General features: G+C 27.9%; 2 protein-coding genes across 6 annotated transcripts; one reads left to right on the top strand and one right to left on the bottom strand.

Moving 5' to 3' along the window:
• Positions 1 to 3971: 3971 nt before the first annotated feature.
• LOC136081490 (uncharacterized) lies at positions 3972 to 4844 on the bottom strand. The gene has a single exon (XM_065798810.1). The coding sequence runs from the start codon at positions 4842 to 4844 to the stop codon at positions 3972 to 3974; it is 873 nt and encodes a 290-aa protein (XP_065654882.1).
• Positions 4845 to 14106: 9262 nt separating this feature from the next.
• Positions 14107 to 58580, top strand: LOC101240296 (uncharacterized). 5 transcript variants are annotated; one of them, XM_065800431.1, is made up of 16 exons: positions 14107 to 14319; positions 24826 to 24878; positions 24992 to 25411; positions 32418 to 32603; positions 34943 to 35268; positions 37917 to 40896; positions 44742 to 44859; positions 44943 to 45094; positions 47418 to 47492; positions 47570 to 47751; positions 48295 to 48418; positions 48686 to 48792; positions 48897 to 48955; positions 49795 to 49958; positions 57295 to 57795; positions 57895 to 58580. In XM_065800431.1, the coding sequence occupies exons 1-16, from the start codon at positions 14300 to 14302 to the stop codon at positions 58470 to 58472; spliced, it is 6045 nt and encodes a 2014-aa protein (XP_065656503.1). In that variant the 5' UTR covers positions 14107 to 14299; the 3' UTR covers positions 58473 to 58580. The 5 variants fall into 5 exon arrangements, with proteins under 5 accessions (XP_065656503.1, XP_065656502.1, XP_065656500.1 ...); XM_065800430.1 differs by having other exon boundaries at positions 34940 to 35268; XM_065800428.1 differs by lacking the exon at positions 14107 to 14319 and adding an exon at positions 17538 to 17800.
• Positions 58581 to 67312: the final 8732 nt, after the last annotated feature.

Raw genomic sequence — 67312 nt, 5'->3', positions numbered from 1 at the left:
CTTAATTTTGTATATCTTATCGTGGACCTTTTCTCTGGAATGAAATAATACGACCTTATTTTGTTTATTCATCTAGATTGAACTATTCCGTTTTCAAACAATCTATTAAAAAAATCGTTTCTTCAACAAAAAAATATTTTTAATTTTTTTAAAATAATTTCAGTTGCTATACTGCATATTGATTTATTATGTTTTATTTTTAGTTTCACTTCTGAAGTGTGTAATTTATGATTATTATTATTATTATTTTTTTTAAACATCTTCGCTTCTAACAAGGCTGCAAGCAGCCACTAATTAAAGTTGGAAGTTACTGAAAGAGAAAAGATGAAGATTGTAGAGCAAGATAACGATTGACGGACAACTTAAAGGATTGCAAATTATATGAATCAGGAAAACAAGATAAAGGAAGCGAATTCCAAAGAGCCGATGTTCGAAAAAAACTAGACGAATAAGCGCTTTTGGAGCACTAAGGAACAGCCACAGAAACAGGATGAGACTTAATTGAATAACGAGTAACACGAGAATGAATTTTAGTAGATGGCACAAGAGACGCTAACTCTTTAGAGCAGTGGCCATTATAGTATTTGTAGAAAAGAAAAAGAAAAGCAACATTACGACGATGTGATAATGGTTAGAAGTTGGCTGCAAGACCAGGTTCAACTATGTCTACAATGCATTTTTGCACCTTGTCTAAAAGAGAAAGAGTATCGTTAGAAGATCCGTCCCAGATATGGCAACAGTATTCCATACAAGGTTGGATTTGAGATTTATAGAGATAGAGAATAGAATTCGAAGTAAGAAAGTGACGAGCTCAATAAAGAGATGCAACTTTAGCAGATGCTAATTTTGCAACTGATTTGATATATGGTTTCCAAGAAAGATTGGAAGTAAGAGTTAATCCTAGAAGATGAAGAGTAGATGACTCATCGAGTACATCACCATTCATAAATATAGGAAGATCTAACTTATTGCGATAACGATTGACTGAAAAAAATTGAGTTTTATCTGTATTGAAGTTCACCAGCCACTGTGAGCCCCATGCTGTAGCAGAAGTGAAATCCTTTTCAAGCTCAAATGCTCCCTCCAAGCAATCAGAGAGTGTTGGTTTCTTATCACAACAAGAATAAATGGTAGTATCATCAGCAAACAATGACACCTTAGATGTGAGAATATCTGGAAGATCGTTAATGTAAATTAAAAAGAGTATAAGGCCAAGGATAGAACCTTTAGGAACCCCTGAAGTTACAGAATAAGAAGAAGAGTGCTGTCCATCAAGGACAACTTTTATTCTACGATTGGAAAGGAAGGATTCAATAATCTCAAAGATGTTGTCAGATACACCATAAGAAAAAAGCTTATGGAGAAGACCAGCATGCCAAATTTTATCAAAAGCTTTTAAAATGTTAAGAGCGATGGCCTTAACCTCTCCACCTTTATCTAATGCACAATAAAATTTATAAGTTATTACTGTTAGCAAATCAGCTGTAGAACGAGAAGATCAAAATCCATATTGATGGTCAGAAAGTAAGTTATTAGATTCAAGATGAGAGATTAAGTGTTTGTTAATTAAAGATTCAAAAACCTTACTTATAATAGGAAGAAGACTAATGGGTCAGTAGTTAGACGAATCAGATCGTTCACCAGAATTTTTGAAGATAGCGATAACGGATGCCGCTTTCCAGCAGGCTGGAAAACAAGACTCTGATAAGCGCTTGTTAAACAATTTTGAGAGTATAGACGACAGCTTCGGAGAACACTTCTGCAAGACAATAACAGGTATGTTATCCGGACCACAAGCTGTAGAAGAGTCTAAGCAGGAAATCACTTTAGATACAGAAGCTGGAGTGATACGAATGTCAAGCAATAGATCAATCTGTTTGTTGGCAATATTAGGTAGAACGCAACTAGTGGAATCAAGAGATGATATTGATGAAAAGTTTTTAGCAAACAATTCAGCTTTGTCTTTAGGTGAGGTGATAAAGTCTGAACCATACAAGAGAGGTGGAATTAAAGATTTGCCCTTATAATTGATACTATTAAAGATTCTCCAGAAGTTACGAAAGCCTAATTTTTGAGATGAGATGCGAGATTTCATGACCTGAGAATAGCGGGTTTTGGCGTTAGACAAAACCTTTTTACACTGGTTTCTAGCAGTAATAAACAGACGTCTGTTTTCTGGAGAATTGTTTTGCTGATAAATATAGAAGTAACGGTTTTGATTGGCAATCGCAGCAGCACAGTGTGAGGAAAACCATGGAGGAGAGTGCGGCATGACCTGGAATCGTCGAGAGGAAACAAAAGATTCTATGCCAGCCTGAATCCACGAAGTTATGTAAGATGCGCATTTGTCGACAGGAAGACAAAAGATTTCTACCCAAGGGCCACCACGAAGAAAATCACGAAAAGAATCCCAGACTGCTATACTGTAGTTGTAAGAGGTACAATAATATGGGGATTCAGTTGATGAAGAAGAATGAGATATTAGTTTTAGAGAGATCAAACTGTGATCAGAAGCACCTAAGGGTGAATGTGGAGAAACTAAGCACTGATTAGGATCAGAAATAAGACATAAGTCGAGTAGAGAAGATAAATGATTCGGGTTACAAGGAAAGCGAGTTGGAAAGTTGACTATTTGAGTTAGGGATTGTGAAAGGCAAAAGTTGTAGGCTTTAAAGCCCGCAGAGTCACTGACACTAGAGCCAAGCCATTCAGAGTGGTGAGCATTAAAGTCACCGACATCAACTATATTAGCTGATGGATAGAGAGAGGGCTTGGTCAATATGATCAGAAATAACATCAAAAAGAGTGCAGTCTTGAGATGAAAGAGAGCGAATTAGAACAAATAGAAAGGCAATAGATTGAAGTGGTGCTAAACGAAAGCACATGAAAAAATAGTCTGTGGATTCAAACCTAGTTTCACGAAAGAATTCTTACGAATGTAAATGCCTAGGCAAAGCATGTGACTATTGGAGTCTTTACGAATTAAAGGAAGATAACCATCAACACTAAGATCGCAAGATGAGACAGCTGAACTCAAATTAGTCTCACAAAGAACAAGTAGGTCTGGTGAACTTTGCGAGAGATAAGACTCAACAGAAGAAAAGTTACTTCGAAGACCACGAATATTTGTGAACGATAGGTTTAAAGAACTTGGTTATGATGATGGTTTTTTGTGTTTTATTGTTTTTGGTACTTTATTCATTTTAAAATTTGATTGAAGAACTTGACTCAAAGCATAGATAGTACTCTGAACACTGTTTAATAGCCCAAGCAATTGCCTCATTACTACAAATAAACCCTAAGCCGTAACAAAGGGCTCCAAATGTGGCCTCCGCAATGCACACCAAAAGTACAAACAGGGACACCATCCACGTGCAACATGGCACTGTTAATATTTTGATATTTTTCAGCTGTTGATGGAATCAGCCTCTCTGAGAGCTACCACAGAGTTCGGGAAACCTGACTACCAGCCGGCCTCAGAACCATAAAACTGAGTTTTAGATATATTTAGTGATTTTATATTTTTGGTATATATTTATTTTATATAGTATATAGATGTTTTTATTCTAGAAGAAAATAGAGTTTTGTTAAGGGCTTCGTGATAAGGTCATTACGATCTTTTTGAAGTCCTGCCCATATAATATTTTAAATCTTATTGAAAATAATATTAAACGGTAAATAATATATATATATATATATATATATATATATATATATATATATATATATATATATATATATATATATATATATATATATATATATATATATATATATATATATATATATATAATTATTTTATAAACATCAATTAATACGAGTTTCTCTCGATACTAAATTTATTTTTATTTCTTATTTATTTTTATTAAAGAAATTTTCGCTGGATTGTTGTGACCAGCGTCTTCAGTGTCTAAAGATTTTGTTTTTTGTTTTTTTGTATCTTATTTTTAAAACGGCAGTTTTGTTTTATGTCAATGGGATGGTTTCATCTTTTTCTGACATAAGTGCGCCATAAATGGTGTCCAAAATTTTGTTGACACATATTGACCCTCATCTAAATTGATACTGTTTTGTTGAGGGGCACATTGGTGGTACTGTATTTCGAACGCCTCACGAACTTTCCTATCAAACTTTTTAGCATCAACTTTTAGAGTTCTGCAACTGTCCCAGTTAATTTGTTGTGAACAATGTCTCATGTGTGTAGCTAATGCAGATCGTTCTGTTTTATTTCTTATTGTACTGTTTTTGTGTTGCTGCATGCGTGTTTTTAATTGCATTTTTGTTTCACCTATATACTTTTTGTTACAATGACATTTAATAAGGTAGACTCCTGGGTGGCTGTTCATTTGTAGTTTGGATTTATTTCTTGATGTTAATATTGCTTCTAGGTTCAGATTTGATTTAAAGACCGTTTTATATCTTGTCTTCCTAAATACCTTACGTAATTTGGGAGATAATATTGGTACCCAAGGTAATGAAATTGTTGGATACGTACTGGTGACGTTTTCATTGTTTTTAGTAGTCTTTAGTGATTTTTTGTTCTTTCGTTTTATTTCTTTTATGATTTTTATGAGATTAGATTGTTTGTACCCATTTTCGACAAATACTTGAATAAGGAATTTCAGTTCATTTTCTATATGTTTTTGACTGCATACATTAAATGCTCTATGTACGAAACCCTTGAATATTCCATTTAAAATTTGCGGGTCATGGTTTGATGTTGCCTTAACTTGAATGTTAGTAATTGCATTTTTTCTATGTATTTTAAATTCATATTTACCACTTTTGTTATTTATTATGCATATAAATATAAAGAATATAAAGAAGCTGCTGAAGTTCCTCATAAGGTTATTGGATATGAGCGATAATTTTAAAAAAGCGACAAAATTAAATATAAAAGAAATAAAAATTCTGATCGAACTATGTTTATACCGACCATACTTTTTATGGAACAATGAAATACACGAACTTGAAAATTCAGGTCCAATAGGTGTTTCATTTATGGCAGTTTTAGCTGAATCTTTTCATGTGTCATGAAATCAAGAGACAGATTAATCTAAAAGTTCAAACTACTTTAGGATCAACGCGTTAAGCGAACATCTCATTCGACAATCTATACTAAAGAAGCTGTTTTAAATTTATGCGACACAGAAATTCCAGAACAGCAAAAAAGTCTCCTTAACCTTGGACCAAAAGTTTGTACCAGCAATAAAATCTCTTCCGTATCTTGACATCATCACAATAACTGAGTCATCAGCTCTAAAACTTGAATACAACTAAAAAGATGAAGCCGCACAAACGATGAGGGGAGAAGTTTTAAGAGAATTAAAACTAAACAAAAATAATAAAAATGACAACCTGACTCGTGAACAAAGAAAAGCACTTACATAATTAAAAAACGATAGCAATATTGATATATACCCATTTGATAAAGGAATGGGCTTTGTAACGATCCCTCATGATAAAGCAATAAAAAAGATTCAAGAACAAATTGGGCTAACTAAAATTATCAATGAGGATCCGATACAAAGTTACGCAATGAAAATCAAAGTCCAACTATCAAAATTAAATTAAAAAGGTCGGTTCACAAAATATGAATATCAGCAAATTTATCCCAGTGACCCAATACCACCTCGTATGTATGGTTTAGTAAAGGCACATAAGCCTGAACAATCTTACCTAATTCGAATTGTAGCATCCACGATAGGTACACCAAACTACGGAATCTCAAATTACTTAGTAAAACTAATACAACCAATATTAAATGAAAACCCAACTTGATTAAAAAATTCACAACAATTCGTAGAAAAAGCAAAATCGTGGGACATATCCAGTGACGAAATTCAGGTATCATTGGACGTTATAAACTTATACCCATCAATTCCTCTTAAAGAAGCTGCTGAAGTACTCATAAGGTTATTGGAGGTGAGCGATAATTTTAAAAAAGCGACAAAATTAAATATAAAAGAAATAAAAATTCTGATCGAACTATGTCTATACCGACCATACTTTTTATGGAACAATGAAATACACGAACTTGAAAATTCAGGTCCGATAGGTCTTTCATTTATGGTAGTTTTAGCTGAATCTTTTCTTCAACACCTTGAAAAAAGAGCAATTAATACAGCGCTGAAAAACAACCCACTTATTGATTTAAAGTAATTTTATAGATACGTAGATGACAGTCATGCTAGAGTCCCTAATATTGCCCATGCTAATCAATTTAAGAGAATACTTAATCAACAGCATCCAAAAATACAATATACTATCGAATTTGAAAATGACAAAAAAACACTAAGATTTCTAGACATATGCATACCATTGACATAAAATAAAACTGTCGTTTTAAAAATATGATACAAAAAAACAAAAAACAAAAATCTTTAAAGCTGAAGACGCTGGTCACAACAATCCAGCGAAAATTTCTTTAATAAAAATAAATAAAAAATAAAAATAAATTTAGTATCGAGAGAAACTCGTATTAATTGATGTTTATAAAATAATAATTTACATACTCTCATACATGATGTCTACATTCAAGAAATATATATGTATATATATATACATATATATATATATGTATATATATATATATATATATATATATATATATATATATATATATATATATATATATATATATATATATATATATATATATATATATATATATATATATATATATATATATATATATATATATATAATTACTAAATATAAAAATGACTCAAAACATTTATGGAAAATATTAAAAGTAATAAACAGGAAAACAAAAAACCTGTTCAAATATCCTACACAAAATGATTCAAATAAACAACGTATGTATATGTTTATTATAAGCTTAACTTTTACAACACTTTATGTTTTACGTTTTGCTGTATGAACAACCCATTTATAGTTGTTTTCAAAGATCTATTTACCTTTAAAGTAAAGAATAAATATAGTTTGCGAAATGATAACTATTTAAAAGAACCCTTTCGTCAAACAAAATTTAATCAATTTTGTATAGATTATCGAGCACCCTATCTCTGGAATAAAACTGTCCAGCCTAATTTAGATTCATCTATCTCTTTTTCAGTTTTTAAAAACAAGAATATTATTTTTTCAACGGATGATATATTAAAATATTTTGAGATATTATTTCAAATGTTTTAGATTGTTATTTTGTTACAAACTACCTGTATTATTCTATATTATATTTATATGGTAAATTTTATATGGTTCTGGCGACAAGATCGAATATGATCTTCTTCCAGGTTCCAAGTTTATATGTTTATATTACACGACATGTAAATAATGTAAACTAAAAAAAACAATACGCGAACCAAATAAAATAGCAAATGAATTTAATAAATATTTTTCTGGCATCGGAAGTAAACTTGCTAATAGGATTTCTTCTACTGACATTTCCTATCATCGTTTTTAAAATCTAACGATAATTCACCTTTTCACCATTATTTATTAGTAGATTTATCAATTGAAGAGTTTGAAAGAGTCTTCAAAACTCTAAAAAGAAACAAAGCAATCGGCGCGGACAGAATGAACGGAAACATAATTATAGATTGCCATGAAAACTTGAAAGATACGAAAAGACATACAACTTTACGAATTATTACGATTACGAATAATTTACTATATGAAAACCAATTCCGGGTTTAAAAAAAAAGGTTCGACTGAACAAGCCATTGTTTAGTTTACTCGTGAAGTCTCAAAGTCATTTGGTAAATCACAGCATACACTTGGTGCTTTTATCGATTTATTAAAAGCTTTTGACACAGTCAATCACGATATTTTACTTCAAAAACTTGAATTCTAAGGAATAAGTGGTGAATTGATAAAATGGTACAAAAGCTGCTTGTCAAATAGGAAGCGATTTGTCTACTATGGGGATGAACTACTTTCTATTAGTCTCAAAAATAAAATATCATTGAAATAAAATGTGGTGTTCCACAGAGTTCTATCCTTGGTCCACTCCTTTTCTTAATATGTATTAATGATTTGAATAAAGCTTCTTATCTTATGAGCATCATGTTTGCTTACGATATCAATCTATTTGTACCAGACAAGACATAAACAAACTTTTTTTAAATATGAATAAGGAACTTATACAAATTTCTACTTGGTTCAAATGCAATAAATTAACCTTAAATATTGACAAAACAAAAAACATCTTTTGCTAAAAGATTTATCTAAACTTTTTATCGATATAGTAGAAATTAAAGAAGCTTCCTTTATTAAGTTCCTTGGTATTTATCTTGATGAAAATCTGTTATGAAAAACTCATATTGGTTATATATCAACAAAGGTTGCAATAAATATTGGAATCCTATATAAGGCTAGAAATTATTTAAATAAAAATAATTTAAAACAACTATACTACCCATTTATTCATAGCTATATAAACTATGCGAATTTTGCCTAAGAAAGTACAGGTAAAAGTAAGTTACGACGTCTTTATCAACATCAGAAACATGCTATGGGCGTAATATATTTTTTAATTCGTTTTTCAAATACAAAACCTTCATTTATAGATATGAATGTTTAAATTTTTATGAACTTAACATTTATAATACCTTATGTTTTACGTTTTGTTGTATGAATACCCATTATTAAATATTTTAAAAGATATATGCACTTTTAAAGCAAAAAATAAATTAGTTTGCGAAATAAAAGCTTTTTTAACGAACCCTTTTGTCAAACAAAGTTTTACCAATTTTATATAACTTATCGAGCACTTTCTTCTTTAGAATAAAGTTGTTCTGCCCAACTGATTTGTCAATCTCTTTTCCAGTTTTTTAAAAAAAGTTAAAAGATATTATTTTTCAATGGATAATATACTAAAACATTTTTGAGATATAATTTTTAACCATTTATAATTTCAGCTATTTTAGATTGTTATTTTGATTACTTGTATTATATTATATTTATATTTCAATTTTTATATGGTTCTGGCGACGAGATCGGTGTGATCTTCTTCCAGATGACAAGTTTATTTTATGCGAAGGGTAATAAATGTAAACTGAAAAATTAAAATATATATATATATATATATATCAAAAGAAACAACATCATTAAAGAAAAAACCTTCCCCTACATAATATATTAGAGATTAAGCCGTTTTGAGATAGAGAACGAGCTCCTCTATAAATACAACTCATGCTTTGCTTTTCATGCTTCATAGTTTATGGATTTTTTTTTTCTTTTAATTTTGATAACCTTTGCAAAATTTACTTTGCATTTGTCCACCTAAACAATTTTCTTTACTTTTTTGCTATAAGAACACCATTTAACAAAGGATAGCTATGCATTTGGCAAGAAGCATCAATAGCAATTTGAACAAACTCGTCTCCAGTATAGAGTTTTTCTTAAAATTTAGTGCAACTTAATTTAAGCTCAATCAAATGAAAGCAGATTTAATTACATCAATGAAACTCAGATGATGATGTTAAAAATTCATCTAAGGATTATTTTAATTATGAAATAATTAACATAACTATGTTAATTATTTCATAGTTAGCTGAATCACGAGTCATGCAACAATAACTTTTGGTTGATGAAACTAGAGATGATAACTCTTTTAAGCAGCAATAATGATAGTACTTAAAGAAAAGAGAAAAAGATGCAACCTTACGACGCTGGAAGAGTTACTCGTGTTTGACATATAGAGCAGGTTCAACTACATTTTAAATGGGTTTTTGGTCATTTTTTTGTCTTCAAAAAAAAAGCATCATTAGAAGAACCAGCCCAAATATGATAACATTAATATATTATTCATAATATTATCTTATTCGTCCCACAGGAACGATATAGAAACTTGTTGAGGTACAGAATAAAATCAGGAATAAGAAAATGGCATGCACGATAAAAAAAAAGCAACCTTGGCAGATGCAAATTTTCCAATGGATTTTGTATGAATGGTTTCAATGAGGTCAGTAGTGAATGATAATCAAAGAAAACGTAAAATAGAAGGTTCAATAAAAGGGTTTCTATTTATCTATATAGGAATGTTGACAATACTGCAAAAGTTTTTTGCAGTAAATAACTGAGCTTTGTTGGTGTTAAAATTTACACATCACGGCAACCCCAAATCTGTTACAGAAGAAAGATCAAATTGCCATATACTTCTGTCTTAACAAAAAGTGAAGAGTTTTTATCAAAACAGGAATATATGGTTGCAAATGCAGCCTCTTTTTATGTAAGACTATCAGGAAGATTATTAATAAAGATAGGAAACAATACAGGACCAAGGATAGAACCTTATGGTATTCCAGAAGTTACTGGAAACAAAGAAAAGCGCTAGTCTTTGGGTTAGAATTCAAAGCCGGCTCAGAACCAAAAGGTTCATGTTTCAATGCCGGCTCTGGGCAGACAGACAACATTGGTAAAGAAGATGTGAACTTCATACTTAAATGCTCCTCCGCGGTGCTCTGTGATAAGACCGTCGGGACGTGTAGAGTGTTCTCAAGAGTTTTTAAAAATTGGAACAACAAATCTCATTTTTAAGCAGGCAGAAAAACAAGATTTAGTAAAGCACTTATTAAATAATAAAGAGAGAATTCGGAAAGTTTTTTGAGAGGAGAGGTAGCATGATAAAACCCATGAATTAGATATGAAATGTTCGACTTACAATTGTTAATGACTCTGTTGAAAACTTTTCAAAATTCTATAAGCCTGTAAAAGATACGAGATTTGAGAGTAATAGAACTTAGCATCAGACAGCAATTTTTTACATTAATTTCATGTAATAATAAAAAGACATTTAATCTCAAGAGAGTTGTAAAAAAGATGATTACAATTGAATATAGCAGCGTAAAAGAAGTTGAAAACCATGGAGTAAAATGAGGATTGAATTGAAACCGACAAAAAGGAATTTAAGCTTCCATACCAGTCAGGAGTCTGCCTAAAATGCGCCTTTATTAGTGGAGAGACGAAAGACATCAGCGCAAAGATAGTCACGAAAAATATCACAAAAAGAATCCCAGTCAGCTTTAGGTTAGTAGTAAGTAATGCAATGATAGGGTGAGGCTGAAGATGAAGTACGAGATAAAAGATTTAAGTATATTATTGCATAGAATTACCTAATAAGGAACAAGGAGGAAAAAAAAGGTTAGGAAAAAATCATAGCTGTTAAAATAAAAGTTTTGTAAAGATAAAATAAGAAGAACAATAAAAATAAAAGTGGAAAAGGTATGTTGTATTTTGTAATTATTACGCAGAAGATTCCTTGTTGTAAACAACCAAGATAGCTTTTGAACTAATTTAGAGTTTCATCTCTTAAATCATAGCTTTAAGCTTTTTCACTGTAATATGGTGAATAACATTTTTTGACAAATTCATTGACATTTTTTGACAAATTCATTGACATTTTTTGACAAAATCATTGAATATGCGTAGTGTAAATTAAGAAATCTTAAGGAATTGGAAATGCTACGCGTTACTTGGAGAAAAGAAATGTCAGTAGAACTGTTATTATCAAAAGAATTCTAGTATACATTATTTTTTCTAATTTATTTGAACAGACTGGTAGTAGTGAAACAGTACAATAATTTGTACTTTTAGTAGAACTTTTTGTTTATATTTTTTGCTAATCCGATAGGCTTTTACATTAAATTTGTATCCATTGAAGTAGATATTTCATTGTTATATTTATTTCAACAAATTTTACAATAAGTTTTTTTGAAATGTTTCGTTGAAATGTCTCTTTTTAAATTCTAACTTTGCTTCTTGCAAGAAATAATTAATGTGATAGTTATGTAAGATACAACTAAAATTTACAATAATTAACTAATTTTTTTTTAAACCAAAATTTTATAATATATCAGTGCCAAAATGTAGCGACTGAAAAATGCAAACTTTAAAGAATTCAAAAGTCTTGAGCGATTCGAAAAAAAAAGTGTGTAAAATTGTTCCTAACATCTTGTGTGCATAAATTTTTCAATGTAATAATGTTCTTTAATTAATATAAAGCAAAAAAAAGGTCTAAGCGACAGCAATTTAAGGACCCGAGCGACAACAATTTAAGGCATTTAGGGTCGTTTTTTTTTTTTTTTAAATTTCTAGATATAGAGGAATATAATAGAGATATCCACTTCGAAACCCGTATCGTCGACCCTGTATATATTATATATATATATATATATATATATATATATATATATATATATATATATATATATATATATACATATATATATATATATATATATATATATATATATATATATATATGTATATATACATATATATATATATATATATATATATATATATATATATATATATATATATATATATATATATATATATATATATACAAATATATATAAATAAAATATATATATATATATATATACAAATATATATAAATAAAATATACACAAAAAACGTTAAAATATATATAACTTTTGTCATTTTACATATAACTTTTGTCAAATACAAATATTTCTTTTATGCTGTTTTGAATTAAGAAAAAATTTCATTTACACGTACAAATATACTTGATAAATGCTTTTTAATATATATTTAGTGATAAAATTTGTTAGATATTTATGAGAAATTTTGCTGAAGTATGATTGAAATATAAGTGGACAATTTCGATGCATCATTTTAATCATGATTAATAATATTTGGTAAATGTTAATTTATAAATATTTAAGGCCTTGAGATTTTAATAGTGGTTTCAAACACACAGCTGCGTCAAACACAATCATGGTTTTGCTTACTGTAAAGCTTCTTCAGCATTCCGTAATTCGTACTTTACTATGCAATATTGTAGTAAGAAAGATAGTTGTGAATAAATGAAAAATAAATTTTTATTAATGGTCAAGTATTTAACAATGGTTTTGTTTTATATAGTTCGGAAATATTATTGAAAATTTTATTTTCAATGTATTGGATATGGAACTCATAAACCAATCATTTACTTTAGATAATTCTTCATTAAAAATATTGAAAAGAATTTTTATACCTTTGTGAAAATAAAACAGATTGAAATTGTCAGCAGACATATAAGTTATTTTAGATGCTAAAATAAGTCATTTATACACACTAGAAATAATAATGGTCCTGAGATAGGTCCATGGGAAACTCTGCAATTTTAAATGGGTTTTTTTTTACTACATAGATTTCTAATTTTTTTTTTTAAAAGATTTTACGATAAACGGTGTCAAATGCTTTGAATAATTCAATAAAAACTTCTAATGAATAATAATATTTACTTAAAGCATCCGATATATGGTTTACAAGCTCAATTACCGTGTAAGTTTTAAGTTTTATGATACTTGCTGGAGTTTTAGCCATCAAACTTGGACCATTCTCAAGAAAAAAAACTGTTTAGTTTTTTAGTTATGGTTCCTATATCATAAACAAGTATCACTTCTCATAAAAAGCTTATTCATATTCTCATTTTTTATTTCAAACTCAATTTTTCATTTTCTAAACAGACACTTATACGAGATCGTAAATTCGTAAAAAGCTAGCTAAACATAAAAGAAGCACATACACTTCAAAAGGAAAAAGTTGTATGCTCAGGAACAACAATAACTGTTATTTATGAATGGAAAAAAAACAAACTGTTTCCAAAATGCAATGCGGCTTATATCTATTCTGCATATCAATATTGCGTACATCAAATGATCTTTGACTAAATTTGTTAAATTATCTTTCATTTAAATTAATAAAAACGTAATAAAATCTATTATTATCATTGTATAGCTGATATCAGCTAGCTGCTTGCAGGTTTGCGGCTGGCAAATCAAACATGTAGCTAACACGCTCTTTTGCACAATTGTGCAAAAGACGCAGTGAATGCGCCGTGCAAGTGTACGCACTATCAAAAGTTAAAAATATACAAAAAAATAAAATATATAGATATAAAATTAAAAATCGCAAGTTTTTTTTTTGTTATAATTCAAACTTAAAAATTATATATTTGGAAGTCAGATGCAAAACGAATTGAACAAAAAAAAAAAAAAAAAAAAAAATTAATTTGATAAGTAAAAAAATTTTGGAAAAAAAATTTGGGGTTTTGAGAACAAAAAGTGCGACTTGCACAATTACTGATGCATGCAAAAAAAATATTCGGTCTGTTGCTGCAGAAAATTTTTCAGCTTTTCATCTTGTAGCTGCATACTAAAATAAATCAGCATTGATATTAGCAAGGAACTAATTGAGCTCTTTGCGTGAAAACTTAGCTTTTTTAAGTATATTTTATAAATAAAATAATATTTAGATCAAATAACTTTTTATTATAGCTGATAATGATTTGATTGGATGATAAATTGGTTTGATTGCATACATAATGAGGAATATGAGTTTCAGGTTTTTAATTTTTTATTATTTTCAAAATTATTATTATTTATTACAGAACGATAAATATATGCTTTGCCTCATAACTTATGTTATTAGTTACTTTGCAACTTTTAAGGCAATTTAAAGATGTAAAATTAAAAACTTTTGTTAATGCATTAAAATTTTTAAAACGCTTACAATGACAATAACAAGTAATAACAGTTGAAACGTTCACATGAAGATGGCTCTATCTGAACTTTGAAAAACTTAATTAATGGAACTCGGATGTCTTACTAAAGTTTTGTCATTTACAATGACAAAACTTGTCATTGGTGACCAAACAAACGTGTCTAACCTAAGAGATGGCTATCAGATGTCTCGCAGTACAATTTCTTCGGTATCTTACGTAGACTAAATGTTTTTTTAACAACTTTACAATACTTTAAAATAATATAAGATAATCTAAAAAATAAATTTAATCTAACCTAAAATATAAATTAAAAGCTCCAGAAGATAAAGAAGCGTTTTGTAGAGAAAGTAGGCTTACGTGTCTTGTTGTTCATTTTTATCTAAAATAATTAGATGGTGTTTAAATGTAGCATTTTTTCTCACAATACATGAACCTAAAAAAGATTTTTATTCACATAAATTAATTTATAATAATCTTTTAATTCAAAATAATAAAAACGAAATAATTCAGTAAAAATAGCAGAAAATACTTAATTTATTAGAAATAAATGTTCCATAGTTTCAAGAAATCAACAAAAAGAAAAAAATAAAAAAATAAATAGTACTAAAATATAAGAACATTCTAAAAGATTTTGTACAAAATTGTGACTGTTATAAAACCGATAAAACTTTTTTTTAAATCAAGTTACTTAGATGAGATATAAAAAAGATGCTTTCTGATTGGTAAAGTGTAAAAAAAGTAAAATCAAATAAAACACTTTGATATAGTTGGTAAAATTAAATACTTGTCATCCATTATTCTTTATTTTGACACGCTAAGTCACTTTTTGAGGCTTTAAACTGAAGTCAATCAAAGATTTTACATAATGCTTTACATAGGACACCTTTTACATAGAACGTTTTTTACATAGGACACGTTTGAAGTTCTCTTATAGTATTATTAGTTAGTATTATGTGTTTAAATGTTATGGTGCCTGTAATTTTTGAAAGTTTTACTAGTAACGTGTTTTTGTTTTATTGGTTTGTATTTATCACGAGACTCATGGTCCTAACAAGTTTTCAGGTTTAATATATCTGAAGGTGTTTAAATGAAGGTGTTTGAATGAAGGTTTTTGAATGAGCCTTAAAATTTAGATTAGAAAAGATCTTTTTCAAAATATTTTGACGATACTGAGTCTAATACTGATATAGTCAAGAAAAAATGACTTGATGAGATGATAAATCAAGTTACAATGACCTCGCATGGCTTTGTGCGAGTCTTGTGCATGTAGCAATTTTTATAACAGGAATTTTCAACTCTGCATACATGTAAAGTTTGTAAAGGTAAAATGCTTTGGCATTTAAGCTGCAGTAGTATTCAATCTGCACCTGTATAAGATTGAAATAGCAATAACAACTTGCCTAAACGCAAATCTTCATAACTATAAACTGGATCTAGTGCACCAAACAGTTTTAAAAACACTGGCTCCAAGTGCTTGTAAGTAACAAGTTACGCAGCACTCACTCATTCATTTATAGGTTTTTTGATATTAAAAAAATTACAATAAAGAATGTCAAAAAAAAATAACCGTTTTTGCAGTTCATTTTGGTTTCCAAAATTGGCGGTAAAAAAAAAAACGAAAGAAAGGCCAAATTTTTTTTATAACTAAAATATGAAATTTATTAAAAACTTTTCAAAATTGTCACAACTCATACCGATAATCATAATAATAAAAAATTTTGCGTTGATTTTTTTGCAATAACTAATAACAAGACTTTTGTCGCTTCTTGCACGTGTTTGCACTACTTAGGCCATAAACCATAAGTCTGCAGTTTTTTTGCACTTACACAAGTGCAAAAAAACTGTTTTTTCGGTAATATATATATATTTTTTCATTTGGAAGTCATTTAAGATTTTTATGCGCAAGTTTTATGAGGAGAGTGTGGGGATAGGGATATACTGTTTAAGAAGACAAATCTTTTGAGGGTGAATCAGAATAAAACCTTATTATTTTGCTTGCAATATTTAATAAAGGAGATTACTTTATATTCTACTTGATTTGAAAGACAAAAAAGAAAAAGGTATTTCAAAAACTTTTTACATTCAAGTGAGTTTGCTAATATTGATATTGAATATTCTATCTGGAGAAACGTCAAAAAATGTCTCATTGTGTTTCTTTCTAATCAACGAACTCTTTTGCAACTTCATTTGCCGATTGCCCGAGTCTTAACTTTATGAATATTACGTAACATAATATGAATATATCGTAACATAATATGATTCAAGCGCTTGCTAATAGTTGTTGATTGAAATACGTTTTCAAGCGTTTTAAAGCAGAAAATTATTTTTCGTTTGCTTAATTAGTTTCAGGCTTAATCATGAGACGCTTCGCCAAAATAACCGTTTTTGGCATAAAGTGCTTTTCACCCGCACTTAGGTTTTGTGAAAAATGAAACTATTTTTGTTTGTATTTATTACTGTTTCTTTTAAGCTGAACCTAAGATTTTGCAATTAAGGAAGCAGTTCATCTTTTATGAAAAATTTTTAAATACTTCAAAAACGACATCAGGTTTTTTAAGTACAATCTCTGTTTCAGTATAAAATCCTATCTTGCTGATCAAAAAGAATTATTAGTTTCAGCTGGGTTATCAAGAGCTTTGCAATAAATCTATCGATACATTCCCTTCATTGTTTCAGGATAGTATGTGGTATTAGCAGTATAATAACCTTTGATTCTAGCAAAACGTTTTTTCTTCCTTGGGAATTTTAAATTAACATCAGGAATTTCCATTGAATGAAGGCCAATGAAATCTTCGTTAATTTTTAAACTGTCATCCACATCCACAATAAGTTGTTCAAGATTAGTCTTAACTTTAAGATCGTTAGTCTTATTTACCATCGTAGCGAATAATCCTGTTAACTAGATTTTTGATGAGATATTACGCAACATTCCTTGTGCCATTATATATATTTTTATTTTATTTAGGTGCCCCAAGAAGTCCTTACGGTCTTATCACAGAGCACCGCGGATGAGCATTTAATTGGAAGTTCACGCCTCCTTCCAAACCGATATCTCAAAACTTGCCCAGAGGTGGGGTTTGAACCATGGATCCTTTGTTTCTGAGGCAAGTGCGCTACGACTGCGACACGGCATTGTATGACAAAGGTTACGTTTATTAGGGTGGTCCATTTTTTTTCTTCTTGCAATCCAACCAACAACAAGTGCTGCGTGAACAAATTCCAAAATACAAATAACTACATAATAATTGTAATTAAAAATCAAATTTACTTAACATTTAGTTACAGCTCTTGGTTAAAACAAGAAAATCAACAGCTTTCAGAGTAAGAAATTTTTTACAAGCTTAACCATTATTTTAATTCCAACAAGCTGTAAATAAAAACAAAATAACAACAATTGTTACAGAATTTAGTTGTCATGGATTACTCATGAAACTTTCGAAAACAGTTTGAAGTAGATGTAAGGCATAAATGAACTTTACACTTATCACAAAAAACTTTCGTTATTCCAGTGCAGCCTGGATATTTACAACGTCCTTTTTAGTCAACAAAAGAAGCAAAATGACTATTATTATATTTCCTAGTGGGTATATTTGCAGCAGGACCCTCCTCTTCTTCAGTCTATGAAGATGGTCATCCTCGTCTACTGCTTGTCCGACTGAACTAAGCATTTAAATATGCGCAATTAAACTATATCTTTCTTTAAAACTTATAACTTTTTCATATCCCTACAATAGAGTATCCTTTGATACAATAGAGTATCCATGCTTGTACTACAATCAAATCAAAAAAAATGCTAAATGAATTTGTAATAACCCTTTTTGGATCGAATATGGATCCTATACAGACTCAACATGCCATCAAGAAGTTCTACCCCACCCATATATGTGTTGTATGTGGTAACAATAGATAGTTGTTTATCTTGAGCCATTCTCTTGGTTTTTCTGTCCCAGCGGTTAAAAATGGTTATTGGATTCACCGTCTCATAACTTGTTAACAATGCAACAACCCTGTTATCGAACCATTTGACAGCGTAAAGCTCAACATTAAAAACTGTGGTAACCCTAATGGGTGTTGATCCTCTCTCTTCTTTTTTTAATTCACCATCAATAGGCATCTTAATATTTTGGGAGCCTGTTTGTACGCACTGTGTTAGTGCTTACTATGCCTTGGTGGTAAATTGTTTTCACCAGTTCAAACCCAATGTGCCAATATCAAAAAACAGCTTGTGCTATTTATGCCTTGGTACATTGGCTGACAGGTGCATCCCAATAGTTCCAGATGCTTTTAAATCAGGCTATTCTTTACAAATATCAATTGAACCAGAATGTAACTTAAAATTAGCTAAGATAGACAACAATAGCTAAAATACAAAATATGTAACTTTTTTTGGCTTATGAGGATTAACAAAGATCTTCCTATGAAAGAAACAATCTGTTCATCAATACACAGAGTTTCATCACGTTTCAGGCTAAATAAAAATTCCTTCAACATATTAATGATTGGTCGTATCTTGTAAAGCTTGTTGTTATAGTTTTCTGAATGCTGTCTGTCATCATTACAATTAATAAATAACTTTGTTTTTTCAAATCAGTTCAATGTCATCACAGGAGCAACTTTTTTTAAAGTACAACTCATTGCTCCAGTACATGCATTTTGATTGGAGCTTCACAATATTCATCAAATACAAAATGCCAATAAATTGATCACATTAGTTTTTGTCCAAATGTATCATATTCTCTATATTTATTTGTAAGGCATTTTTATTAGACGCATCAACAATCTCTAGAAGAAGTTCTTCGGTTAGAAATCTTCTTACATATGATATTGGTTCATCTGAGATGCCATTATTATTATCTTTTTCATCTTCACTGTGAAATAGAAGGTTTATTCGCTGAATGTTATCATCTTTTTAAATTTTCCAAATAACATTTTTTTTTTGCTGTGGTTGGTATTGTGGTTGTGGTGGTTGCAGTAATAGTTGATGTGTATTAGTTGATAACTGTGGTGCTTGTTGTTCATTACTATCTGAAGTATCACTATCCCATTCTGAAGTACCATATTCTTATTCTGACTCTGATGTAATAAAGTCTTCATCAGATTCACCCAATAGATTACTGACTTCAGTTTTGGTTGATCTACAGGATCAGGTTGATCTACAGGAAAACAGTTCCTTGAAATAGAGTTCTTTGAAAATCTGTTAATCTCTTTGAAGAACCATGAAAATTTATAGGATTCGTCTATAAAAAAAAGCTTTATTCAAATATTTTTATCTTTCTAATAGACTGCATTGAAAGTTAAGAATATTTAAACAGCGCTTCAAATAGTTTTAGATAATTAAATTTCTACTTAAATTTTTCTAAATTTCTATTGTTAAATTTGTACTTAATTTTCTGCTTAAAGGTTAATTAATTAGTTTTTCTTACTGCAACATAAGCAATACAAATAGTCTTTAAAAGAAAAAAAATAATCCTTGTTGTTTTAAAGGCACAAACATAAAATTAAATATTTTAACATAAAATTCAACCATATGTTTCAAAATAACTTTTTGTAATGATATAGATATCAAACAGCAAGAGTTAGTATTTTTAAGATAAGCCTATATTCTCTCTTTTTTTTTTAAATTAAAGTTTAAAACAGAATTTATAAAATTGGCAAATTTTCTTTTTACCACTACCAAAACACTGACACTTTTGATGAAATCATTTAAAAAAGCTGACTAATCACTTTACATAACATCTCTTAAAGCAAGTAACTAATTATTGCCTTTAATTTGCACTATGCAATTTATATATATATATATATATATATATATATATATATATATATATATATATATATATATATATATATATATATATATATATATAATAAACTTTATTCTAACAACTAACAATCACATTACAATATTAGATTTCAAAATAACCGTCTTTAGCTTTGATACAGGCCCTAAGCTCTTGGGGAAATCATTGACTGTGGCATGCAGGAATTCTGGAGAAAGATTATTTCATTCCTTCTGAAGTGCTCGGCGCAAAGGGTCTAAATTCCTATGAGGGATAGAACATGCCTTGGTCTTCAAAACTGACCACATGGAATAATCCAATGGGTTGAGATCTGGCGAGTAGGGAGGCCATTCTTGGGCGCTGATAAAATCTGGAAAATTGTTTTTGCACCACCCTTAAATAATTTTTGCCTTGTGGGCAGGAGCTGAATCCTGTTGAAATGTCCAGGGCTTTGTACCAAAGTGTGATTGAGACCATGGAAGTACATCTTTTATAAAGACATCATTTAAATAGTTTTGACTGTTAATTTTAACTCCAGAATCTACAAAAACTAACAAAGTTTTGCCATCCAAAGTTATCCCTCCAAAAACCATAACGGATTGCGGATGTCCTGAACGAGAAGCGATTCTACCCTTCATGTTTGCATCACTGATACTTCTGGACAATATTCGATCATTTTGATGTTTTAAGAAAGCTTCAACATTGAATAAACATTTATCAGTGAAAACAATTCCTGAGTGGCGCGCCAAAGAAAAACGTTTGAGCAAAAGCTTGCATCTTTCCATTCTTACTTTCTTCATATTGTCTGTGAGAAAATGAGCTTTTTGGATCTTGTATGGGATAAGTTTTAGTTTATCCTTGCATATTTTTCTCAGGGATTCATAACCTATTTGCAAATCATTTGCCATTTTTCTCATCGACCTCTTTGGATTTCGACGAATTCTATCACTCACTTTTTTGATAATAATTTTGCTATTTGATGTCGGTGGTCTTCCACTTCTAGGCTAGTCTTGGGTGCTGCCTGTCTCCTTTAAACATTTCAAATTGTTATAGACAGTTCTTTGAGGAATTTAAGTCTTTTTGCTACCTCTGCTCCAGTGCATCCACTAAAGAACAAATGGTCTGAAGAAACTTGATGGTCTTTTGTGACTTTCATACTAAAAATAAAATAGATTTAAATAAAAAAGCCTGATAAGATTAAGAATTGACATAAGAATGAAATGGAAACAAAAGTATTGACAAATAATACATTTTCTTAAGTTTAATAAACTAATAAAAATGAGTGATATATATATATATATATATATATATATATATATATATATATATATATATATATATATATATATATATATATATATATATATATATATATATATATATATATATATATATATATATATATATATATACAGAGAGAGAGAGTTTGATAGTTTGTTAGTTTAAATACACAGTAAGCAATATAAGGTTAACCCTATATTATATACTGTGTAAATTTCTTGAGTATTAGAAAAGTTGGCTATGCAATTCAAGTTACATTTAATTTAGGTGGTTAATATAATTTTTTGCAATCCAGCCTAAAAAAGTGGGATGCTACTCATGGGAAGGAGTCAACATGTCTTTTTTTGTTGTTTCCATAAACAAAAACTCCTGTTTCATCTTTTTGTTTAAGTTAATTACTCAAAATCTTATGGTCCACTTAGTGGAATGTGTGGTTTCTTAATAGATGAATTTCAATTTGAACACACATTATTGGTTATAGTATTTAAATAATTTAATTTATAACATAATTCTTTAGTAGAACTGGTCCACTCTAATGTTAATGGTTGCGTGATCTCTGTTGGTTTGAAAAAAAGAAGTGTTTTATATTAGCTGACATTTCAGAATGTCAGCTAAAATAAAACACTTGTGATTATAAAGATATCTAAAACAGCATGTTGTGCTCGTCACTAATGAAACATGACATGACTAAATTTACAAATGATTAGGTGTTCAATTTCACAATGTGTTGTGCATACTCTAAAGTTGGATTGTGTAAAATGTCAGCTAAAATAAAATCCATCGTACCATTCTAAATATAATATCTATAAATTACCAGGTAAATTAAAATGCAACATAAAAATAATTGAGATATAAAATTCTTTATACATATTATAACTTTAGAAATGATAATATGTTTTGTTTGAAATTAGTATAATTTGAAATTTCCATGTGAGTGGCTGCTATATGATATTTATCTAGTCAAGCAGCTATGTAGATTAACACATAATGTATGGTAAAAATGTGGTATAGAGTATACTAAATATTATTAATTTATTAATTCATTATAAAATCACTTTTAACTCCTACACTTGACTTAAAGAAGTGTGAAATTTTCTATTGTGGGAATAGAATACAGACAATGCAAGCGAGTTTATTAGTGAAGTCTAAAAAACATAAGTTTTGTGTAGAAGAAATTATTATAAACTGTTATTTAAGGTTATGCACTACTGACATTTTAAAAGTATACAAATTAACTTTATTTTCCTGAAATGGAAGAGATAAAATAAATGTTTTTAACTCTAATTAATTTACAAAAGTACATAATCTACAAAAACACACAAAAACAAACACTACAAAAACACTTTTCTCATGTAAACACATTCTTTTCACGTAAATATCTCTCTTTAAAGTTTATCTTATGATCTTTGAATTTTAACAGTTTTAGTTTAAATGCTTTATTTTTTATTCATTGTAATGTTCTTAATATTAAATATAATATTTTGCAATGTTAAAAAACAACAGTTAAGTAATATTAGTCCTGTAAAAAAAATAATTTTATTCTGTCATTTTCAAATTTCTTTATTTGTTAATTGGTCACATTGTTTTAGCCTTGCTGTATGAGACTGAGTCATTTAAAATTTATACTTGCATGTATTTTATAGTTAGTCATAATAGTTTTATTAATCACAAGTAAACAGAGAGCATGAAAAAATGGAAAAATGTTAATATAATGTGGTGTATCAATGTAGAAATACAATTTTATTATAATTAATATGTGATGTATGATATAGAGTGTTTAGCTTTTAAGCAAGAAGTAATGAGTTTTATTAACACCATGCCCTTGGTAGTACCTTGCTTAAGTATTTTTGCACGTAGCTGCTTTATTCACCGAATTTTAGTTTTTATATGGCTTTGTTTATCAAGTTTACTGAGTTTTATATTCACCAGAGATTAAGTTAAAAATAAATTTGATCAAGTTCAGATACAAAATTAAATACTTTAATTCTAAATTCTCAATTAAAAACTAAATAAAAACATTTATATTTTAAGTTATGAAAAGCAAACTGTAATATGTATATTTTAGTTTTTTTATATTTATAACAAATATTATTTAAATTACTTTTTTTTTTTAATCTTTGCAATGAACTAAAATAATATAAAAACATAAGTTTAAAAAATCAAAGTTTTTTGCATCAAAGACAACCTAATGGAACCAACCAAGTATGGATACTAGTTTCTCAAAGCAATTGTAAGACAGATTGCAGAGATCCAGATAAAAAATCTTTTGATCTACTTTAGCAATCAATATACACAGCTTTAAATACAGTTCAAATCTTTGAAAGCCTGTTAAGAATATTAGAAATTATTTTCCTCATCTCAAAAGTTTAAATGAACTCTTCAAAAAATCTCTTTTCAGCTGACCATTCAGTTTCTTGGCTGTGTTCAAATATTATTTAAAGACAATTAATAAGATGACATGTTTAAGTTTTTTATATTTATAATAATTTTTATGTACTACAATTAGTTTTCAATTAAATACAAATAAAAATAAAATTAATGAAAATATTTTTAATCAAATATAGTATAAGTGTATCATGAATTATTGGTCAGTTTTATAATGACAAAATGGTCAGTTTTACTATGATTAAATATGATATAAGTGTCTTTAGAAATACACTTTAGAAATACTTTAATAAAAGTGTCCATCTTCATCTTGAATGATGAAGATGGTCAATATTATTATGATATTTCTAAAGTGTTTTTCTAAAGTTGTAATATGTATAAAGGATAATTACATATCAACATATATTATTGTATGTAATTATATATATTTCTATTTTATGATATATTTATTATTTAGAAATTTTATTTTGTAGCTTTTGTATTTATTTTTATTTCATTTGAATATTTTAATACTAAAAAGTTTAAAACTTTTTAATATTACATATAATAGCTATATATTCAATTTAATATATTTTTATATATTTTAATTATAAAATAAAATTATTAAAAATACTTTTAATCAATTATAATGTAAGAGTATTGTGGAATATAGGTCAGTTTTAAAATGACAGGAATTGATATTATGTATAAATTCTAGCTTTCAAAACAATAAAAAAAACTTTATAAACGTTAACTTTAATTTTTTAAATTTTGAGGAAATCTTATTTCAAAAATTTTTTAAGGTATTAAGTTTTTTTTTATACAGTTAAAATAATTAATTATTTTATGTTGTGTATATTAGTTTGAAATATTCTTAATGAAGAACCAATATATTTAAGCTGTCAAATAAATTGTTTGTAGATTATTTACTAATGCTCTGCTGCTTTTCTGTGTTCAAGTAATTGCTGTTGATTGTAAGTTATGTTATTAATATTCTATTAAGTTCTTTAAAAAAGCTTTCTTCAGGATGAAGTTTTTTTGGATATTATATTTTATAACTATAATTTATAAGCTTAACTTTTTATAGATACACTCTTAAAAGACACAATTCTAAAGCGTCAAAAGCGAGTTTTAGACGATGATTATATTAATTTAAATGCGCAAAAACCAATAGAGTTAGCAAAAGACAATATCCCTTTATCAAAGCTTACTACAAATGATGAAGTTTTTCAAGCTTTACTTCAAACACCTAAAGTTTCACCAGATGATATCAAAGAACAGAGATTAGACAAAAGATATGCTGACAAAGAGAAAGACTCTTTTGAAAAGCTAAAGGATTTTTTTGACAATGTCGAAAAGCGCTCTGTTGACGATTATGATTCGGGTTTACAAAATGAATTTACAGATGATAAGTTAGATGGTGAGCGCCCATTTAAATTAAAAAGCACACTAGAAGCTATAAGCATTGATGAAGCAGAAAGCGCAAGTGGGAGTGGATTTGAGAATGGTATGTTGTAGTTATAATAAACATTAAAAATAAAAAAATTATACTTTATTTGTCACTATTTTTTTTTTTAACTTACAAATTTTTGTAGTTGTTAGAATTGTTACAAATAAAGAATACTACTTTAAGCCACAATAATATAACTCATAATGTGGTGTATCAATATGCTGTAGTGGTGTAGAGTGTTTAGATTTTAAGCAATAAGTATCTAGTTTGTTCCCCTGCCATGCTCCTGGTAGTACTTTGCTCAATTTTTTCTCTGCACGTCTGCTTTATTTATTTAGTTTTTGGTTTATAAAAGAATATATAAATATCTTTTAGTATGATATCATCAGTGTGCATCTAATACTGCATTTATATATGTATATATATATATATATATATATATATATATATATATATATATATATATATATATATATATATATATATATATATATATATATATATATATAATATAATATTAGAATAATAGTAAAATACAATTAAATTTGTAACATAACTCAGAGTTTCATGCTTTATGCGATCATCAGATGTTAACATCTTTCTTTTCTTAACATCTTTTTTTAAATGGTAACATCTGATGATCGCACAAAGCGTGCAACTGTATATACAGTGCTTTCGAAAAATATAGGCGCAGTAAAATTTTGTTGCTTAAAGCATATTTAAATTACCATAGAATAAAAATTAAATTAGCTATTGAAAATTTTTTATTTTGTTTGCTTGAAAAATCTTTTTTAAACAAATCTTGCATATTGGATGGCATACTAAAACATAAAATTGTATATAAAAATGTTATCAAACAAAAAATATCAATAAAAAACTGCAATATATAAAAAATTATAGCAACAAAAGTAACATCTAAGCTAGTATTTAAAATATCCCCCACAAGATTTTTTTGCAAGCAGCATATCTTTTTTTCACCGATTTTACAAGACTGTTGCAGATTTTGTTTAGAACTCTTCTCCGAATGTTATCTTATTCTTGCTTTAGGCTATTTATAGGTTGTATTTGCACCTTTAATAATTCTTTGTCCATCCAAGCCCAAATAGATTCTATTGGATTCAAATCTGGTGATCGAGCTGGCCAGGGCATTATATTTATTTTGTTTTCTTTCATCTATGCTTTTACTGTTTCAGTTGTGTGGGCAGGAGCCAAATCTTGTTGAAATTGCCACCATTTGTTTCAATCAATCAGCATGTCCACTGATTGAACCATGCAGTTCTCTAGTGTCTCTATATATGTATGTTGGTTGATTTGACCTGTATAAATGTTACACACTCCTACTCCATTGAAATTAAAGCAGCCCCAAATACCAACACTGCCACCACCACTATGCAACCTTGGTACAACATAGTGATTATTATACTTTTCCAATTTAAATCTTTTAACAAGAGCTTTACTTTTTCTATTTATTACTTGAAAGTTACTTTCATCACTAAAAATTGCTTGCTTCCACTTTGCCAAAGACCATGTAATTCTCTACTTACACCACCTAAATCTTGTGAGCCGATCTCTGGTGGTCAACATAGGTATTCTAACAGCTGCGTAAACACCAAATTTTTTCCTTAATAAAATGTTTCTAACTGTGTTTGACGAAATATGTTTTCCACAGTTTTCTTTAAATACGTTGGTGAGTTCACAATTACTTTACAAAATATATGACTATTTTCGCGTTCAAAAGTTATTTTTAACCTTCCTGTTCCTGCATGGCGTTTGATGCCACCTGTTGTTTTAAATAGTGCGGTAGTGGTGTAATGGTAACGTGTTCGCTTTATAAGCGAGAGGTTCCAAGTTCGATCCCCACCACGTCCCTGGTAGTACCGTGCTCAACTTGTTTCTTCGCACAGCGGCCTTGTTCGTCAAGGTTCGTGTTTCGGAGTTATAGAGTTGAGAGAGGGTTATAACCACTATTAAGTAGCCTCCTCATCTGTAGTGGCCTTCTCTGCCTTGAGGAGGTGAATAACAAAGAAAAAAAGAAATGTCTTTAAAGTGTCTGACACAAATCTCTTAAAGTTTTTATTTTCTTGCTATTTCTCTATCTCTGATCATTGAGCCGTCCTTCATATCTATTATTTGCCAATTTGTTGCTTTGCTTACTGCTTTTTGACCCATTTCTATGTATGTTTACTATTAAGTCTTATCAAAATATTTTAAAAGGCTTTAATTGCAACTAAACTAATCATAAGTAATTTTATCTTTTTATGGGAAGTTGTCAAACTAACATGTAAATTAATAAAATAATTAATAATAACAGTTGGGTTGACAAAAAAGTAGAATGGAAGTCAATTAAAAGGCTTGTGCGCCTATTTTTTTTTACAATCTTTTCCAGTATATTTTTTGTATTCCTTTAAAAAAAGTAAATTATTAAAAAAAAGTAACTGTATATGAACTTGTTATTAACATTTTAGTTGTAGAGAAATAATTTTCCTGTCATTCAAAAAAAAAATTTAAGTCTTTAGGAAATATGGATGGGATTTTACGATGTTTTGAAAAAGTTTATGTACTCAATTTTTTACTGCATCTATTTTTTTTAAAGCACTGTATATATATATATATATATATATATATATATATATATATATATATATATATATATATATATATATATATATATATATATATATATATAAATATATATATATATATATATATATATATATATATATATATATATATATATATATATATATATATATATATATATATATATATATATATATATATATATATATATATATATATATATATATATATATATATATATATATATATATAAAGAGAAAGAGAGAGATAAAATATATATTTCCAAAGTCTTTTCAATTCTTTTGTGTTAAAAACATCTTTTCAACACAAAATATGTAAACATTTTAATAAATAAAGTAACTTTTTTTTTTTTTAATTGTTTACATTTAATTTCATGTCTCAAAATTGCATAGTCAAAAATGATTTTGTCCATATTATGTTACTAAAAAGTTATTATTTTTTCTTCAATTTAAATATACTTACAGTCAAACTGTATATAATAACCATGACTCTTTTCACCTTTTTTTTTTAGACAAAAAAACCTCTTAAGTTTCTTGTTTATTATGGGCTGTTTCAGATATTGGATCTGTAACACCCAGTGGATTTTGTGGTTAATGAGATAATCCTTGCGATGAAATCTGATTGTGTGATCTGATTTTTTTTATTATTATTATCTTCAAGCGTGTCTCAATTTAATCGCGATAGAATTAATGCAATTCTTGAAGGATCAGTTTTTTACCATTTTTAAATTGACAATTTGTGATATTATAAACTCTATCCAAGTTATGTAACCTGTTTGTAACATCAATGTTTCGTTCATTTGGGATTTTTCAACATCTTTTTTATCTCTTTCATTATTTCTGACACTGCATACCAAATGGAAAAAAAATAGCTAGATGACACTTTTTTTTTTTTTTTTTTTGGTATTCACCTCCTCAAGGCCAAGAAGGCCACTACAGATGAGGAGGCTACTTAATAGTGGTTATAACTTCGCAGTGTGGCATGGTGCTGAATCATGTTGAAAAATTGTGCACTGATGAATAATCATGAAATTGATTAGAGATTCATCCAAAACGTTGAGGTACTTTTTTGCATTCATAGTTTTTCCTTTGGGCAAAAAGTATAAATCTCCGAGGCCATGAGCAGAAAAACAACTCCACACCATTACAGAAGGTGAATGCTTCACAGTTTTGCATGTGTATTTAGGATTGGTAGGATTAGAACTAGTAGGTCGACGAACAAAAAGCTTAACATCAGAAAACTGACGAAACATGGACTCATCACTGAACATCACCTGTGTCCACTGCTCTTCTGTCCAATCTTGATGCTTCTTGCAGAACTCAATGCGCTTTTTTCTCATCTTTTCAGTTACTAATGGCTTCTTAAATGGCCTTTGTGCAGGTAAGTTTAATTCCGCAGAAAGTCTGTGATGGATTGTGCACTTTGAGACATTAGAAAGTGTTGGTATGCTGTTCTGTAGGTCATTGAAGGTTATTGAAGGATTCATCTTGACCATTGTTACCATCCTGAGGTCAGTACGCTGTGAAGTGACTCTAGGACGTCCAGACCTCTTTTTAGGAGACAGGGGGATAACCTGCTTTACAACATGCCAACTTGTAGTGTGTTCAACCATGTAAATTGTTGCAAAGTCTGCATGAGACATACCACTTTTAGCAAGACGTTGAATGCATGCTTTTTCTTCTTTACTAAGCTGCCATATCTTAGCCATGATTTTCACTGAATTAACTGTTTAAGCTACATAATTGTCTTTATAAATATATTTATACCTAAAAATAAAAATATAAGATAATAACACTGAGCCTAATGGCGTGGAAACATTGATTTGTGTAAAATTGTGCCTTGTTGCAAGACTTTTTGCCAGCACTGTATATATATATATATATATATATATATATATATATATATATATATATATATATATATATATATATATATATATATATATATATATATATATATATATATATATATATATATATTGGTGCTTAAAAGGTATGGCCAATAAAGTTTCTCTTTTGATCAAAGGGAAAATTAAGTAATTTCTTTATTTTTTGAATGTTTTACGGTGTTCAAAATCAAAGTTTCTTTTCAATGATTTTTATTGTGATTTAAAAAATCTAAAATAAAAAATTGCTTTTTTTTTAAACTAATTTACTTACATCAAGCAAGCAACCATCATAGGCTGTAAGCAACCATGTTAGTTTAGACAATTTTTTATCTAAATTTTTTTCCTGTGAGGTTTGCTAAGTCAGACAAGAAAACTTTTGTTTTATCGTTAATAGATTTTTCTTATCTACTGGGATAAATATGTTTCTGTGGCTTTACTTTTATGTTAGGAAAAAACAATGGAATATTGCATAGTTTTAAGGTTTAGTTGTTTACTATTTAGCCTTTTTAAAAAATCTAAATTTATTTCAAATTAAGTCTTTAAATTTGTGTTATAAAAAATGTGTAATAAAAAATGTTTGTGTAATAAAAAAGTAATTAATTTGTTTTCATTCATACATTTTTATTTAACTTTAAGTTAATAAACTAATTTTGTTTTTATACATACATTGTTTTGGATGATTTGAATGTTGTGTGGTTAATGTCAGAAAAAATATTGACCAATAAAAAAATTCTTAAAACAAAGAATATCATTAAAAAGCAGGAGTATTGTCAAACTAAAAGCTGCAAAAGTATTACAAGCTGTTAAAGAGAGAAATAATTTTTGCAACGGAAACCATGGTGATTTGGGTGTCTTATAATAGATTAAATTGTTTCCTTAGAAACAAGAGTAATAGTAATAGATTATATTGTTTCCTTAGGAACAAGAGAATGTGGTCATTAGGTTCATTTGAAGAAAACGTCTTTATAAATAGTTGTGCTTTATTCTTGGAAAAGGATATAAAGAAACCAAAGTGTATAAATAGTTGTGCTTTATTCTTGGAAAAGGATATGAAGAAACCAAAGTGTTAGGTATTCCACATCTAATACTTTGGTCTGATAAGATCTGACCAAAGTTTTAATAAAAGGGTTTATACTCTAAACATTACGATGAGGCAAATTGGCCCAATACAAATGGAGCACGTTGGCAATATGTTAAAATCAATCCTCAATAATTTTTTTTTTGTTAAATAGCTTATTTTCATTTCTGATAATTTGATTTTGTGTTTTGTAATGTTTTAAATAGTAAAAATAAAGTTAGGATAATAAGAATTAAATTAAACAAAAACTTTAGGTTTATTTTTAGTATTGATAGGGTTTTATACTAATGTCCAACACACTTCAAATTTCAATTATAATTTGTTTTTAATTAAAATAGATAAAACATAAGATAATGCAGTAGGAAATTTGTAAAAATTAAATTTGCTTCAATTTTTAACCCCTGGGGTAACTCCCCAATAGTGGGGTACGTTGGCCCATTAGACACAGCCTAAAATGTATTAAAAACCAATTATGAATACTTATTAATGCTATTTACGGGTGTCCTAGGATCTTGTCAATTCTAGGGTCTTGTCTTTTTCTATAAAAAAAATAAAAAAGTTACACATTAAAGAAAAAAAGTGAGCGAACGTGTCCTAGGTCTACCCTATGTATATAATATATATATATATATAATATATATATATATGTATATAATATGTATATATATAAATATATATATTTATATATATATATATATATTTATATATATATATAATATATATATATATGTATATAATATATATATATAATATATATATATATATTATATATATATATATAATTTATATATATATATTTTATATATATAAAATATATATATATATATATTATATACATATATATATATTATATATATATTATATATATATATATATATATATATATATATATATATATATATATATATATATATATATATATATATATATATATATGTATATATATTAATATATATTATATATATATACATATATATATACATATATATATATGAATATGTATATGTATATATATATATATATAATATATATATATATATATATATATATATATATATATATATATATATGCAGCATTAGATACTCACTGATGATGTTCTATGGAAATAGGGAGCTATTGGGGGCTTCAGTATATACATCGACTAATTTAGTTAGAATATGCAAGTAAGTTGCTGCTAAATCGACTTAGGGAATTTTTTGGAGCAGCAATAAATTTTCATTATTCTTTGAATATTTTGTTGACAGTTTAAAGCATTTTATCCTTGATCTAAAAAGAATCAGTATATAACCTAAGTTCGTTTTAGATTTGATAAAGTTTAAGTTAAATTAAGCTAAAATTAAAGTAAACTGGAAAGTTGAAAAAATTAAGTTGATTAAAATAGATTTTTAGGTTTAGTATTTTTTCTTATTATGAGTCAAATAAATGATTAGAAAAAAAAGAAAAAAAAAGGATAAAAATATAATTAAAAAAATATAGTTTTCTTTTTAATATTTAGTTACATATGAGTCTGGTGATGCATGGGTTTCAGGATCTGGTGCTGATCCTTTAGTTAAGGTACACCATTTCAGTTCTAATAATAAAAAAGTTCCAACAAGTAAAGATCAAACTGATGATTATACTCCAATACGAATCAGCAAAAGAGAAATTCAGGAGCGTTTTGAAGGGTTACCAGAGTCACTAGGTATATCATTTTAATAAAATATTATTTAATTGAATCTCTTTTGTACTTAACTTGGAAAAAATATAATTATTTAGGTATCAACTTATAATTTTTTTAGGTATATATTTAGGTATCAACTATATATATAGTTAGTTAGTTAATATATTTAGGTATCAACTTATAATTTTTTTTCAGCGGGTCCCAAAAAAAGGGAAAGTTTAAGATGAAAAACAAAAAATATTACAATTTATTATACTAAGTATTTTATATTTTAAAAGAAATTGTTCTCAAGATGTTGTTTATTAAGTCTTTTTTATCTTGTTTCTTAAGTCTGTTTATCTGAAGTATAAGTCCTTCTATGTAAATAACAAGTCCTTCTATGTAAATAACAAGTCCTTCTATGTAAATAACAAGTCCTTCTATCTAAATAACAAGTACTTCTATCTGAATAACAAGTCCTTCTATCCTAGTCCTTCTAGGTTCTGAGTAATAAGTAAACTTTTAATGTTGGATTTTGAAGATTTTAAATTTGAAAGCATTTGTTGGGGTTCCCATACCAATCACATAGTATGTGATTTTGTCAAGTAATATGTTGGCATTAATTTCTGCTGATTTTATAAGTAACTTTATAGTTAATAATTTTATAATTTTATAATCAAATCAAACTGTTAATAAAAATATCGATTAAAAATAAATATATGGTTCCAAGGTTTGTTCAAAACTAGTTTAAAAAAAAATTGTTTATTAGATTATGGGAGAATTAATTTACAGCAAATAAAATTTAATAGCAAGTTTATTAAAAAAAAAAAATCATAAAAAGAGAAATTACGGTGTTATTGCAGGCGTAATGTAGGGTGTATTGTAATGTGTGTTTTAAAATGTATTATAAAGTGTTATTTACGGTGTATTTTAAGGTGACTGTAAGGTGTATTTTAGGGTTTTCTGTAAAGTGTTTTTTAAGTTGTTCTGTAAGGTGTATTGTAAGGTGTACTGTTAGGTACTGTTAGCTCAACTTGTTTCTCCGCGCAGCGGCCTTGTTCGTCAAGGTTTGTGTTTCGGAGTTTTAGAGTTGAGAGAGGGTTATAACCACTATTAAGTAGCCTCCTCATCTGTAGTGGCCTTCTCGGCCTTGGGGAGGTGAATAACAAAAAAAAAAAAAAAAAAAAAGGTGTATTAAAAGGTGTATTTTAGTGTGTTTTATTAGGTGTATTGTAAGGTTTAGTATATTTTACACTGTGTGCAAATGTATGAAAAATGGAGAAATCTTTAAAAAATAATCAAAATTTTCATTGCAACTCAACAATTTTTAATTTTCTTCTAATTTTTCAATTATTTTTAACATTTTTTAAAGTTTTTTTTTTTAACTTAATACTAATGTTTATAGTTTTATTGCTTACTGAGGTTTTTTTGTTTATTTAATAGATTTTTGTTGTTTATAAAATAAATTTTTTTAAATTCACAATTTACTACAACAATTTTGAAAAAATTAATTCGGTAAAACCAAGTTTAAAATTTTTTTTTATTTTTTAAAGTAAATAAACAGTTATATACGTTTATTAACTTTAAAAAAACCATTTATAAGGTTATAACCCTTATAAACGGTTCAGTGTTGTTAAAGCGAAAAACATTAAAGCAAAAAAGTTACTGGTTTATATTAGCAATCATTAACTATTTGAAAAATATTAAAAAAAAAAAAAATTAATATATATTTTAATCTACTTAAATTAATAAAATTAATAATTGTTAATAAAATTTTAATTTAAATTAATAACAAAATTTAGATTAATAAAATAAAATTTAAATTTAAATTTAATTTAAATTGATAATAAAAAGTTAATTTAATACAACATTTTATAACAAAGATAAAACCAGGTTGTTTTGTTGAAAAAAAAAAAGAATAAAGAAAAAATTCGCTTTAATGACCCGCTACCTTATAAACTATAAATCTTATAAAATTTTACTTCAAGATTTTTTCACTTTGAAGTTAACAAAATAGCCATGTTTGATTGAATGATTATAGAGAGTTAGTTTTTATTAGACTGGTTGTATATAGCTTGAAATTATTTACATTATATCTAAAAATTCTATTACTTTATAGACTATATTTCAATATAGTCTATTTGTGTACCACGACAGTTTGGTGGTGTACCATGGAAGTATAGTTTTTTTTCCACAGCAGGGTGTACCACTATCTAAAAAGATGGATGCTATATTATTCAATTTTATTTAAATATTTTTTTATTTAAATTGACTTTTTATGTTATTTCCTAATAATTTTTATAAAATTATTAGTGGTTTATAATAATTTATAGCATATTTTTATATATTTATAATAATTTTTATATATTTTTTAATAGCAGTTAATGATGTTCGTCTTGCACGTGAAAATCCAAGGGTGAAAATTTTGAAAAATGAGGCTGGAAATAAAGTCTTTGATGATATTCCTTTGCCTTTTAATAAAATATCTGAGGAAACAAATGATAATACTGAAGCCAATTATGAAGAAAATAATAGTCTCACTAAATCATTTAAAGAAAATAGAGGAACAATAGACACTGACACTAAATTAAAAACAACAAGATCATTCAAACCTATGCATTATAAAGAGTTTAAAACACTAGATATTTTAAAGCATGAATTGGGAGACGATACATTCAAAAATCTTAGGATCATTGATGAACAAAAGGTATCCGTTGATTTTTCTTTTTTTCTACAAGTTTTTTGAAAATTGATATTACTTATTTTTGACATTTTATTTTATTTGACTGCAAGTTTTTTTAAGGTAATTTATACAGATAAAGAAATTCATATGCATGGTTTTTTTTTTCTTACTTGATTGTTAATTAAAATTAATACACAACTTTTAAAAGGTAGAAACTATGAAATTAAATGTTAAACAAACAAAACAAAAAATAAGGTTACTTCTCTTTATTGTTGCAAGCACAATAAAGAGAAGTAAACTTAGTGGATGCTAATCGATTGTATATACTGTTTCCATGAAAAGTAGCAAACGATAATCCAAGAAGACTTAAAGAAGAGGACTGAATAAGTAGGTTGCCATTCATTTATATGGGAATGTTGACCGTATTGGATTGTTGTTTGCAGTAAATAACTTAGTTTTGTTGGAGTTAAAATTTACAAGCCACTGTGAGCCCCAATCTGTTATAGAAGTGAGACTACATTTAAGATTGGCTGCCTGTTCTAAACAATCGAAAAGAGAAGACTTTTTGTCAAGACAGGAGTATAAAGTTGAGTCATCAGCAAAAAGAGCTACTTTAGATGTAAGGTTGTCAAGAAGCTCATTAATGTAGATAAAAAACAAAACAGGCGGAAGGATAGAACCTTGAGGTACCCCAGAAATTACTGGAAATGAAGAAGAGTGTTGCCCTTTGAGGGTGATTTTAATAAAGCGGTTAGGAAGAAACGATTTGATAATCTCAAAAACTTTCCCAGATACACTATATGAAGCAAGCTTTTGGATAAGACCAGCATGCCAAACTTGTTGAAAACTTTAGATATGTTGAGAGCAATAGTCCTAGCCTCACCCCCTCCATCAATTTTGAGAATGCATTTATTGATACCAGATGACCATTTTCAAATGGTTTCACTGACCAATTTAAATGTCCATTTTATTTTTTTGATAATCAGTTAACATCAACAAAGGCTGTTTTACAGATTAAAACACAAGCAATAATTTAGAAGGTTACTTGTTTTTTTGTGATATAATGTTTTGCCAAGTATTAAACTATTGGTTTTACACTTGAGGCTGATACTATATATATATATATATATATATATATATATATATATATATATATATATATATATATATATATATATATATATATATATATATATATATATATATATATATATATATATATATATATATGTATTATATATATATATATATATATATATATATGTATATATATATATATATATATATATAATATATGTATATATATATATATATATATATATATATATATATACAGTCGCAAGCAGTGAATTGTACACAGCAGTAATTTTGGTTATTTTTTATCTTTTCGTCTTGCAATTCAATGGTTACATATTCTGTATTTTTTAGTTTATAACTAATCCATATAACAAAACAAAGAGGAGAAAATACAACAATATATTTCAAATAATAATACAAATTATTAAAACTTATTTAAATTCAGGTACAAAGAAATAAAAACATAGAAATTTACTGCTGTGTACAATTCACTGCTCGCGACTGTATAAATATATATATATATGTACATATATATATATATATATATATATATATATATATATATATATATATATATATATATATATATATATATATATATATATATATATATATATATATATTAACAAATATTTTATATATATTTATATATATAAATTGTTTTTAGAAACCTTTATAGCTCTTTATCAAATTTTTCATCAAATAAGTAATGTTGTTAACAAATAAATACATGTATATATATATATATATTTTTATATATATATATATATATATATATATATATATATATATATATACATATATATATATATATATATATATATATATATATATATATATATATATATATGTATATATATATATATGTATATATATATGTATATATATGTATATATATATATGTATATATATATACATATATATATATATATATATATATGTATATATGTATATATATATATGTATACATATATATGTATATATATATATATATATATATATATATATATATATATATATATATATATATATATATATATATATATATATATATATTAATAAATTAAAAATAATTAACTTAGTAAACAGTTTAGAAATGTCATTTTTTTAGTTAAATTTACCAATGTTAATAAAAAATGTTGCATGCAATTATTAAATAAAACTTGAAGAGTAAAGAGTAACAAAAATACAAACCCAAGGTTAGGGGATGACTAATATGGAGAATGCTACTTGTCTTTTTTTTTTCTTGTTTCTCTTTTTCTTGATGCTAAAACTCCATATTGATGCTAAAACTCACTAATTCATTCTTGATGCAAAACTCCTTCATAGAGAATCAATTTAAGAGTAGTTCTAACATTCAATATCTGAGCCATTTTTAAAAAGTAGTGGTTGTTTGTTAAAGTGCTTGTCTAAAGACATGTGCATTAATAAAGAATCGCAGCTTCTAGCTTTATTTGCTTGAGTTTTTTCTGTTTTTGTTATTTATATAAACTCAATTTTTATATAAATGTTAATTTAAATTGTGCTTAGATTTAATAATATGTATACATTTTGTTTATTACAATTGAGTTATTACTGTTCTTATTTTCTTTCAGGCTAAAAGTTTATTTGATGATGATGAAGGACAGTTTTTAAATAGTGTTAAAAAAGATGGTATATATTATGACAGCAGATCAAAGAAAATATTGATAAGTGCTCAAATTAAAAGCGAAAAACCTTTTCAAAATGAAAATTCTTCAATATTGCAAAAAGATAAAATTCTGACTTTAAAAGAAAACACCAGTTCTTCTATGCACCCTGCTTTAAAAGAGAATTCTACTGTTGCAACTATACCCCTGATTATTTTAAACACAAGTAATATTAGCATAAAAGAAAATAATATCAGCTCAATCATTAAATTACCTTTAGTTAATGAAAGTTCTATAAATTGCACACTGTTTACAAATAATTCATGTTATATTTCTGATGGAGTTTTAAATAAAAAACTTAACAGTTCTACCTCCATTTTACCTGATAAATCAGACACGGTTTTAACAAAAAAAGATATAGAAGAAATATTTTCTTCATTGGTTGCCAAGAATCCAACCCCTCTGTCTGCACTAAAAAGTACCAAGTTAGTAAGAGTTCAGAAACGAGAAATTTTGTCTGATTTAGACCCCAATATAGCCAAAGAAATGGGTGATACTGGGAAACAATTAGAAGATGAGTTTAAAGTTAATAACAAAAGAGATATAGATAAAAATGAAAAGGTTTTGTTTCCAAATTCTTTACTTGGTATATGGTCAGGTTTAGGAACAGAGCCTGAATTTGTCCATGGTCTTATCAAGCAAGATTTTTTTACAGAACATGGGGAGTCTGAGTTGGAGAATGATGCAAAAGATGGACCTGTTAAGTATAAACTAAAAAATTTAAAATTAAGAAGAAAAAAAAAATTAAATCAAAATAATAGAAAAGTTCATAAAGGAAAAAGTAAGACAAAATTTCAATCAGAAAATAATGTTGCTAAAAGTAAAAATTTTCAAAAGCGAGATTTTATACCATTTGAAGAGGAAGAACAAGAAGAATCTAAACATATGGAGATGGGTAGTCTTGGTTCATTGAACATGCATGTACGGGAAAAGAGGGGAATGTCTACTAATCTTAAAGATGATGAAGAAGATATAAATTTAAGTAAAAATCAAAGGCAATTAAATGAGGAATCTTTTCGTCTACTTAATGATTCTATTAATCATGCAACAAAACCCAGTGTTCATGGAAAAGTTGTATTTGCATTTGATGAAGTTAAGGAATTGATGCCAACTAGGCGATTTTTTAGTAAGCAAGACCCTAATCTATCGCCTGAACTCCTTAATATAGAAAATTCAATAACACAAAGTAGATCTGATATTTCTTATCCATCAGAGCAAGATAAGTTTCATAAATTTCAAAACACCTCACCTAGTTTAGTTTTTGAAAGTTTACCGACTTCTACATACCTTCCACCTCAGAAAACATTTGATCTTGACAAAGATCTTGCTGATTCAATGGTTTTAGAAGAGAAACAACATTTCCTTGCAGCAATGCCTGTGAAAGTTGAGTTCTCATCCAATAAAAATCCTCCTCTAACACAAGAAAGAAGCAATGTTTATAAAGAACCAAAAATTTTCAATGAAAGCATGAAGTCAAAGCTTCACAAAGTACAACTAGCTCAATTAAAAGCAAATGAATTGAGAAACAAGTACCAACAATTGATCAACTGGGAAAGTAGCAACCCAGCTGAAGTGCCAGAATTAGAAAAGGACGGTATAGAAACAGAGAAAGAGCTTAAAGAATTTGGCAAGCAATTTGAAAATACTGATATCGGAAAGCTTCAAGAAGCAGAAATAAGAGCACTCTCTTCACCATCAGCTTATCATAATGCTGAAACTTCAGATATTGCATATTTAGCAAAAAAATTGCAAGAAAAACATTTTGATGCTGAATCCCCTGAACATAAAGCAAGAACATTCAATCAGTTGCAGCAAAAAATATTGAATGAACAAGAACAATACAAGTTACTATTGCAACAGCAACAAAAAGAATATCAAGATAAACTTGATAGTATGGCATATTATGATACTGTCTATAGCAATAAACCATATGAGGTTTCACCTGAACCATATGAGGTTTCACCTGAAGTTCAACCAGCTGATATTCAAGAGGTTTCTATGATGACAGAGGATTTAAGTCATCTATCAAAGTATCCTTTTAATCATTTAGTTGCTAAGAAACCTGACACCAAACCTAACAAACAATTTTCTAAAGATAGTCCATACATTCTATCATTTAAAAATGCTCCATTAAACAATACTAGTCTATTAAATCGGTCTAATAATTTATCACCTGAAGGCAGTCAAACCCTAAAACTTGTTAAAAATGTCCAAGAGACGCCAGATTTAGTTAAACCCATAGAAAATAAAAATCAGAAGACTATTGAAAAAGAGCTTGTGCAGAAAGAGGATTTAAACCAGACCTTTAATTCATTTGATTTACAAAAAAAATCTGCAAATTTAGAAAGAATCAATGTAAATAACTCAGGTAATATCTCACATGACTTTCTTATATCAAAATCAATACCACAACAATCTATTTCTGCTGATCTTGATAAAAATTCTACTTTTTCTTGGGTAAGCAATACATCAGTGCCTCAGTTAAACAAAACAGAACAAAACACTTTACCCAATAAAGTCGTGGTGATCTCAGGTCAGTTAGTTACTAACACATTTACTACAACATCTTTGCCAGTAGTCACTGTTGCTAGGATAAATTCATCAATCTTAAAATCTCTTTCTGATGAAAAGTTAATTAATGTATCCTACTTTGGTAATGCTACAGCAGTTCTAAAAAATTTTACAGCTAGCTACAAGTTTGATAATATTTCAACTATAAATGAGACAAGTTCAAAATTATCTTTATTGTCTTCAAACAACACAAATTTGACTTCATCCTCTTTAAAAGACACAAAGTCATTACCAGTTCCTCTGCCTTTTCCAATTGATATTTCTTACCAACCAAAAAGATCCTATAAAGCATTGGAAATAGAACAAAGAATTGATGGCAAGTTATTAGTTATATTACCTTATTTTTTTAATATTTGTTTATGATATAATATATATATATATATATATATATATATATATATATATATGTATATATATATATATATTTATATATATATATATATATATATATATTTATATATATATATATATATATATATATATATATATATATATATATATATATATATATATATATATATATATATAACCCTCGGAATTAGGATAAATGAGCTCGGCAATAATTTGGCGACCTCAATCTTTTAGAGGTCGGCAAAAATTATTTGATACAAAGGTCTTACCATTAAACATAGAAACAAGATCAACAATTTTTTGCCGACCTCAAATACTTTCAGGTTGGCAGTTAGGTCAGCATTGCTGAATGCCAACCCTAATTCCAAGGGTTGTATATATATATATATATATATATATATATATATATATATATATATATATATATATATATATATATATATATATATATATATAAATATGTATATATATATATAAGTATATATATATATAAATATATATATATATATATTTATATAAATATATATATATATATAAATATATATATATATATATATAAATATATATATATATATATATATATATATATATATATAAATATATATATATATATATATATATATATATATATATATATATATATATATATACTATGCTCAATTCATATGTTACATCGAAATTTCTTAATATCATTTTTGCGCTCTTAAGGTAAAAATGTGTGCTTTGATTTTTCAGAAAAAGAAGAAAAAAATGGAGAATAATGAAAGAAAAGATTGCTACCCCATCCTAAACCCTCAGTTGATGTAGCAGCACTCTGCTGTGAGTCAGGCTATTTGGTAATTCACCTCCCTAAGGCTAAGAAGGCCACTACAGTTGAGGAGGCTACTAAAATTGAGGTTACAACCCTCTCTCAACTTTATAACTCCAAAACACAAACATCTTTTTTTTTAAAGAAATTCCATTTGGGCAGGTCACTAATAGTCAATTATTTTTGAGCAGGTCCCAAAATAATACACATTTATATTCTTAATTTATTGTGATATTATTATATCAATATCACAATTAACTACATAACACATTTTTTTTAGTTGAGCAATTTATCAATTCATCAAAAGACTTTACCTAACAGAGGTGATCTTAGTTCAATTAGCTAGAGATTTACTTCAACATCTTTGCTAGAGATTTACTTCAACATCTTCAATTAGCTAGAGATTTACTTCAACATCTTTGCTAGAGATTTACTTCAACATCTTCAATTAGTTAGAGATTTACTTCAACATCTTTGCTAGAGATTTACTTCAACATCTTCAATTAGCTAGAGATTTACTTCAACATCTTTGCTAGAGATTTACTTCAACATCTTTGCTTGAGATTTACTTCAACATCTTTGCTTGAGATTTACTTCAACATCTTTGCCAGTTAACAGTTACTAGAATAAATTATTTTAATATCTTTTTCTGATAAAAATCTAATTAACATATGATGCTATGAAAATGTCTTCACAAATATTAAAGCTACAAATCACACAGTCAGAAACTCTCTCCAAAACTCTCTTAAAAATTTAACCAGTGGTTATTTAATACTTTATTTAATCAAATACTCTCTTAAATATTTAGTGGTTATTTATATCTAAATATTATTTAAAACTTAGTATTGTTTATAATTATTTATTTTATAATTATTACTTTATTACTAAATATTATTTATAACTAAACCATATTTTTCGACTTCTTTAAAACAGCAATTTTTATGGCTCCAATTTTTAAAAACTCTAATGATTGCTGTAACCTAGTTCAACCAGTCTTCTTCTTATTAACATTTAATAGTAAACAGTCTTCTTACTATTCGTAAAATTTTGAATCAAACAAACCTCTTATATATCATGTTGAGTTTAACAATGACAATTTATCAACATTTTGATCATCTTGTTCTAAGATTTTATTTGTTCTAAGATTTTATTTGAAGTAAGCAAATTTTTATGAATCTATTTTGATTTATCAAAGGCTTTTAATAACATCTGGTTGATTTTCTTGTCTTGCTGATCTTCTTTAAAAGCTTTATTTATACAATGTATTGGAAAAAGTTTTTAAATTTATTAGATAACTTTGTTCTAACCACATTATTAAAGTCGTCCTTGATTGGCAATAATTATTCTTTTCAGTAGCTTCTGGGGTTCCATCAAATTCTATGATTGCTCCTGTATTGTTTGTTATCTATATTTATAGTTTTCCTGATAACCTTGTCTCTTTATAAATCACTTGCTCATCTCTGGAATCTATGGAATACTGTTATCATATTTTGGAAGGTTCTTTAGTGTTGCCCTAAAAATACATTATAAATGTATTTGGAACTGCTCTAACTGCCAAACTTGAGCATCTCTCCCATCTTTGTAAGGTTGCATATATGTTTTTTTTCTTTCATGATTACTGCTCAAACAAACTATCGTTTCTTGTTTTAAACAAAACTTAATTTTGCATGATTCATCATTCAGCAAAGTTCCATCTTTTTTATGCTCAAAAAGTTTCTGTTTATTTAGTTCTTTTCCTTGCACAGCTTTGTAATTCTCTCGTTTTTCAACCGCCTTAACTCTCTTTTTTGCTTATTTCTTCCAACTTAAATAGTAGCAGCTTGCAGCTTTAAATTAATTTTTTTTTTTAACTATATTTTGTATTTTACCCTTTCTGAGAAAACTTTCTTCAAAATAGTTTAAATAATGTTTGCATCTACCGTCTTCATCTGCATTATTTTCATAATTATCTTTGCAAATTTTGCAGCCATGTATATACTTTTAGCCACTTAGAAGAAACTAATGATTGTATAAGTAATATTTATGTTTGTTTATTCAAAAAGAATTTGCAAAAAAAAACAAATTTATTTAACTTATGTTTAAATAAAAAAGTTGAAAATGTCTTTTGAAGATATTAATTGATTGCATTATATGTTGATGTAAAAGAAAACATACAGTTTAAAAAAGTAGATTTTTTGATTGCATTAGAATTAGAGTTGAACTCAGAAAATAGTAACTTGATGTATTTACTGGCAAATTTACTGGTAAATTATTACTATTGCAACCAATCCAATTGAGGTCAATATGTTGTTCCATAATATATTAAGTAGCGTTAGTAATAATTTACCAGTAAAATTTCTGGTAAATACACTAAGTTATCCTTCACCAATTTTACTGAGCTCAACCTTAGTTATAACATATTAGAATCTATTTTAGCATTGATAAAAAATATATATCAAATATAAAATAAATATTTAATTCTTATAATTATAATTCCTACAATTATAAAAAAAGTTGAATTATTTTCTAAATTAATTTTGAAAATTTTTTTTTTTTGTTTAATTTTGAAAATGTTTTATAAAAATGATAGCTATAAAAAGTAATAAGAAAGAAATATAATAATAATGAAAAAAATAATAATAATAAAATAATAAAAATAGTACAAAAAAATCAATTGGAAAGAATTATGCTCCACTTTCAGCTGTAACTCCACTTTTAACTGTTATATATATAGTTATATATATATATATATATATATATATATATATATATATATATATATATATATATATATATATATATATATATATATATATATATATATATATATATATATATAGTTAAAATGTGTTATAAAGTATATGTTAAAGTAAAAAATTATATTAAAATAATTGTAATAAATCTAATATTGAAATAAGTAATGTAATAAAAATAATTAATAATTAGTAAAAAAAAAAAATAATAATAAAAGTATCAAAATATATTGAAATAATTAAATAATAATGAACTTTTTTAATGTTTAGGTTATATTGGATGCTATATTGACCATTTAGAGCAAGGGCGCGACTTGCCTGTTAGAGCAGGAGTTCCATTTGTTACTCCAAATAACTGCAGAAGTGCATGTAAAAAGACTGGTTACAGGTTAAAAATTTTGGAAAAAGTTTTTTGAGTATTAAAATTTTAATTTAAAAAAAATAATCAATATAAATAAATATTAAATTTAGATATGCTGGGCTTCAGTATGGGTATTTATGTTTTTGTGGGAACAGTTATGGCAAATATGATATTGCTCCAGACACTGATTGTGATACTGTTTGTTCTGGAAATGAGACTCATACATGTGGAGGACTCTGGAGAAATAAAATATATAGCACAGGTAATATTTAAAACATTCTATAAATACATTTTTGTTTTTCTATTATTATATTAATGACATTATGGAAACCATTCAAGTGTGTAACCACGAGCTTTAAACTTAACAATAATAATAAAATAAGAAATTATTTTTTTGTTTGAAATTTTTCATATGCATGTGCAGATGTCTAAGCATGTGCAGATGCAGATGTCATTAGTCTATGTATACATGCATACATGTACATGTAAATACATGTCCATGTATGTACATGTATGCATTTTCTATTTCTGTCATCATAGTTGTTATAATATTCCCTATATAATTATAATCTTAATATAATTATCTGTTTTTAAGTGATCTTTGGGTCTTATAAAAATTTTTTGGGGGTCTTATAGAATTTATATTTCGGTTTTCAACATATTTAGTAGTAGAGAATAGCAGTTCAGGTTTTCTATACTGTTGATGACTTATTTTCAAAAATTAACACATAACTTTTATTTATTTTTCAGGTTGTTTTAAATTCTAAGAATTTTAACTACATCTTGCTTGTGCATCTTTGCTTTCTAACATTAAATTATAATAATACACCCTTAACGCACTCTTAGAGAAACTACTAACTACATTTTTTATTTTCTTTAATTTTATAAATATATGATGACACCTACTTAACTACATCATTATACTCTGTTTTTTAAACTACCTCCTCAAGGTCCCTCAATATACATCCTCTCACAAATTTATAATTTTATATTTTTCTTAGCTGAGTTGTTTCTCTATCTTTGAAGGTAACAACATGAACTTTTTTATCATCTTTAGTTTTCTTTACACTATGACTTTACCTTTACAACCCAGTGGGGTTGTAAAGGTAAAGTTATAATGTATAATTATATATTTATAAAACAAATTAATATAGCAGTTATATATTTATAAAACAAATTAATACATTTTAAAATGTGTTTTAGACATCTTAAACATGTCTTGTGCCCATTTTAAAATGTGTTTTAGACATCTTAAACACGTGTTGTGCCCATTTTAAAATGTGTTTTAGACATCTTAAACACGTGTTGTGCCCATTTTAAAATGTGTTTTAGACATCTTAAACATGTGTTGTGCCCATTTTAAAATGTGTTTTAGACATCTTAAACACTTCTTGTGCCCATTTTAAAATGTGTTTTAGACATCTTAAACATGTCTTGTGCCCATTTTAAAATGTGTTTTAGACATCTTAAACACGTCTTGTGTGGGGAAGTAGTTTTTATGTTGACTCTTTTCTTAATTTTTTTTCTCTTTCATCCTCATCACCCTGAGCTCATCAACTCTCACCTTATCTCTCATCGCTTCATCACCATGAGCACCTTTGAATTTTTTAAATATATTTCTGTAATACATTTTTGTAATGTTAAATTTAAAAATGTTTCTGTAATACTTTTTTTTGTATTCCCTACATTTTAATTTTTAATTTTTTCACTTCCTAATTGAAAAACTTTAACAAGGTGGAGATGGATTGAGTTTTCAACATTTAATTTAATTCTTCTAATTGTGGAAGAATTAAACGAATTCAACAGTTAAACGTTTTACATTTATTATTATATTATCATACCCAGGAAAAAAAGTTCTATAGTATTTCTATAAACTTTTTGAAACATATGGCCTATAGAAATTCTATGGAATTTCTATAGATTCTCTCCTAATTTCTCAAAGAAATTTTTATAAAACTTTTTTTTGTACCTTTTTTTCTATAGAAAAAAAAGTTTATAGCAATTTCTATAGAAATAAATTGAAATTCTATAAAATTTTTGTAGGCCAAATGTTTCAAAAGTTTATAGAAATTCTATAGAATTTCTGTAGGCCAAATGTTTCAAAAGTTTATAGAAATTTTATAGAATTTCTGTAGGCCAAATGTTTCAAAAGTTTATAGAAATTCTATAGAATTTCTGTAGGCCAAATGTTTCAAAAGTTTATAAAAATTCTATAGAATTTCTGTAGGCCAAATGTTTCAAAAGTTTATAGAAATTCTATAGAATTTTTTTTCCTGGATATATATAAATAATGAAATTGTAAATATAAAGCAGTTAAATTGTTTTATATTTTTTATTATAATTTCATCTTAATAATTGAATACAAGTACCATGTAATAAAAAGGTTCAGCACCATAAAATAAAATAATAAATACAAAAATTAATGTTTTATTTTATAAGATTTGTAATAGTTTTGTTGTCATGTTTACATCTTTATTTTAAATAAGAACTATTTCCTATCTTAAATTTATTTTATTTTATTTTACTTACAAAATAAAGTTTTCAATGAAATAAAAAAGTATGACAATATGAGTGTTATAATTTAGAAAATGTGGACGAAGAGCTCAATGAAGGACCTATTCCTGTTTATATAACTCCAAGGGAAAAGTACCACTTAAGAGGTAAATTATAATTAACATTCACGACAAGCAAAATCTTTAGTTTTGTTACAAACATTAAAACATTTAACTTAATTTAGCAGTCCAACCAGACTTAAGATCAAATATTCCAGAGAAACCTTTTAAAAGTCAAGTTTTGTCAAGCAATGATTTTAATAACGGCATATCACAACCTATTATTTCAACAGAAGAGATACTAAAAGCAACTCAAGACGCAGAGAAAAAAGATATAGCTAATCTTCAAAACTTGAGTGTGTCAATGGTTAGTAATTTAAATAACAGTCTCATTAATGTGTGGCTATTTTTATTAAAAGACAATTTAAAAAAAAAAAATCTTTTTTTTTTTCGCTACAATTTACAATCTTTATGGTTTCTGATATTTATGTTATTGTTACAATACTTCAAAATATTAATTCAACAATAATGTCAGATTAAAGATAACAGTAAGCTGTAACTTGCTGTAAGTAAGCTTACAGCTATGAAGTATCTGCATATCATATATAAATCAACTTATAACAGTCTCATAGCATACAGCAAATATAGATCAGTTTAAGAAACTTTAGGGTAATAGTCATAGAAACATCCAAGTTAAAAGTAGCATGGTAACTAGCTTTATTATTTAGAACAAAGTATTTAGACAAGTATCATTTCTTGAAAACTTTTGATAAAACTATTTTAGTTTTCTTTTGACATATCTAATTTAATTTTCTGTTTATAATAGCACAAAGAATAATAGTAGTCTTTTTTGTGTGTCTATTTTACTGAAGCTGTTTTAGCAAAATTTATTGTTAAGTGTTTTTTATAGAACAAGAAACCAATTGAGCACGAAGGTGAAACTTTGATTAACTTTTCCTACCTTCATCCGCAAAAGGAAACTGAAGAAGAATTTCAAAACTCACCTCCTATGCCCCTCAAAATTGAACCAGGGAGTAAGCATTTTTGTATTTTCAAAACCTATTTTTACAGACAATTTTTTAGTAAAATCTAAACTAAGTTTTTGTGGTGCTGGCAGAGTAAATTAACAGCTGGTGGTTGTTGGTACCTGATTAAACTGTATTTGATTATGGTGTATTTTTCTTGGATGTAATTTTTGAAATCTTCTGTATATGTTATTAGTTTTTGCTTCTTTTTTAAAATTGTTTGGATAACCGAGTCAACTGTTGCAATGTATCTTAATGAAATTTTCTTTTTTTTAGCACATCTATTTCGAGGAGAAGTCATTTTAAAACAATCCTGGTACAGTGATCTTGCCAATCCAAATAGTACAAAGTATTTAATACTGACAGGAAATATTGAACAAGCTGTAAGTTATATTTTTCTTGATAATTCAGTTAATTCATAAAAATGTAAGTTAAACAACATCAGAATATTAAACTGAAAAGGAAATATTAATTGTCTATTTTATAGTTAAAGAATCTATTTGCTAAGGATCCGATGTTTCTTAAAGCAGAAGTTATGTCTTTGAGGTTTGCATATAAATTTTATTTTTCACAATTTTTTTTTTACATATGCAATATACATATATCTTATATGTATATATCTTCAAAAACAATAATTTAAAAAAAATCTGACTACGAAGATGTGTTTTGAATATTTAGTTTACAATTGTAATAAATTATTGCTGGATTAAAAATAAAATGTTCATTAAAAAATATTTAACAAATTTCTAACATTATCAAAAATAGGTTGAACTGGGTCTCATAGAAATAAAAATAAAAATTCAAAAATAGGTTGAACTGGGGTCAAACAAAAAGAAATAGTGTAAAAGTTTCAAAGATTGTTATCATTTTATACAAAATGCAATTTTTTACGATTATTTTTTTATAATAATTTTTAAATGTTTTTTACAAAATGATTATTGCATAAATATAGAAATTCTATATTTATGCAATAATCATTCTCACAACCTAAATGCATTCTAAGAATGCATTTAGGTTGTGAGATTTTTTTATATTTGGTTTTTGAAACTCCCTTATATAAATGTCTCGATCATGACATCAAAATGATCTCTGTTGGGTTAGGTAAGGCTGCTAAGCTGTGGTTAAGGCAACTTATCTAGGTGAAAAAAACTCTAATATAAAGCTTTCATTTATCTCCAAAACAGGTTAGCGCTAGGTTAATACTTGCAAAACGGTTAATGCTTGGTTAACACTTAAATTATCTTTTTGTAAAAAAAGACACACAACACATGCAGATTATATAATAATAGTAATATATGCTGTTTATTTTTATTTAGCTGTCAGTGTTCTTTTTTTTTTTTTTTCGCAAATTTTGTGTAGTTTATTTTTAGAATTATTTTTACCAGGGAAATTTCGCATCGCATGCCAAGAAAAACATTGGTAGATTTCACATTAACTTTTGAAGAACACAAAAAATCTCAGGATGTAGCTCGTGTTCTATTTACTCTGGTGCGAAAGACAGAGCGCTTGGATGCCATGCCTGTTTTACCAGCAACATTGAAGATTAAAGGTATTTTTTTATTTTTTTTAATTTTTAAATATTATTTGTTAGAATAGTTTTAGGTAAGTACTACTAAGGGTAAGACTTTTCTGTTAATTTGACAGATTTTTTATTTTTTAATTGTTACCTGTTATCATTTTTGAAAGCATTATTAAGTTGATGAAGTTTTAAATTTTTCAAATTGATTTTTAATTTTTAATTTGTTTGGTAATAAAATGGTGGAATCGGCAAATTAAAAGATATTAAATTAAAATAAATTAAAAAACAGCATATTAAAATTTTTTTTTTTCCATTAAGAGTTTCTTGGAAAATTTGACATCTGAAAAAAAAGTAGTAAAACCAGATCAGATCTGGTCAGGAGAATAATTAATTTAATGCCATCACAAATTATTAAACTTAAAGCAATATTTTCTATTTTATTTCAATTTTAAAAAACTTTTGATAAGTTAATGATGTACAAAACTTGCAAATAAAATGATCATTGATCAATGATCAAAACTAAATTTTTTCCAAGCCCATTTCTTGGAACAAAAAGGATTTAAAGATATTAACTGAATGTCAAAATATAAAAACAAAAATTTTTTTAACAATTAGTGTGATGTCACTGTGACATTAGTGTGATGTCACTTTTTGTCAGGTTTTGTCATTGCTCAACGTTTTAAATGTATCATATTCTATATTCTACCAACTTTAGGTTGGCCGATTATATATTAAAAACTTAAATAAAAAGTTTTCTTGAAAAAAAAGCAATGTTTTTTTGTTTTTTCTAATAAAATATTTAAAAACAGAAAATAGTATGTATTATAAACTTTTAAAAAAAACTTTTTTAATGTAAAATATCTTTTTTTTTAATAAACACCATTTTGTGTCAAAAATTGTATTCAATTTAATTGTTTATGAAAACACTATCCAGTTTGTTGATTTTTTAAGCAATAATTCTACTCTAGCAAATGGTTATACTTTTTTATGTATTTTCAATGTTCAAGTACGTTGAAAAACGGCATTTATTTGCTGGAACTCTATATTTTCTATCTAAAATTTTATATACACTTTATATCTATTGCTTACATTGCTTAGTCAATTGTTTACAACAATGAGACAGACAAAAACATTTTATTATACGATTTGATTACTATGGACATAACCAATATTATTTTGGTATTTTATTGATAGTATTAAAAAAGTTAATTATATCATTAAAATAGTTTTAGTATTAAAAAAGTTAATTATATCATTAAAATAATTTTAGTATTTAAAAAGTTAATTATATCATTAAAATAATTGTAGTATTAAAAAAGTTAATTATATCATTAAATAATTTTTTTAAACTCATAAGTTATGAAATAAAACTTTCTAACAAAATTAAAAAAAATTTATAACTATAATTTTGCTTGCACTTAGTATATCTAAATGATAGCTAAGGTGCGTATCTAACAAGCACTAAAAAAAGGAATCTGCACGTGCAAATTAGACAAGCCAAAACCATAAACTTTCTTTTAACAACGTCTTTATTGTTTTGGGAGTCGCACCACATACGTAACATTTTTGTTGAGAATGCATGTCAGTCAAAATATTTCTCACTTTTCTATTTATCATTGAGAGTATAAGGTTGTGCTTAATAGTAATTTAAGATTTGCTGAATCTGCTGTTTGGATTGAGATGCTTTTAAAATTTGGATATTGCTGTTGTAGCAAATTTATTTGTTTCTCTTAAAAAAGATAAACTTAATAGATGTTACCAAATAATATATCAGCTGTTACTCAATCACAATAGAACAAATAAAAATACAAACAAACTCATCAGGGTTATCAGAGTTTGTAAATTTCTGTTTGTGTGCATATCTTTGGAAAGGGACTATTATTAAGAACTTGGAATTAGGATTCAATTAAAAAATTAGTAGTTTTATTGAGTATCCTTTGTAGCTTAATGTTTGTGTGCATGTCTTTGGAAAGGGACTATTATTAAGAACTTGAAATAAGGATTCAATTCAAAAATTAGTAGTTTTATTGGGAATGCTTTGTAGTTTAATTTTGGCATATGTGTCTGTAACAAATAATTTCATCTAAAAAGGTAACAACTTTTTTGATTTGCATAGAGATAAGATGTCCACTAGAAGTCCTGCTTTTAATTTTGCATCTGTTTATAAAAAGGGCTAGAATTGACCAAAGAAGTTTAAGCCTTTAATGATTTTATTTCTGAATTTTTTCTGGTTAAAGTAGTTTTATTTCGGCTTTTTACTATTTTACTAAGTCTTCGATCTTGTGGTTTTTAGTTTTAAAAAATAGGAGATTTATTTGGGCTGTTCCCGACTTCCTCTAGGTGACAAGAAAAGGCGGGACTAATATGTACTATACAGGTGGTTACCAAAAATCCAGATTGACTTTTATTTAAGGGCAATTACTCCAATCATTAAATAGAGTTTTTAGTTCTTTATTTATTTTTTTAGATAAATAAAGAACTAAAAACTGTTTGAAGACCAATAAATTTTGACTAAATTTATTTAGTCTTCAACCAGTCTGTTTCTTCAGGTTTGTCCATCTTGACGAGGTGACCCAAAAAGTGAAAACACAAGATTAAGGTCAATTTTTTTCAGACAAAGCTTTATTCTGGTTTGTAGTTGCTTCATGTCTTTTGTTTACCAGTTGCTCTAATACACTTTGTCTTTTAATTAGCTCAAATGTCTTTAATTGGATGACACTTAGGTACAGCTGGCGGATTGTAAACTTTTTTGACAAAATTGATGTCATGAGCCTCATAGTAGTTGGTCATGGCTTTAGCTTAATGCGATGAGGCTAGATCCGAGAAAAAAATGTAACTGCAATTGGCATAATGAGCGTTAATGAATGGCACTAATCTTCACAAGATACACTCCATTTTGTAGATGGCTTTGTTGACTACAAAGCTGCTGGGAACAAAAAAAGCCATGGAATTACTTTTGTCACAAGAAGCGAACCCGACAAGCATCTTGTGCTCAAATTTACCATTTTTGCTATATTTAACACTCTGGTGGAACCTTGTCTTTGTCACTAGACTAGTAGGTGCTGTTTACATTGATTGTCAAGTGCGAAAGCATGTAAAATTTGTTGTTACTGATGATCAATTATCCCTAAAAATTACAATTAAGACAATCAATGACAGTTTTTATTTAGCTGATCCTCTCGATCAGGTATAGCAAGTTTTGTATAAATTTTGATTTCAGTGTACTTGGCAAGAGTTTTAATGATATTTAAATGATTGTACCCAAATTTTTGACTAGCTTGCCTCATTGAAACCATTTGGTCTTGCCTCATTGGTCACTGTGGTCAAGCATGGTTTTTAGTCGCTCAATCACCTTGGGTGTCATGATTTAACTACACGGCCGCTTTCTGGCACTCTTTTTTGTCCAAATCATTCTCAGCACATTTAATTATATCATAGATAATGCATCTTGGAACATGTTTTTCAGCATTGAAGTGATCTATGATGAACTTTTAACTTGTTTTTAATATTAAAATAAAACTTGTTTAGCTTGTGGCATTTGAAACTCAGTTAAAGTTAGAAATTTTAGTAGAAAACAAAACAAAACAACAAACAACAAAAATGAGGGGGAAAAAAAAAATCTAAACGGCATTTAAATTTGTCAACATTGTCAAAAATCAACTTGCTTCTCCCCCACGGCCTTGTTCCTCAAGGTTTGTGTTTTGGAGTTATAGAGTTGAGAGACGGTTATTACCACAAGTAGCCTCCTCATCTGTAGTGGCCTTATCAGCCTTGGAGGTGAATTAACACCAAAAAAATAAAAATGTTAACACCTTTTAGATAGTTAAAATCAGTCTTTGAGACATCTCATATAAGTTATTTGTGAGAAAGATGCTATGCTGTAAAACGATTGCAAATTTTATTTTATTGAACCAACAATATATATATATATATATATATATATAATATATATATATATATATATATATATATATATATATATATATATATATACACATACATACATACATACATACATTATGTATATATACATATACATATATATATATATATACATATATATATACATATACATATATATATAAATAAATAAATATATATATATATATATTTATATATATATATATATATATTTATATATATATATATATATATATATATTATATATATATATATATATATATATATATATATATATATATATATATATATATATATATATATATATATATAATATTAAAAGAACAGAGCCTGAGGAACAGGAACTAAGATATGCAACTTGCTAAACGAACAGTTTTTCTCTGCATATAGCAAGGATCTTCCCGGTGATGCTCCTGTTCTTCAACCACACACCAATACGATTAATTACACTATATTAGAAGAAAACTTCTCCCAAGTCGCTGTCGAGTTTTTGAGTTTTTCTAAGCTGGACAAACACAAACCACCAGGTATTGATGGATTTCATTCTTTCACCCTTCTCTCACCTCTGTTTTATGCAAGGTGATGAAACGCTTAGTCTGTGACTCCATGCTCAAGCATATAACTGACCATAATCTGTTTGACAGTAATCAACACGGTTTTGTTCTTCACAGATCATGCATGACAAATCTAATCGAGACTTTTGAAATTATATCTAACGCGCTTGAATCCCGCTTTGAAATTGTAAAAATTTTTCTTGATTTTGCTAAAGCCTTTGATAAGGTTAGTCACTCGCTTCTACTTGTCAAACTACGTGCATATGGCTTCGACACAAATACATGTAGCTGGATAGCGTCATTCCTAAACAGCAGCAGTCAAAGAGTCGTACAAGGTGACTACATTTCTAATTGGTTAAATATCCTCAGTGGAGTTTCGCAAGGTTATGTAATAGGACCCCTTCTCTTCGTTATCTTTATCAACGATGAAGCCAAGCCTTACTCATTACTACTGTAAACTCTTTGCTGGCGATACAAAACTATTAGCTGTTATCAAAGACACCTCTGACTACCAAGTTTTCCAAGAGGACAGCAATCGCCTAGTTAAATGGGCCCACACATGGAGCATGAGTTTTAACGAGAACAAGTGTAAAACCATGTTCTTTGACTAGAGAGTTAACAACCGCCTCAACACTGTATCTATTGACGACATGCCTGATTCGCACGTAATGTTTACCATAACTGATCGCATCGGTAACTGCCACACTTAGTGAGACCACCTCTGAGCGTGACTTTGGTATCATTATTAACGACCGACTTAAGTGGCAAGACCAAGTCGTACACGTTGTAGCTAAAGCCAACATGGCATTAAGCATGTTAAAAAAAAACATTCCACTATTGGGACAATTACAGCTTTTATGTACTTTATACAACTTGTACGACCAATCAGTGCAAGAAAGTGCCACTAAGCTTGTACCTTATATCCAACCTTTAAGTTATCACCCAAGACTAGTCGTAATAAACATTCAATTGCTTAAGGATAGAAGGCGAAGGGGTGACCTAATACAGTTTTTCAAACTATACCACGGCATTAACGATGTTGAGCTTTGTAAACCAAACTCACTAACTCCAGCACTAAATGTGCAAGGACCAACAAACGGCCTCCGTGGCCAACGTCGTCGCCTTCAACGTTAATCAGTAGCAAACTGTTTACAAAGAGAATTCATCCTCTGTAATCGCATCGTATCTGACTGGAACATCCTTCCAAATTCCATCGTATCTGCCGCGTCAGTTAACGCTTTTAAAAGTCAACTGGACTTATTTTTACCAAAACTTATAATTAAAAGCAAAACGAATTGACATTTATCATAGCGGGGCTTCGTTAGTTGCCCTGCTTGCAAATGCTTAAGCATTTGCTATATAACATCTTATAGTCTATATATTTGCAACAACAATCTTATAGTCTGCTATTACAAGGAAGTGCCGCTACATCGACTAAGGGTTTGGGAAAGCAATCTATCATTTAAAAAAAAAGAAAACTTTATTCAAGTTTTTAGTAGTCGATGTAGCGACAGTTCTGGTTTATTAGCGTTCTTTTTAAAACTACAGTTTATGTAAGAAACTTTTTGACTACTATTCAAGACTATATATACTTCTATATATATATATATATATATATATATATATATATATATATATATATATATATATATATATATATATATATATATATATATATATATATATATATATATATATATATATATATATATATATATATATATATATATATATATATATATATATATATATATATATATATATATATATATATATATATATATAAATTTGCATATATATTAGAATCAATATGTATATGACTTAGTTCATCATTTGGTTTACGATATGGTCTAAATGATTAGTCATTGAAGTCACATCAAAGAAGTTACTGGCTGGTCACATCAAGGAACTTCACAACTTTCATGTTTAATTGTATAGAGATAGAAAGATTATTATTTTTTTAAATTTGAATGTTTTTTTATTGTATGGACTGTGAGGTGGCCGCCGATTATTTTTAATGAAACTCTAAATTAAAAATATATGTAAAAAATGTATAAAAAAATCAGATGTGTCAACATGTGCCATATTTAAAAAAAACGACATCTTATATCTGATTGTCTTTAAAGTATCTTTTAGAAGTCCCATTATCTCCATTAAGTTCTCCATTAAGTCCCATTTATATCTCTTAAATCTCAAGAGTTTGCATGTAAATCAGACGTCTGGAAAAAGTACGCATAAAGTATTTTACACTGCATCTGTAAATAGACATATGTGATCGTTTTTGAGGGTTTTGATAAGACATTAAATATATGATCTTTCAGATGTCTCAATTTTATCTTAGACTTCTCAAGATTTCTGAGACACCAAAAAGTTGTCTAATAAACGTCTTTGTGCCCGCTACGATATGCTGCAGATCATTTTATGTAGGTTTTGATAAAATACATCTTTAACTGCTAAAACCTGTCTGAATCTCGAGTTGCATTAATTAAATTATTAAGATTTTTTTTTTAGGTTAAAATTCAATAAATCTTTTTAAAAAAGAGCATGTATGATCTGAAAAAACTCAATTACAAAAAGTTGCGGATTGATGTATTAATAAATTAGACACCATTGTACAGCTAAGGACTTTGATTCCTTGAGCTGGGTTTAGTCTGTCTAGTTTGTATAAAGCGATCCACTGTGCTCCGGCATTGATATTCCCGTCGTCGTCGGCATTGATACTCTCGACAACAAATAGTATTCTAATAGTAAATCCTATATCAAGTTCTCAGTCTATGATTCCAATTTACAATTATTTATAAATAATTATTTATAAATAAATTTTTTATAATAATACCTGTTATATTAGTCTTAATTTTTTATTCAAAATATTTTTTATTTACGTTTTTTAGAATATCTGTTCGAACCTTCTGTCCAAGCTTACATTCCACAAGTTATTGAAGGGAATTTTACTGAAGATTTTTCGAAAGAAATACAGAGCAATGAAATCGATAAAAACTTGAACTCGTTCGAAACCACTTATGTAAGTCCTGTTGTTACTTTATCGGAGCCAATACTGTCTCAGCTGTCTAATACAAAATTAGCTCATACAGATGTTTTCAACGAGGAGATTACCAGACTCTCTAATCACTCTTTTAATGAACAAATTCCTAATCATTTGAAGTTTTCAAATCTCAAAAATTTTCAAACCTTCAATACTATTTACAGCCAAAAACCTGAAAATATTGTTTCTGTAAATCGAGCTGTTTCCACTCGAATTATGCCGGTAAAAACTCGAATTATACCGGTAAAAACTTCCGGAGTGAATGAGCTAAATAAGTATTTAGAATCTCAATCAAAAAGCGTTATTGCTTCCCCAAAAATGGTTGTTAAAAGTTCGCCCTCAAATAAAAGTAAGTTTTTTTTAATGAATCCCTTTATTAAAAATGAATTTGTTGTGCTTTTTTTATATTTGCATGATATTCTTGAATTCGCAACATCTTTTTTTATAGAAGTACCCTACGTATTGAGAATGTTTTTTTGGCGCGACATGTTGGCGCGAAAAAAAAGGGAAGATCTTGACGATCACCGAGAAAAGGTTAAAAAAACTATTAAATTTTCGTCTGCTTTACCAGTGAGAGAGCGACGTTCTGAAAATGACAAGATAAAATTATTTGACGATCAAAATTTAAATACACCTATTAACGCACCCGTTAAACCTAAAATCAAAGTTATACGAGAAGCTCGTTCACAAGCTGACCAATGGTCGACAAAATACAAACGGGATGTTGATAAATCCAAACGGGATATTAATAAAATAAGAGCTCATCATGAAAATAGTTTGCTTTTAAAACGTACTAAAAGAGTAGTACCCAGAAAAGAACTACAATTAATGCAAAATGATAAACTTGAAGACAAAGATGATTTTTCAACTTTGTTTCAAGATAAACAAGCAATACGCACTAGAAGGCACGTGGTTAAAAAAGAATTGATTAGTGACGATAATCCTTTAAAAACAACTTATGATAATTTTTCAAATGAATTAGAAAAAGAACTGCATCGAAATAAAAGGTTCAAAGACGAAAGATAGTAATTGTAAATAACTGTAATACGCATAATTTTTTATTTAACCTCTTGTAAATATTGAAAATCTTGGTAATTTTAATTCAAGCTGTATAATAGATAAAAACGAATTATAGATAAGGTTTAGTAATATAGGGTTACCCGTAGGTTGGTTAAGGCGGAAAACCCCTGAAAATTTTTTCTTTAGTAATTATCAATATATTATAAATTTAACTGTATATACATAAAGTATATAACAAAATTAACTGGTAAAAATAACAAAAAATTTGGGGGTAAATGACACCTGTAGCAGGTGTCTTTAACAACAAAATATTGAAAGACCTTGGCCAACGTATCTAAAGATGTACATAGTTTTAACAAAATCTTTTTTCCATACTTGTTTTTGCAAGGTTGTTCTGTGATAAAAGCGGAACAGATTTTTAAGGACTGAATTCAATTTTTAAAAAAATCTGCCACGCTTAAATCACAGAAAACAACAAAACGAATTCATGCTAAAAATTTTATCTTTATACCAATTTTAGTTTTTTAGGTATGCCAGCAATTGAAAAAAGACTTTTTGTCAAGACAGAAGTATGAATTCGAGTCATCAGCAAATAGAGCCACTTTAGATTTAAGGTTGTCAGAAAGATCATTAATGTAGATAAGAAACAAAACAGGACCAAGGATAGAACCTTGAGGTACTCCAGAAGTTACTAGAAATAAAGAAGAGAGTTGGCCTTCGATGATGACCTTAATAAAGCGGTCTGAAAGAAACGGCTTGATAATCTTAAAAACTTTTTCAGATACACCATATGAAGCAAGCTTATGGAAAAAAGCATGCCAAACTTTGTCGAAAGCTTTAAATATGTCAAGAGCCCGAGCCTCGCCGCCTCTATCTAATACACAATAGAATTTTTCAGTCACAACAGTTAGCAAGTCAGCTATAGAGCGAGAGGATAGAAAATCATATTGATTGCCTGACAGTAAATTATTTGACTCAAAATGGGATGTGAAAAATTTGTTGATCAATAACTCAAAGGTCTTACTAATAACAGAAAGAAGACTAATTAGAGAAAGATTGGAGGGGTCAGAATGTTTACCGGAGTTTTTGAAAATTCTCCAGCAGACAGGAAAACAAGACTCAGTCAAGCACTTATTAAACAGTTTAAAGGAAATTTATGAGAGTTCTGGAGAACATATTTGTAAGACTATTACAGGAATGTTGTCTGGACCACAAACTGTAGAAGAGTTAAATTGAGATATGATACTTTGGCAACAAGCTGAAGTGATTTGAATGTCAATGAAATTGAAAACAATGAAAACAATGGGTTAACCTGTTTAATTGGAATGAAAGAAAGAGGATGGCATAAGGTTTAAGAATTAGAAGAAAAATTGTTTGCAAATAGTTCTGCCTTATAATTGAGAGAGGTATTAAGATCAGTCCGATGAAGATGGAATGTTAGACCTACCTTTATTAATGGCGCTGTTGAAAACTTTCAAAAAGTCTCTAGAGCCTAACTACTGAGATAAGATTTTACATCGATTTCTTGAAATAATAAATAGCCGTTTGTTCTAAGGAGAGTTATTTTTTTGAAAAAGATGAAAAAATTATTACGATTGCTGCATAAGACGGTGAAAATAATGGAGTAGAATGAGGCTTGACTTGGAACCGACGAGAAGGAATAAAACCTTTCATTCCTGCCTCGATCCAGGAGATTACTTAGGAGGCGCATTTAGCAACGGAGAGAGAAAAGATATTAGCCCAAGAACCGCAACAAAAAAATTACAACTAGAATCCTAGTCAGGGTATTAATAAGTAGTGCAATGATAGGGTGAGAAAAAGAAGCGATGAAAGATTTATAGATATCATTGTGTGGTCAAAACACAAGCTAGGGTCAAAGACGAGACACAAATCAAGGAACGAAGGTACATGATTAGGGTTGTCTGAAAAAACGAGTCACAAACTTTACAATTTGAGTAAGCGGTTGAGAAAGGCAGAATTTTAAGCTTTAGTTCAATCAGGTTCAGTGGTGTTAGAGCCAAACCATTAAGTGTGATGCGTTAAGTCACGAATAACAGCAATATTGGCAGAAGATCTTGAGTAGAAAGAAAACAATAAAAAGCAAAGAGAAAGGTGATAGAGTGAAGAGGTGCTAAGCGGAAGCCCATATAATGATCAATTAGTTCAAATCTAAATTCTCGACTAATAGGTGAATTAATGCGTAAGTATACGCCCAAGCCAAGCATGTGACAATTAGAGTCTTTGCAATTTTTTGCAATTTCTTCTTCAGATCTCAATACTGAGATCTGAAGAAGAAAAAATCCGAATTTAAATTAGTCTCACAAAGTGCAAGCAAATGGTAAGATGCAACTGATGGAAGGTTACTTCGCAGACCACGAATATTATTGAATTATATTTTGAAACAGTTTCAGGTGGTGGGGATGGTATTTTATGTCAAGTTTTTTGGTTTACTTTGGGAATGATTTATATGTAAAAAAAACTTGACTAATTTATTGATAGAGCATGACACCCCATGCAGTGAGCTATGCAGTTGTCTCAGTCCCGTTAATAACCCAAAGTCGTATCTTATATATACCAAACATATGTATACCAAAGTTGGGCTCTATGTGGCATCGACAATGCACACCAAAAGTATTAATACGGACACCATCCATGCGCAGCATAGCACTGTTAATATTGGCACTGATGTTTTTTTGTTGTTGATGCAATCAGCCTCTCTAAGAGCTAACACAGAGTTTGGGAAACCTTATTACCAGCCGGCTTCAGAACTATTAAACTGAGTTTTTGTTAAACATAAAACATAATAAATTATACATATTTTCAAAGCAGTAATGTAAAATTGTGTCGAAATTGTTCCTCAGTTGTTGTAAGCTGGTTCTGAACTAGCTTTCTTTAACAAACTTATGAATCTAGTTCATTTCATTTAAAAAAATCTTTTACTAATTAAAAACAACAACATTTTATTACTATTCGTTAAACGAGTTTTAATATATGGTAAACGAGTAATACTATTCGTTAAACGAATGTTGTTATATTGCTATATTAGTACTATTGTGTCCAAATTAATTTCAACGTTTTCTGAAAGAGTATTGTTTTCTAATCACTATGTATATAGTCCACCAAATCAGAAAACTCCTATTAAGTAATTATGGCGTTTTAAAGATTTTTTCGCGTCTTTTATTTTGCGCCTTTTTTTACAAGTGTTTTGCGCCATTTTTTGGTCCGCCATATTTTCATTCAAAATTTTATTGTAAAAAATACAGACAATTTATTGGAAATGAATAATACATATGGTATTGTGTTATATTACATAGTTTAAGAGTGGATAATCACATTATCGGAATGTTTTAAATCATCAAAATATTTACAAATATAAAATTAAAAACTATTTCTTCTTGAATTGAATCACTAAAAAGTATCAACATTTAGATCAATATGTCCAAGAGAAACAAGATGTTTTCCATTATAAGAACTTAATGCCCTTACTAAAGTATGTCCATAATTAGAATTATTTGCGGACACCTTGTACCGGTTCCACGAGGCAGTTTTGAAGAGGTTGTGAACACTTTCTCCTGATTGCTCCGAATAAACTCCAAGGCTCATTTTTTTTGTTTTACAGAATTCAGATACATGATTGAACAGGATATGAAATTTTGGTGTTAAAGTTATACCATGTTTCAACATTAAATTTTTATAGCAGGCTTTTAAATTTTCGATATTAGTTTGAACGTTTTCATCAAGTCCGGATCCAAAGCAAGACTCAACAACTAAATTTAACAACCTTAAGCATTCTCCAAAAGCCTTTAGTTTAATTGGCAGCTTATCATTAAAGACTTCCCACTTTTTAAGAATTTTTCGAGAAGAATTTCCATTAATTTTTCCACTATACTAACAAGTCTTAATAATTTGCAACTATTCGTAAATCTTCTTCATATTCGTTTCCGACCAAATCTGCTCCATGTTATCCATTTCATGGTTGACAGTTCCCTCCATTATAAGAAGCTCCGGTAAAACAAGTCTATCTACAAGAAATTTAGAGGGGTTTCCATGTACTAATACAGGGTTTATACAATTCTTAAAATGTTGTGCACACTTAGATTTTGAACCAGATTCTTTGAATTTTGTATAGTTGTTTTGACAGCTCTCGAAAGTTCTGTATGGAGCATTTGTCCAAGTTTCTCTTCTAGCCCACTTACATACGTAACATGGATGAATTAAACTGCTACTTGGAGATATACCTGTCAGAATTTTACTAAGTTTTATGTCGCACACCCCAATGTGCTCAACTTTTTCAAGATTTAATTTTCAAACAATATTTTAATGTTTAAATATCTTTCTGGGATTTCTGGAGCTACCAGAAGAAGAAATATAGCATTTACTGACAAATCTTTAAATATTTTTTTTAGACCATCTTTATATAAAGACCTACCGGTTTTGTTTTAAGGTAATCTATTTCAACTTTGCCGTATTTTTTAAAAATTTCATTGAGATTAACTATATTTAAACAAAATTTGATAAAACCACTTCCCCCGTCAACAGCAATTTTTAGCATCTGATTCTTAGAATCAACGCATTTAAGATCCAGGAGTAGTTTAAAAAAAAGAGTAACATCATTGCAGTACGCTACTGTAATATTTTTATAACCCAAAGTTTTATCTTTGTTTTTAAACTCAAATAAAATATTTTCTTCGGTAAATAATGGGAGAAAATAACTGTCCAAATCAGAGACGCAGTCTTTCAGTCCAGGTTCTACAGCGTTTCTTCTTTTTTTAACAACTCTGCAATTATTAATTTTTTTATATAATAAGTTTTACTCCAAATATTGCATCATTTTATTGTGCAGAATTAAATTTGTATTAGTATTGTGATTTTACCATATTTATACTTATCATTTTACCATATTTATACTTATCATATTAGGAAGTTTTATCATTTGATAGCTACTTAAGGAAAGAGAATTCTGAATATAAAGAAGATTTTTGTGAGTAAAATAGGTTGTTTTTGGAGTATTCTCAGATCCAGTAGATAGTTTCAGTTTACAATCTCCTGTCTTGAATGAAATGGTGTTACCACTTTCACTACATAGCTTTTCTTTAACAACGTGAAAAACCATTTGTTCCTTGACATCTAGATAAGTTACAAAACTATGGAGACTGTATGAAAAAGGTTTCGACAACTTTACATTGTTAAAAAGGTTATAGGTTCAAAAGCTTACAAATATTTTTTAAAATTAAAATAATCATTTTTGATTTATTATGCTTGACATTTCTTTCACTTATCTCTCTATTAGTAAAGCAAATTAATACGGTTTTTCTAATACCTTGATATCCAGATGCAGCTGATATGTTATTTCTGAAAAAAAAAATTACATTTATGAACTTGATTTCTATAGAGCATGGTATACAACCTTTCACAGTCAAATAATCAAAGTTATAAAAACGTTTTCTACCTGAGCATTGTTGCATTGCATTTATGATGCAATCCTCTTTTAACTTTAGTCAGACAAGAACTACACCGCGGGCTAATAGCTGCCGTTTTAAAACTCTTTATACCAGATTTTTTCTTGGGTATCCTTCCCTGCGTTCTTGCGATTTTACATATTTCACAACTGCAAGTTTTTAGTTTCCTGAAATTATATAAAAAATTATAATTTTATATTTCTTTACAACAGATATACAAATAAAATAACACTTTACCCAATTCGTGTTTTAGCCGGGATAGTCATCTTTGAGCAGTCAATGTCAAAATTAATTTTCTGCCCGAGATTAACAACATTTGTTCTTTCAACTATACCTCTACACCAAAAAAAGATAAAGATATGCTAGTACCAAGCAAAATGAGATTTGATTCATTTATCAAATCTTATTTCTTTGAGTTCAACTAGGTATCCAATTTTTCAGTTATGAGAAGGGCTTTACGTTTATGACATATATACTTTTTATATATATTTATTTAGTTAAAAATCATTAAGTATACCAACCTTTGACACAATCTAGTAGGGTATCGATCATCAGCAATGTTATAATCCGAAAAACAGCTCTAAAATTTAGAAATTATATGGCTTTGGCTGTTTATTTTCATACGACATTTGCGACCACAGAAAAGACATACTTTTTTTCTGTTCTTTTGATGATCTAAAATAGTCTGAGGATGTGATTTACCGATTCTTAACATTTTTTTAAACAAAATTTGTTTTATGATTGTCTTTTGCAATTAAATTTGCGGCAGAAAAAATGGCGGATTAAAGATGGTCGTAAAAGACAAAAAAAGCGCGAAAAATCTTAAAAATGCCATAATTACTTAATAGGAGTTTTCTGATTTGGTAGACTATATACATAGTGATCAGTAAAGTACACTCTTTCAGAAAACGTTAAAATTAATTTGGACACAATTCAGAAAACCTAAATTTAGTTAAGGCTAACCGTGTAGCACTATTCGCTAAAAAGTAGTGCTAATCGTTAAACAAATAGAACTTAGCTTGATTTATTTAAAGTAGAGGAGCAGGTAAAAGCCAAGAATTAAATTTGTGCTCTTAGCAATCTAAGGCGAGAACTTGAAAACGTATCCAACCATACCATTATTGATCGGAATTTATTTTGCAGATTGGTTTGCGTGAACTAATTCTTTAATAACCTGAAGTATTTAAGGTCAAATGTTGATCAAGTTTTAAAGCTTTTATTAATTAGATAAACAATAATATGCAGTTTGAAATCATAATATTAAAAATAATCATAATAATAATATATTAATATTAAAAATAATCGGGCAGGTTGTTTTTTTTTTAGCCAAAATACGCTTTTGAATACAAAACTTACAAAAAGAAGGTTTAAAAAAAACAACTAAACAACAATATATTGTTTTAAACTTTAATTAAAACATTAAATGTCCAAAGAAAAAATATTAAAAAATAAAGTGGTGCAAATACAAACTATAAGGTGAAACAAATCCTACTGTAAAGGTGGAAAAAAAAAACATGAAATAACAATATATACTAAAAACGATAAAAAATAAACACTAATCTGATTCATTTTCGTTAGATGCCTCCTCTTCATATTGTTGTAGTTCGTTCAATGTTTATGGGAATAAGAACTCTAATGTCTCATTGGAAATAGAATTTCTAATATTCTTGAGCCTCTTTCTGGCACTGGTCAACAAAAGGTCGGAACTTAACAGAAGTCTGTTTAGAATATCCCTATTGCAAATTTCTCTAGAAAACTTCTTCGAGATATTCTGTCTATAGTCACGGAAGTGCTTGTTTCGAGCCTCTTCCGCTTTTTCGATAATTGACCAATAGGCAATATAGCTTGGTCAATTATTGTGGCACCATGTCTCAATACCTTATGCATTGTAGGAGTCGTTGGGTACCATCCATAAGTTTCAACATAAAGTTTTGCCGCCAGTTCTGCAAACTTTTCAAATTTTTTATATCTATTTTATATCCAGTTTCCAAAATGATACTATTTTTATTAAGTCTAACGTCAACTCGTGTAATGCAGGATGAGGTTTGAGGATCTGAGAAAAATCCTCAGGATAAATTGCCATCATTAGTATTCCTGAAACCTGCCTTTGGAATATCCACTAACAGCCCCCATTTTCTCTTTGAATTTGTTTTGTATGTTTGTTTTTTTGTTTCCGCCACTTTTATTTTATCATTTTGCGTTCTCGCTTGCCATTTTTTTATGGCAATGTGGTATGATAAATGTAGTACAGATTCAAAAAATCAAATCCTTGCATGAAATACCGATAAACCAAATTTAAGGGCATCTGGATTTTCTATATTTTTTATACATAAATTATTAAAGTCTTTTGACGTTAGACCACATATATAGCACCTCATATTAGATGATGTGTTGGTTGCAGCATCGCATACTTTCGCATCAACCATTGTAAATGTCAAGATATGCTTTATATGCACAATACCACCAAAAAATTCGGTATTTTAGTTTTTCTTAAGCTTTTTATTTGATCTTCTACATAGCAGATATCTTAATATGTTACGTCTAGTTTCACGGATAAAACTAATTTGTACGACAATACCTTGTAGAAGAGGGCACTGGGTATTGCCAAATAATCATTATGGCATATAAGCCGTAGAGGCATAAATGAGTTTTTTGAAAGATTTTAGAGTCACTATCTGAACTATTTGAGAATATTTGTTTAAACGTTTGTGCTGTGAGCCAACATAACCCCTTTTGATATCGTCTCTAAATTGCTTCTTTCTTCTTTGTTCAAAGTTTTTAAAACTTCATCTAAATATTCACACAAACGTGTGGTCTAGAATACTTTTAGTTTGATTTCACAACATGTTTCTGAAACTGCCATTGACTCTTGTGGCGGATAACATTGTTTTTTTGATTCTGGAAAAAAAAATGAAATCAGTTCTTATTCAAAAAAAAAATGTTTTTGTCGTATTATTTAACCATAAAGAAATTTTTAAAAAATGGAAGATTTATGTGAAACTTTTTTTTTCAAAAATATTAACTAAAATAACTAATGTTTAAGTTACAATCAAAATCTTAGATAAACTCGGCTTAACTCATATACAAAAACAATTTTGAATATAGTATTTACAAAAAAAAATCTAACATTTTTAGTCTCAAATATATATGAACAAGAATGTCACCTTATCAAATAAAATGAAAATACTATACATTTATTTTTTATGTACATGCCTTCATCTTCAACATTCATCGTGATTTATTAAAGATTTTACAGGATACAAGCTCAAATAATACTTTTAAAAGATGTGTTTGACTGGAAGCGTAAAAAACAAATACAAACAGCTCACGCAAAGTCCGAGTTTTAACTACTGTTATACCTGGAAGGGGAAGTGGCAACAATAAAAT

The sequence above is a fragment of the Hydra vulgaris genome, chromosome 06 (genome assembly GCF_038396675.1).
Source record: "Hydra vulgaris chromosome 06, alternate assembly HydraT2T_AEP".
NCBI classification, from domain to species: domain Eukaryota; kingdom Metazoa; phylum Cnidaria; class Hydrozoa; order Anthoathecata; family Hydridae; genus Hydra; species Hydra vulgaris.
The sequence above is the reverse complement of the archived record's forward strand: the minus strand, read 5'-3'. Positions and strand labels throughout refer to the sequence as shown.

What these genes read in the sequence shown, in the direction of transcription:
- LOC136081490 (XM_065798810.1), bottom strand. Translation starts at nt 4,844, where the DNA reads ATGAGGAACTTCAGCAGCTTCTTTATATTCTTTATATTTATATGCATA.
- LOC101240296 (XM_065800427.1), top strand. Translation starts at nt 17,616, where the DNA reads ATGACAAAGGTTACGTTTATTAGGGTGGTCCATTTTTTTTCTTCTTGC. An exon ending in TGTAAAAAGACTGGTTACAG is followed by an intron (nt 44,860 to 44,942) that starts GTTAAAAATTTT and finishes TATTAAATTTAG; the next exon opens with ATATGCTGGGCTTCAGTATG. An exon ending in CCTCAAAATTGAACCAGGGA is followed by an intron (nt 48,419 to 48,685) that starts GTAAGCATTTTT and finishes TCTTTTTTTTAG; the next exon opens with CACATCTATTTCGAGGAGAA.